This window comes from Syngnathus acus, chromosome 9, assembly GCF_901709675.1.
Source record: "Syngnathus acus chromosome 9, fSynAcu1.2, whole genome shotgun sequence".
Taxonomy (NCBI): Eukaryota; Metazoa; Chordata; class Actinopteri; order Syngnathiformes; family Syngnathidae; genus Syngnathus; species Syngnathus acus.
In genome coordinates, this window is record NC_051094.1 from 1,206,807 (window position 1) to 1,277,590 (window position 70,784).

At 43.1% G+C, this 70,784-nt stretch overlaps 5 protein-coding genes across 13 annotated transcripts in view; 3 read left to right on the forward strand and 2 right to left on the reverse strand.

The window, feature by feature from the left end:
* Positions 1-1,299: 1,299 nt before the first annotated feature.
* On the reverse strand, positions 1,300-6,337 carry gda (guanine deaminase). Its single transcript, XM_037258844.1, is given in 15 exon segments — positions 1,300-1,705; positions 1,796-1,823; positions 1,915-2,033; positions 2,126-2,246; positions 2,249-2,274; positions 2,410-2,477; positions 2,557-2,654; positions 2,728-2,835; positions 3,005-3,112; positions 3,219-3,246; positions 3,334-3,439; positions 4,848-4,935; positions 5,151-5,322; positions 5,444-5,532; positions 6,159-6,337. Coding segments are annotated over 15 exon segments (1,356 nt in total). The 5' UTR covers positions 6,279-6,337; the 3' UTR covers positions 1,300-1,628.
* On the reverse strand, positions 5,151-9,431 carry c9h9orf85 (chromosome 9 C9orf85 homolog). Its single transcript, XM_037258849.1, has 8 exons — positions 9,229-9,431; positions 8,989-9,095; positions 8,630-8,743; positions 7,800-8,183; positions 7,012-7,744; positions 6,159-6,352; positions 5,444-5,532; positions 5,151-5,322 (listed from the first exon to the last, which is right to left on the reverse strand). The coding sequence occupies exons 1-4, from the start codon at positions 9,328-9,330 to the stop codon at positions 7,964-7,966; spliced, it is 543 nt and encodes a 180-aa protein (XP_037114744.1). The 5' UTR covers positions 9,331-9,431; the 3' UTR covers positions 5,151-5,322; positions 5,444-5,532; positions 6,159-6,352; positions 7,012-7,744; positions 7,800-7,963.
* A 331-nt stretch (positions 9,432-9,762) lies between these two features.
* On the forward strand, positions 9,763-17,709 carry abhd17b (abhydrolase domain containing 17B, depalmitoylase). The gene is made up of 4 exons (XM_037258845.1): positions 9,763-10,275; positions 11,461-11,928; positions 15,403-15,582; positions 15,881-17,709. The coding sequence occupies exons 2-4, from the start codon at positions 11,462-11,464 to the stop codon at positions 16,098-16,100; spliced, it is 867 nt and encodes a 288-aa protein (XP_037114740.1). The 5' UTR covers positions 9,763-10,275; position 11,461; the 3' UTR covers positions 16,101-17,709.
* Positions 17,710-18,177: 468 nt separating this feature from the next.
* Positions 18,178-33,191, forward strand: cemip2 (cell migration inducing hyaluronidase 2). Its single transcript, XM_037258838.1, has 24 exons — positions 18,178-18,419; positions 20,323-20,687; positions 20,823-20,963; positions 21,085-21,652; positions 23,220-23,389; positions 23,766-23,957; positions 24,476-24,645; positions 25,236-25,448; positions 25,924-26,129; positions 26,464-26,533; positions 26,819-26,947; positions 27,763-27,851; positions 28,476-28,607; positions 28,711-28,746; positions 28,890-29,045; positions 29,598-29,775; positions 29,853-30,068; positions 30,142-30,353; positions 30,460-30,642; positions 30,958-31,177; positions 31,407-31,508; positions 31,591-31,736; positions 31,811-31,917; positions 31,988-33,191. The coding sequence occupies exons 2-24, from the start codon at positions 20,354-20,356 to the stop codon at positions 32,188-32,190; spliced, it is 4,173 nt and encodes a 1,390-aa protein (XP_037114733.1). The 5' UTR covers positions 18,178-18,419; positions 20,323-20,353; the 3' UTR covers positions 32,191-33,191.
* A 20,179-nt stretch (positions 33,192-53,370) lies between these two features.
* The window catches only part of trpm3 (transient receptor potential cation channel, subfamily M, member 3), a 59,782-nt gene continuing 42,368 nt past the window's right edge, over positions 53,371-70,784 (forward strand). For 4 of the 9 annotated variants that reach the window (XM_037258505.1, XM_037258510.1, XM_037258509.1 and 1 more), the window contains exon 1: positions 53,371-53,989. In XM_037258505.1, the coding sequence (XP_037114400.1) occupies positions 53,900-53,989 (90 nt within the window). In that variant the 5' untranslated portion in view covers positions 53,371-53,899. The remainder of the gene's footprint in view (positions 53,990-70,784) is intronic. The other 5 variants (XM_037258507.1, XM_037258512.1, XM_037258508.1 and 2 more) reach the window with 2 other exon arrangements.

Consider the following 70,784-nt stretch of genomic DNA (forward strand, 5'->3'; position numbering starts at 1 on the left):
TTGTGACACATTTGCTCGAGCCTGTTTTCGATGTCTCCCTCCTCTAATAAACCTGACTCATGATAAGATCCGTGGCCTGGGACTGCTTTTTTATTTTTTTTATTATTATTATTATTATTTTTATTTTTTTTAAATACGTGGCTGCTTCTGTGATGATTTTATTTTTTATTTTTTTTTAAATTGCGAGTACTCGAAACCTACGGAAGATACGGAAGAGGATTAGGGCCAGTGAAGAAAAAAAAACGAGGGGTGACAGGATTCTGACTATTTTTCTCAGAATACTGACTTTATTTCCAGAATTCTGACTTAAGTCAGAAAGTGGGAATTCTGATTTTATTCTCAGAATTCTGACGAAAAAAAGTCAGAATCCTGTCACCCCTCGTTTTTTTTTTTTTTTTTTTTTTTTTTGACTGGCCCTAATCCTCTTCCGTATCTTCCGTAGGTTCCGTCGAGTACTTTTAGAATATTCTCGTGATTATTTAAATAATCTGATACAATTTAGTTTACATGAAAAAAGTATTGGAAAAAAATCCTGGTGGCTCCTTGTCAAATCATATTTTTTGTTTATTTGGTATTATTTAGTGATTATAAAACAATTAAACAAGTTAAGTAACATTAGACAACAATGATTGCTGTTCATTGGGATGTTTGCAAATGTCTTATTTGGATTAAACACAAAAGATAGTCTGATTACATGAAGGGCTAGAGCTATCAGAGAATTAGTACAAAAATGCTTTTCCTGACAATATAAAAGAAGAAAGTGTCAGTCTGCAATCTAAAAGTTGTCTGAACCTGAACAGAGCTACTGTCTCTGCTTGTTCCATAATGCATTGTTAATTCCAAGAACGGTTACTGAATCACAAACGAATGATTGACACTCCACAAGCAAAACATCACACAATTTTTGGGTGCGGCTACACTGTAACTAGAATCTAGCAATTTCTTTTGAATCCAAATTCCCCGAAACTCTGATAGTAACGCGTCACAATTTTTACTGCAACAAAGGAATATTCCAAATATTTTATACACAAAACAAATCATGTACTTCTAAAATTTCAAACCACAGATAAAAAAATGACAGTAAAATCCTAAAATTGTGTTTTATGCATTATTTCAGACCGCACAATTTTGATATCCAAAACAAAAAGAGCATGTGAAAAAATGTAGCGACTTATAGTCCGAAAATTACGGTAAGTGGTTTTCGTCAAGTACCATCAAGCCTGAAGTGCCTTGTTGTGTTTGTCAAGTCGCCTTCGTGCCAGTGGCTCTGCCAACACCGCAAACGCTTTGCTTGTTTTGCTTTAAATCATCACAACCATTTGCGCATTTCACTTTCTCGAGAGCCATACTTTGATCTTATTTACAGCAACAACAACAAAAAATGATATCTAGTAAGCAAAAAACGCTGGGCAGTCAAGATGAGTTAATGTTGCTTACGGTAAATGCTAAATATTAAGTTGCTGATAAATTGCAAAGTCTTGCCAAACTGCTCAGTGCACTTCTACATATTACTCCCGCAAATAAATCCCAAAGCTCGCCCGCTACAAATAATCAAATGACTCATTTCTAAAATCAATCATGAAAGAATAGGCAACATTGCAAGTCATCCAATCAAAGTGATGCTAAATCTAGCAGAGGGTCTTCTTGGGATATGGTACCACCTTCCTTCCGGCCACATAAACCTCCACGATGTTTCTATCGTCACCTGCACGACAAGAACAAAAAGCATCGTGTGAAGGATGTTACGTCAAGCACAAGGGAATAACTAGTAAAGCGATCGTAACCGGTCACTCACCCAAATTCAAAAACTTTTCCAGCATAATCTGAAAGGAAAATTGATCAATAAACCAATTAGATCTACCGGATCAGAGAACCAAACTGGACAAGTGTGAGCCGAGTGTCAGTCAAACTCACCTTTGGTTCCTCGAGCTGGATCAAGTCAATGGGCCCATCCGGAACCGCTACATTCACTCTCAATGCATCAAAGTCTTTCCCCACTTGGAAGTTTCCAATTTGGTCATCGAGGGACAAAGCTAGAGACATACCACATATTCATAAAAAAAAAAAAAAAACAGCGCTAGCCTTTTCAATATCAAGATGACTAACCGAGAACGTTGTTTTGTACCTTGGCTGCCACCGAGTGTCGCCAACCTGAACACCTCCTCAAAGGTGAGCGTCTTAAGTTCCGGGTCCTGTACGCTCCAGAATTTTGGAGTGTCCAAGGTTCTCCTCACGGCGTTCCAGCATGGGAGGCTGAGTAGCCTCCTGCCACGTCTGATGGAGGGATCACATGAGTAGGCCCAGAGAAAAACGTTTTCGTACCGTCAGAGGCTTCGAGACTCAAATGTGATTGTTTCACTTCCCTAGTGTCTTTTTAAGAAGGAGGTCCCAAATATTGATCTTTCCCACCTGTTCCGAGGCCAAGCTTGACTTTATGATTCAGGACGTTCCGGACATTGAGCAATCCACTACACAACCTGAGACGATGAATCGTCGCAAACCATTAGAACAGCATTTCGTCTATTGTCGTTTGAGCGCTAAATCAGTCGCACTTACGAGATGTTGGAGTTTGGACAGTGAGACAAAGAAGCTCCTGTCTCTCGGAACAAATCCAACTCTTCATCGCTCAGATAGCAACCGTGCGCCATCACCGTCTGCCAAGACGCAACAAATTAAACCAAGAGGCGACCCAAAATGTTTTGAAACCAAACCGGCGATTGTTCTCACCTTGTCGGTAAGAAGGTTGTGTTTGTGGTAGACGTCTGTGTAGGAGTCAGAATCGGGAAACAGCTCCTTCACAATCTTCACCTCCTCGATATTTTCACTAATATGACTCTGGTCGTGAGTATTCGTGAAAAAAGATGACATTTGCAGTTACTTTTATAGCTTTAAGTCAGGGTGTGTATATTTTTGCATGTTCATTTTTGGAACCCTTTGGTTTGAATCTCTCTGTCAACTGTTCCCAAGGGGACCTAACTAGGTTTGGTTGGCATGGTGACCTCACCTGAATATGCAGGTTGTTATTCTTAGCCAGCTGTCCCAGTTGTCCCAGCAAGGTTCCGGAGCACGACAGGACAAAGCGAGGTGTTACCACGGGCTTCACCAGAGCATACTGACAAAAGAGCAACAAGAGACCACCACTCAGTCAAAAATGGCGTGAGATTGACCTTGACAACAAAGCTCTTTGACATTGCATTTCTCCGAAAAATTCCACTCACCTTCTTCCCCAAGAGCTCAGCGATGAAGCTTAAGGATGAAACACAAATGATTTGCATGTGAATCCTCACATCTTACTCCACATTGATGTACAAATGATTTTTTTTTTCTACCCACCGATGGGTTTCCTCCAGAGACTCTTGACAGGTCTCTTTGTAATGTGTCACAGAATTATTCCTGTCCATGCACACCTTGCCCACCAAGGCTCGCTGTCCCAAGTCATCTAAAAAAAATACAAAATCCATTTGCCACCGTTGCATGCTTTCTAACTTTTGTTGCTTGACAATACAAAGCCTTCATTCAAAGCGCACCCGCAGAAAAGCCACCCTCGAGGACCAGAGTTTTAACACCTGTGATTTAAAACCTTATCTCAGGGGTGTGCAGACTTTCTCCAAAAAAAACCTGAAAATTGAAGGGCTACTTTGATTTTGTTAACACAGTAAATCAGTCAATCAAAAAGGCAAATATACATTGTTTATGTAATAAAGTTACATGAAAACTGCTTTTTTTTTTCTTCTAGGAACTTTTCTAAGGGGGGGGGGGGGTATTTTCTTCTCACACGTCTGCAGCAGATGACATAACACAAGCCCAAGCGTCTGTCCAGGCACCTGCTTCCACTCATCAAGGCGAGTTGCCTATACCCCGTTCAGGCGTGTTAGCGTGATTTGTACTTTGCCTAACACATTTAATTGCTCGCGATAACAGAACGGGGAGGTTTGGACTATGAACAACATGACAGATAAAGTTGGGAGCTAAGCAAAGATTGCAATAAAACAAAAACATTTAAAAAGGATCCATAGTTGTTAGCAGCCCACGCAAGAAACAAAGGTCACTTGCGTGGGATGAATGACCGTAAAACTGCCGATAACCCGGGCGGCTTGTATTCGCCGTGGCTGTGTGATAAGGACAAGGTAGAAAGGTTCATGAGCATGATTAGGAAGAGAAAGAGAAAGAAAATCAGACATCAGCTGAGAGGTCAACAGCTGAAATAGAAAGAGAAAGAAAATCAGACATTACGTGAGAGGTCAACAGCCGAGATAGAAAGAGAAAAAAAATCTGAGGTCACTTCACTGGTTCTTCTATATCAAACAAATTTCTTTAGGTTCATTTACCTGACATGTTTCGGCGGGTTCTTCCGCCTTCATCAGACAAAGTCTGATGAAGGCGGAAGAACCCGCCGAAACATGTCAGGTAAATGAACCTAAAGAAATTTGTTTGATATAGAAGAACCAGTGAAGTAATTGAAAAAGAAAAAACAAGATGAACCTAGTACAACTAAATCAGAGGTCAGCTGAGATGGCAGACGATAGTTCATATGTCACCCGGCGGCACGTGTCGTGATGTCGTGACAACCACTAAATGCCTCCACTGTATTCTCCTTTTAGAGCAGGTGTGATCTTTCCTGTCACGGGTGCCTTACGGGAGGGACATTTTTCCAAGAACCACCTCAAAAGTAAACATAGCAAGAATGCATATTTTGATTCCAACCCAACAACTCATGTTTAATCAAGTCAACTTTTTCTTAATACAAAAATACTTGACACACTTATTAAATATGATGCCGAAGTCAAGAATTTGTACGTGAAAGCAAATATCCGTGTGAAAAAATCTGTGTGCAAAGGTGTTCATACCTGCAATGTGACCCAACAAAAGAGATGAGTCGGTATGTATGGTTGCAAAGTAACAAGCGGTGGTTGTTCCGTTTTTCAGGGTTCTTTTCTGAGAACGACAGGCAACCAATCACGGGATTATTTTTTTTTGTCGAGTTCCTATGAATTGTTTTGCAAGTGGACAGTACACACATCTTGAAACCCCTAGATTGTGTAACAACAGGATGTGATACCGTTTCTATGGAAAGCAGCTTGGCTTAACACACCGACTGTTCACCGAGTACAGTGTACTCCCGTACTTAGGACACATTTAGAGGAGCTCACCACGACTTGAGTGTAGACCTCCCGTGCGAAACTCTTATCTTTAAAGCGTGATTCCACAGGAAAGGTATACTTGTTGAGCCAGTCAAGCAAGGGCATGTCCAGGGCCGTGCCAGCGTAGCTGTATTGAGGGGCGTGGATGTGGGTGTCCACCATTCCGGGCATGAAGAATTCACTACAAAACAAGAGGGCATCGGATATGAGCTGGATGCAGTTGTTTTAGATGCATTACGCTGTTTGGAAGTCGACAGAGTCATACGTATGTATGCGTAGCAATATACATTTTGTACGCTTACTGTTTTTCCAGGTGAGTTACTGACGATGGACTAAATGCAAATTCTTTCGAGAGTCGATGCAGCTCCTTGCCTTCTCCGATAAAGGCGATCTGGTGATAAAATGGACCTGAAGTAATTGGCAAATGATTGAAACGGAACAGCTTGCACGGGTGCGTGAATAAAGAATTGTTATAATGTAACACAGTTCGGTGAATGTTAGACATTTCCCCTTGGGTTGGTGTCAGCAAGGGCATCCGACTGTAAAAAGATTTGCTCCAAAAATCTTCTCAGTATAGGCACTCTCAACCACGAGACGGCCATGGACCGTCCCCGGTGGAAGAAAGCCATATCGAGAATCCAGTCCAACCCAGCGGCGCCTGGAAAGCGGACTTTAAACCAATGATGATGGTGAATGTTAGACATTGCTCACCCATTATCATTTTTATACCACTACTAGTACTAATATAATAGTGGTTCCGTAATAATAACAAGAATCGATAGAAATATTCAAACTAATATTAAAAATACCAATATAACACCATAAAATAACAATGTAATTAACATGATTATAATATATATAAATGAGTAATAACCCACAAATTGGTCAAATTGAAACAACAACAATAATAATAATATAATTAACATAATTTTAATATACGAATATAAAGTATAGAATATAAATTAACAATACCCACAAGTTGGTCAAATTGAAACAATAATAATAATAATAATACACCTTTCCATCAGCTTGAACACCAAGTAGTGCATCTTCCAGAATCTTCACCGCTTCCACCGGGGTTGCATGGATCAAAGTGCCCCTGAAGACGCGCATCCGCGCACAAGCTCCGTTCGCCATCACAATTTCAGAGCAGTAATACGAACTCGCGCACACTTGCAGCGTACTGCGGCTTTGAGTCAGTCGTGCGGCTCCTTTACCAAAGCGGCGAAACGTGAGACGCTCTGCTGGGGAGGAGAGCGCGCCTGAGTGCTCAGCCAATCGGAAGGCGAGGAGTATCTGGGTGTGTCCAATTCAACGCGCACACGATAAGGCACACTTGCACCATTTAACGACGTTCACTATTATGATGTCGCTATTACAAAGCTTACGTCGGGTTTTAAAACTGGAAATGACCAAAAATGATATTTTGCATAAGGTAGCAACCTCAGACTGCCCTCAATAGAATGACTAAAATGTCCATTCTCCAAAACGTTCGCCCTCGCTGGATTGTTAATTTGTAAAAAAATAAATGAACACTTTTTGCATGAGGTATCGCCCCCTTTCCCACCGAGTTGAATGTCTTATTGTAAAATAATGTTTGGCGTGTGGTTATCATCTTCATAATGTCACGATAGTGTCTACTGGCTAACTTGAACTGTTTTAATACTTTATTATAAGGTTAGGCAATACAATGATGACATTTTTTAGCACAACTCGCAATATGCGGAGTTGAAGACTACAGAGCCACATTACATAAACGTTGTCGTGAGAAAAGTTGGATCGGGATGTGATCGCACTCGTGTTCTCGCTGTATTGGTCATGATATGGCCATAGTTGCTGAACTGGCAAAAATGGAATGAAATGATTTCACTTGCGTGAAGAGTTTACCTCAGGCTATCACTGCTTCCTCATTGGTCCGGTGCCACTAAACTATAATTTCCTCAATTTCCAGGTTGCTTTGAGTTAGTTCTCATAGCTACCACTCTGAAGTATATGAAATGACATTGATACGTGCCAACTTCCCGATAAAAGGAGGATATGAATAAAGTTGAGTAATAATGGGGCCTCCCTGAAAAGAAAAACATATCACGATTATTTAAAAAAAAAAAAAAAAAAAAAGTCTACACACCCTGATGGCATGGCAGGTCTTTGTGACAAATGACCAAAATAAATAATTTGAAACTTTTACTTTCATGTTTATTGAGTTGATAAGTAAATTGTAATGCGATATGTTTTGTCAGGGTGACTTTTTGTGTGACTTTTGCAGCTGGACTGTTATTTCTTTATCAAGTGCAAAAATGCGGAAAAGGATATCTTGGTCACAGTGTTGGGTGAGTGGATTAGGGACATGTTATATAATTTTGCCAATGTGTTCAAATATTACCACATTAGTCACCAATATGGCTCTAAAATGTTGCAGATTGATATTAAACTGTTCTCTACATTGCGGCGTCATTGAAATAACACAAAGAGTGCATGAATGAGTTCCAAAGTAGTTGCTCTCAGTTTCAAAAAGGTCGATGACCCTTGAGTTAGAACATGCTCGATGCCAGTCAACCCAAGTTCAAATGCAAAGACGTGTGAGGGTGACATCTGATGCTATTTCAGTGAATTGAAGAAGGAAAGGGAAGAAATTGCATCAGTGCCACATGATGAAGGGCACTGGATCCTTGGCACGCCAAAGCATCAGAAATGCAAACGATAGCGAGAAAAATGAGAACCGGTGTGTTGCGCAAACCGGCTGTGGTAAGACGACTTGAAGTAAGCTACATTTGATTATCAACAAATGAGATGACAGGACACTCCACTTGTGCAATCATTTACTATGTGAGTTTCACTCGAGACACATCTGGAAGCGGAGGAGACTTGCACGGTGTCATCTTTGTGACTGATTGACTAACTTCATCTTCATCCTCAGGGTCACTGAAGTCTTCATCATCATCACCATCAAAGTCATCATCATTGTCCATGTCCTTTTTACACTTTTTGCCTTTTTCTTTGCTACCATTGTCCTCTTCTTTTTGGTCCAGATGAGAGTTGACTCTATAATAGTGGCAGAGAAAATATCATCACCATCATCATCTTCAGTTATGTCAACTAGTAACTTGAGAGCATGAGCTCCCAAACTGTAGTAGGTTCCAACAGGGTGTAAATGTGTGTGTGTGATGACATAATTACACAGTTATGTTGTTTCCTATTTGGCCCAAACCAAATAGAAACGGTTCAAATTTCTGACTCAAAACCACAACTTTTATCTGCTATATTACGCCCTCTACTGTCAAAACAAAGTAACTTGTATGAGGTAACTCATAGCCACAGGATGGCAGTCTCCTCAAACAATAAAATGCTCATCAAGAATAAATAATGGAATCCTTCTGTTGTAAGAAATGGTCCTAAAATGTAGGAAATATAGCACCACTGCAATTCTGGGGAGAAAATATGGTCATATATTGATCAAACAAATACGAATTGCATTTGTTAATACTTACGGGATGACAATGTCCTCTTTTTCCCCGCACTTGCAGCATATTTCCAGCTGAAGAGAACAGGGCTTACAAATGACATGATAAGCATCCTTCACAGTCTTCTGAGAACATTTGACGCTGAAATAGGAAAAGATCCATCTTTATGATTGTGATAGCAAAAAAATTAGCATCATTATGGGTCTGGGTCATTTTCAGGTTACAGACGAATACAATTATCACCATGCTTACTGTTTTATGTTTATGGCCTAGAAGCTTTTGCCACACAAACTGCATTTCCGAACAGGGTTCGTACTGGTTTGTGAGGTGGTGAAATAATCCTAGTCACGTTTCACAACAAGGTAAGCATCTGCACATTGACATACCATTTCCGAGGCTGTGTTAGAGATTTATATTTGTTGTACTTGACTTTCCACTCGAGAACACCCTTGCAGTGTTGACATAGTCCATCGTGGATTTTGGAGTTCGCCTTCTGCGTTTAGAAAATGTTAAAGATTTTACACAAAGCTACTGCCAATTTTGAAAACACTAAACAAGCATTAGTGCATGCATGCATAGTCAAGTGTATGGGTGTTTTTCTCGGGCGTCTGGCAAACAAGTCTTACCTTGACTTGCACACTCGCTCCGTATTTGTCATTCTTGAAGGCGACGGTGTTCTGGTACTTTTGGCCTCGCGAACGAGACGCGTTACCCCTCTGAGTACTCATAGTACAGTCGTAGTTAGTTATTAGTTAATTACGCATGGTACAATTTAGCAACCCAACTACACGCGAAAAGACAACTGACCCGGAAGTACTTTTCATGCGCGAGAGTAAGTGGGCGGATGTTTCGCCACCTACTGGCGAATTACATGAATTGTTCTTGTTTTTTTTCTTTAATGCATTTTATTTTTCCGTTTCACGATGAAACCAAAACATACTACAGTAAAAAGTGAGAGAGAAAAAAGCCATAAATTATCAGTCAAAAAATGCGGTGCCGAAAGTTCCACCAGTGGTATTGGTTCGTGTCAACGTCAATCAAGAATGTTACCCAGCACCACTCAATGACGACGATCCGCCTAATTAGCGCCTACTAGCTTTTCTATTGGTGGATGCATCGTGATAATGCAGCTACAATTGGTTTACAAAGCTGTCAATCACCGCCCTTTATCCGCTCGGAGGCAAGATAGCAATCTGACCGGCGATGTCTCATGAGTCAAGTGATACTGGTGTCAACTGCTTGGTAATACCCAAAACGGTCTGATGCCAAACCACAAATAAGTTCAAATATCAGCGACTAATTCGTTCTCACCCATGTGGCTTTCAAATCGTGTGGATTTTTTTGTTCCTCGACTTGATTAACATTCGGATGTGGAGGAAACCGAGCAGAGGGAAGAAAAGGAACCGTCACGGAAGCTGCCTGAAGTGGAGGACGAAGCCTTTTGAACGGGAGTGACTTCACCACACAACATCGCCAATCAACAACAAGACGACGATCAGCATCGAGGGGATACTCTGTGTTTAGGATAATAACATTTCCACGTCTTCCCATCACATCTTCCCATTACATCTTCCCGTCGTCTAGAAAAAGAAGAACAATTAATTGGCTTGACGACAATAACAAAGCCAAAGGTATCATCTGAAGACTGGAAGGGAAACACAGCAGACATCCAGGTAATGTCACAGACCGACATTCTCATATCCTGAGTTTATTCAAATGAAGTCAAAAGAAAAAAGACACACTCTACTCATGCATATAAGTGTGTATCGCTAATTACAACCACTGACTGACGAGTCACTGCAACCTCAACCAACCAGTTTAAAGAATCAGTCAGTGCAAGCTCGCTCACTGCTGCCTTTCCCACCATTTTAGAGTAACCAGCCAGCCAGCCAGCCAGCCAGCCAGCCGGCAATGCACCACTCGCAGGGCTCGTTTTTTGTTGTGCCCACCAGATGGACTAAATGGTGGGCTAAATGTAAAAACTAACAACGTCCGCCCTCTACGTATTAAGCTGCATCGAGATGCCATTGGACCTTAATGAGGTTCTATTCAATTAAAATCAATGCAGACTACTTCTGCGTAATTAAAATGCCCTAAACAGCACCCCTCCACCTTCTATGCAGACCTTCCATTTAAGTGTGAGTCAATAGGCTCTGGTTCATTACCAATTATAATTTGAGACCACTGCCTGCTGGAGCTATCAAGAGCTCATCAGTGTTGTAAAGTGATCATTTTTTACGTGATCATTGGCACCACAAGCAAACAAGGAGGGATCAAAGCGCGCATTGATTTTTAACCAATTTGTAAAACAAGATACCTCACACAGTAAGGAAAACCTCGGTGTACTCACTGATTACTTTTCTCCACCATGGGATAATGTCCAACGAAATGTTTTTCTAACAGTCTCATTTCACTCTAAGATAGCCTGTAAAAAAAAAAAAAAAAGGCATCAGTCATCATACTAAGAGGTGTTTCTAATATTTTTTTCACCTCACCTCAGAATGTTGTGGCCAGTTAATAGTTTTTGCATTACAAGGCCAAAAAAAAGTGTGTGTGTTTTAGGGGGGGTGCTCACATGATTGTGGGACAAGCATTGGCCTGAAGGCATTTGGCAAATGTTATAGAAAAGCTTTCTCTCCCATCTGAGACATGCAGTGAAGCGCAGAAGCACAAACAACCTCATACTCTTTGAATTGCACCGTTGTCCAGTTGACAAAAGGACAGTAGAATTAGAGCGGACATGATGTCAGCGAAAAAAAAAAAATCATTTAAAAAAAATAAAATGCTTCCAGTTGCTGTTGGTCATTTAAAATTGCTGCATGAAACATACTAAGCCAAATGGTTCTTATTTCTCCAAGGATGAACCACCTATCCTTTAGCGAGCTTTGTTGCCTCTTCTGCTGCCCGCCGTGTCCCAGCAAGATCACGGCCAAGCTGGCCTTCCTGCCCCCAGAGCCCACCTACAGTATGATGTGCGACGAGAGCGGCAGCCGGTGGACGTTGCATCTGTCTGAACGCGCCGACTGGCAGTACTCGCCCCGCGAGAAGGAAGCCATCGAGTGCTTCATGACGCGCACTTCCCGGGGCAACCGGATCGCGTGCATGTTTGTCCGCTGCTCGCCCAGCGCCCGCTACACGCTCTTATTCTCCCACGGAAATGCAGTGGACTTGGGCCAGATGAGCAGCTTCTACATTGGTCTGGGTTCCCGGATCAACTGCAACGTGTTCTCCTACGATTACTCCGGTTACGGCGCCAGTTCTGGGAAACCGTCAGAGAAGAACTTGTATGCTGACGTAGACGCCGCCTGGCATGCACTCCGCTCACGGTAAGGTGACGTCAAATTCACACATGCGTGTTAGTGTTAGCAGTTTACTGATTGGAGAGCTGTATCAAAATTCTGCCGAGTTGACAATGAGCGCCACTGACCCCTACTGGAGTGGATGTGCAATTGCATTTGATCAAATGACCAAACAAACCCAAAAAAAAAAACCAACATGTTCTGTGATCATGTTTTTAAAAGCGCTAATATCAGCACAAAGTCAGGGCATCACTATATTTGAGTTCTAATGACACAATTTGTTGAAGGATACGTTGTTGAGGGCTGCTTGTGAGGAACAGTGCAGCTGACGAGTGAAACGTGGTTTGTGGGATCATACTGGCCGCTTGTGTTGGTGTGAGTGGGTGAGTACTGTATGCTGAAATGTACCAAAAAAAGAAGAAAGTTAAGGTGTTCTTTAGTCTAGGCTCCTTCTTTTCTTTCAATCTGATGTGTGATCTTTACGTCAAACATTTTGTGCACTCCTTTGTTTATTTGGCTGAGGAGGGGGGGGGTGCTAATGTTCTATGTGTTTCCTGCTATAAGATAAACAAACGGCCAGCTTGATATCAGAGAATACGTTGTCTTCATTATGATTTATCAGTGGCACACTCAATATGTGTCTTACAATTGAGATTTAGTTTTCTAGGATAGTTACTCACTTCCAGCCTTTCTAAACTCAGATGTAAACATCCCAAAATCCAGACAGCGGTCTTGTCTGGCGCTGCCTTCCGAAGCAAGCAACCACGTTCTATTCCGCTTCTCTTCTAAGTTCTGTCTTTGCTTCTTATCCGCAGTCAGCGAGTGTAACGTTTGGTTGAGTGCAGACAAAGCGGTGCCAGATACTTTTAATACAATGTGCGAGCTCCACTATTGCGTCACGCACACTCTGCTTCTGTTTGTGGTTTCATTAGTCACTGGACAGGAGGTTCTTTCACCTGAGCAGGGAGCGGTTCGGTTGTTGAGTCAACAAACTCAAGCGCAAAAGTCCTGATTATCATACTAAGGATTCAAACTGACAAAATCGTACTGCAAAGTGTAACATATGTTGTATTGTGTGTGTGTGTGTGTGTGGTATCATTTTCCTTGCCCTCTGTGATGGAGGTGGGCCAGCAGTCAAACCTGCCAGTCTAATATCCAGTGGTAGCCTAGCAACTGATTTCCAATGAGCATTCAGACCCAGGCCTTCCCACACTGTAGCCAAGAAAAACAAAACAACAGCAACTCACTTCCTAGGCCACCAGCATATGGATTCTAAATTCGGCTCTTTTCTATTGGACGTTTGGTCGTGACTCGGGAATCAAAAGTGGCTCATGGAGCCATCGCGGATGGGGTGCGGACTGGTAGTCAAAATTTGTTCCTCGGATATTAACACAACATACACTTGATTGTTTTTATCCTTATCAGGGGGTGGCCATTTTGCCACTTGCTGTTGACTGAAAATGACATCACAGTACCTAAGGGCTCAGGTGTTGACCAATCACGGTTTAGCAACTGTGATGTCATCGACAAGTGACAAAATGACCGCCCCAGGAGATGAATAAAAAGTCACTGGACAGAAGGATCCTTACCAGACTATTTCTGCCATTTAGGTAATCAAACACACATGACTAATCCGTGTGTAACGCACGTGTTGAGGATGTCCTAAAAATATCCTTTTTTTGCTATACTTGCTTTCTTTATTTTTTTCCCTCTCCTGGGCAAAAAAGCAGGAGGCTTTCAAGAGTCGAGGAACGAGGGAGGATGCGAGGCATAAAAGATCGGATCTGTGTCAAGAGAAAATTGATGAGGGCTGTGGGGGAGGGCTGTAACCATGGTCGCACGACCCACTATGGCACGGCGAGCCTCCATTCTACAAAGCAAATTGAAGGCTTGCTGGAAATGTGCAACGGCCGCGCTGCCAACTTCACACAAGTGCAGCTGCTTTTCGAGCTGCGCAAAAGCCAAGACGGACGACAACGTACTTTCTCTGTCGCGTCCTCCTTTTTGATAATGCCGACATAACATGACGTATTGTGTCCCGTCGCCTGATAAGTAGGCGGGCCCGGCTCGCCCTACAATATTGAAACGTGGTTGCGGTGAGGGATATTATGCAGTGATACTGGCAAGCACAAGATAACATAATCACCATGACAAAAGGTTCCTCATAAATAAGCTCTCGAGAATCATGTCACTGATGCCTTGAGGGAATATACATATCATGAGTACAAGGGTCAACGACTTTTGAGAAGTTCTAACGCTGAAAGGGGCTACCAGATGACTGTCCTGCACAAAGCAAACCATTTACATCCCTCGACATGACTTTAATATTTCATGTTTGCAAACGCTTTACCGGATTTTGAAAGATGAGTCATGACTTAAGATCCTTTGCGTCGGTCGCTACACCCCTGTGTGACTTGTGCCGAAAGTCAGCTGATGACCAGGGCGGAGCTATACGCGCCACCGGTACGGTTTTGGACAAATGGCAGATTTTGTTTGCCTTAAATATCGCTTGCTAGTATCGGTACTCGTCCATCCATCATGGAAAAAACACGGACGTTTCACTCATCTCTTTCGCATCGTACTATTATTAGCACCGTTTTGTTTCGTGACAATTGCATTTGGACTTACTTGAGTGTGTGTGTGTTTTGTCAAATCTGAAGAATGTGTTCCTGAGCTTATGTTAGATCTCGTGCACTTTGAGTGTGCACGTGTTTTCGGCTTGTCTTAATCCACTTTGGAGCTGTAAATGTGAGGCGCAGCGGGTGTTCTCTCTCATGTACAAGGCCGCAACATCTGGCTTGTGATGTCGACAGTGAGCAGCCTTTTTTCTTTTACTCTATTCAGTATTTTCATTTTGTTGACAGCATTTTCTCATACTGTACAAACTCCTTAAGCGGTGCTTGGTTAACCGCAGTCAGGTATCACATTCAGAGCTGTGTAGAAACAGCGAGCCAGCCAGCCAGCCAGGCAGTCTTCTCACGCTGGATTTCGAGTAGTCAGCTGACTCTCACTGGAGTGTGTCACGTTCGCAATAATCACCTGGGGAATGTCTCCTGTTGCCTTTGTTTTGCCCTCCCTCACTTTGATTTTCTCGTGCAACCAATCCAGCGTCGGTGTTGCCGATTTAGCTCCTTCTGCTCTTCCCCTACTGAGTTGGTTTTACAAAAGTACCTTAGCGTCATCGAACGATTGTGTGCTTGATTTAGGAGGCAGCTACCGCTGAGTCATGAGTGAGTAAGTTATTTGACCTGCAGGCGTGTGCTTGTGTGTGTGTGTGTGTGTGTTGTCTCATGGAGCACCTTATCTTAATTCGAAGGCTGACATTAAAAATATGAGTGTCTGTCCTCAACATTTAAAGCCACATCCAAAATATAGCAATCCACACACGCTTGCTTGGCCACCAAGCTGTTTGTTTTTTGGATCAGATGGCCAATTTGGACAGCCGCCATTATATGCAGCAGAGCAAACATGATTGAACCGCAAATATGTTTCTTCTCGCAGGTACGGCATCCGTCCAGAAAACGTCATTGTGTACGGCCAGAGCATTGGCACCGTGCCTTCTGTGGACCTTGCCTCTCGCTACGAGAGTGCCGCAGTGATCCTGCACTCCCCGCTTACCTCCGGCATGAGAGTGGCCTTCCCCGACACCAAGAAAACGTACTGCTTTGACGCCTTTCCCAAGTGAGTCCGCAGATAAATGGGATTGGGGGGGGCGGAGACTCAAAAATACAATGGTGACTTTAACATAGCCACGTTTTTGGTTTGGTCTGTGCGCTACACCCCGATTTGGTTTCTGGGCGTGTATCTGTTGGCAGATCAGCGCCCTCTGTTTAAATAGCGAGCGTCATCATAGTAGCAGGATGTCGTTTAAAACCAGAAACACAAACATCTTGAAAGCCTCTGTTATTTTTCATCCATGATCTTTTGAATCAATAATTGCTCTGCTTTATAATTGCGTGTTTAACCTTTCCCTCCGTAGTATTGACAAGATCTCAAAGGTGACCTCCCCGGTCTTGGTGATCCACGGCACGGACGATGAGGTCATCGACTTTTCCCACGGCCTGGCGCTCTACGAGCGCTGCCAGCGCCCCGTCGAGCCGCTGTGGGTGGAAGGGGCGGGGCACAATGACGTGGAACTCTACGGACAGTACCTGGAGAGACTCAAGCAGTTTGTTGCACACGAGCTGGTCAACTTGTAGAAGAAGAAACGGAGAAAACATCGGTGGCTGGTTTTGTTCTGTTGTGATTATCATGGCTGTTTTTTTTTCTTCTTTTTTTTTTTTTTTTTTCTTTTGCTGAGATGCCGGCAATTGTTTGCCTCAGTGGAAGTGTTGGTGGTAGAATGATTGGTGCTCGGAGCTCCTGTTCAGTCCCGTCCACTCCACCGCAACTGTGAACCTTGAACAATATACAAACTAAAACCCTATTCATTTTTTTTTTTCCATGTTGCATAATTGCACATTGCCACAGTATGCTCATGCAAGAGAGAGCGGACTGTGTGGAAAAAAAGCCCGTGGACAAGTGTGTTTGTGACATTTTTGCTGCCTTTTACAAAGAACGCAGTTCTTGACCTCAGACCAGGCCACAAGGATGCTGACCTTCTCACTTACAGCCTTGATCCAAACTGGACTGCACTCTCCCATCCAACTGATATTCACTCATTATTTTGTATTATTATTATTGCAGTACGTTTGTGTATATTTGCACATATCAACTGTCACTGAAGAACTGTGTGGTACAAACTGCTGTGCCGTTGAGTGTTGCCAAATATTTAGTAGAATATATTGCAAAGATCTCACACTTGATTGCATCACCTCCTCTAATCTTAGTTTTTTTTGTTCAAGTTTATCATGCAATGTTGTGTTACGCTCAGATTAGCATCACTATGCAGAAGTAGAAGAAGTCTGCCGGCCGGGTCTAACAGTCTCTTCTAGATTTTAGGATGTTAAAGAGTCCATATCCAGAGCTCATATTAAAGATGTCGCTTATATAAATGATAGAAAAGATTTACTTTTTTTTTTTTTTTTTTTTTTTTTATATGATGGAATTGTATACCACTAATGCCCATCTAGGCCTCGAATGGTGCCTGCATTCTATTTATATTCAAACATTGAAAATGAACAGCTTTTTTTTCCCCTTAGTATATCTAAGCAGAGACTGAATGAACACCACACCTACTAACTCACCAAGCATGTCTTTGAACAATAACTTATGTCATAACTCAGTGTTCCAGGTCTCGTTTGTTATTTACTTTCACGCTCTTGCCTGCTTGCCATTTCTGGTTCCATTGTTGATGGTTTACTTGCCCTTTTATTGCTGAGCAAGGCCAAACAAGATATTTCAATGCACTAATGATAAGCAAATGTCAACGTTCATGAATGCCATCCTTTTGTTGGTGTTTTTGGCTCACGAGCCTGAGTTTATGTCGGACGCTGGGCCACGTTGGAGATATGGGTGCTAGTAAAACACGTCACATCGACTGAGTCATCAGGATTCAGCATCTGTCGGGTCCTGACTACCTGTTTGAGTTCTTCTTTAATTTTGTGCGCTTTGTAAATAGGACATTATATTATGCTTGTACTTTTTGTTTCCAGTTGCCATCGTCTCTGTTAAATGACATTTATACTTGATGTGACATCTGCCCGATCAAGTTACAGGCTTCATTTTCTACTGCACAGCTGGACTATTGGCATCTCTGATTCAGTTTTTTCTACTGCATATTTCGATACAAATGGAACTCAAACTGTAACAACTATTAGATTTAGTAACCGACGTGGATGGCAAAAATAAAATGGTCATTTAGAAGAACTCTAGTTTGTGCTGACTTTTTTTTAATTCATTTGATTGTTACGTAAGAGTTATTCTGGCCAGTCAAATAAAAGGAATGCAACACAGCAAAATGTTTTACAGTTAAAAGGATGCCAAGGACCCTAATGACTAACGACCGTTCATCGCAAGCCCACAACAAGGTCCTTTTGTATTTGTTCCAGTAGGTGGCAGTGTGGCATTGCTTTAAACAAGCCCCGCCCCTTCACCAAAGGGCTCCACTACGGCCTGTTGAGACGTTCAAAACGCTTTGGAGAGAAGGACAAAGCTGTTTAAAAAAAAAAGATGCCATTGAACATTATAACTTCGCGACTTTCACAAAAACTACAATTTAAATGCTTGACTACTGTCTAAAATAGCGTCACTATCTTAAGTGCATAGTATACTTCATTATTACGTGGTTAGTCATGCTGCCGACTGTCCCTCAACGCATCATCACTTCCTGTCCCAAGCCGCGCCTGGCGCTCTCCTTTCGGCGGCTGAGGGGGTTGACCGTCGGAGGCGGGTTCGTGGGGGACGACTGCCCATCATCAGCCATAAAAAAAATCGACCATGTGTAGAAAAGGTGAATATAAAAGCCACGCTGACAGCCAACAGCGAGGGTGAAGCTATTCCGTGCGTCTCAAAGTTGGCTTTCGGAGCGAATGGACGAGAGCGGGAGCGGGAGAAGGACAGCCCGACCACCACCGAAGGTAACTCACAAAGCCGCCTGGAGAGGCTCCACATTGTGTCCGCTTGTGTCAACTGGTGCGCGGCGGGGTCGGACGAAGCAGACACGTTCCCTGTCTACGAGAAAACCTTCCCAGCGATTCCCCGGTGTTGTCTGTGCATGTCAGATTCTTGGAGCCAACTGTCATAAAATGCACAATCTTCCGCTAAGCTAGCAAACATTCTGTAATTTCCTTCTTTTGTGTTGACATAGTAGTGACTCAGTGTAATTTGGAATTGCGATCAAAAGAGATCGTAAATTATGACTTGTACTGCTGCTTAATCATAAAGGGAACCACCTCGCTTTCCTTGTAAGTGATGAGTGTAATTTGCCAAGAATGAGGAGAGAGCACTGTACGGTACTGACCTCTCCACAGATCATGCCACATTTCATTGGTATTGCAGATTCTTTTAATTTCTGTCCATTTGCAGCCTTGCACAAGACAACACACAAGCTCAGCTGTAATTTCCACCACAAGGAATGTGGAGTGCCAAAGCAGCAAAATTACTTTTTGTTGGGGGGAACTGAGGAATGTGTGAGGGTCTGTCTCACACATCTGTTTGATATTCAGTAGCAGGAAATCCATGAAGTCTTGTGTGTGCACTCTGCAGCCTTTTGCACAGTAGTGACATGTCCAAGGCGATGAAATGAAATTTTGGGGCTTCAACCTCAACAGAAGCAGCTGACCTGTTTTCACTGGTAGAAATGCATCTGAATAAATCCAGTTTATTTTTTTATTAGTGGTTCTCAAACATTTGTCACCAAATTACACACCAAAAAAAAAACCTCATGCAGCTCTCCAATGTTAAAATACAGTAATATAACGTTTAAAATTTGGGAGTTGATGTCACTATAGCAGTGTAGAGGCCTTTTTTGTTTCGGCAGTTTCTGTTTTTGTGTGCAGGTGTATGACTTGCTCATTCTCTGCCTGCATCTACATGCTGACGTGTGCGTGTGTGTGTTGTGTGTGTGTGCAGCCTGAGCCCACTTTGTGCTACTTTTCCTCTTTTGTGTTATATAAGCAGAGCTGGAAGTTGCCCGACTATAATTGGTGCCATCTGCTTCAACATACTTTCAGGAATGTTGTCATTGGCCAGTATTTTTACAAGCACCTTTTGGACTTTGGACACATACCAGCCAATGGATGATGTTTTGCATTTCAATTTCTTGGAATTACATTTCCTGAGTCCTTCCTTGGTTCAGCTATCGTTGATCTATTTGATGTAACATAGTGTTTAGACAATTTATTACAGTAGCCGCCTGGCCCGTGTGCCAGCTGATTTAAAAACCAAACAGCTTTTTCTTTCTTTCTTTCCTCCTGTGGTTTATGTATTCGTTTATGAGCTTGTTGAGTGTCTTTTCCTCACTGTTGACCTTTTCTGTCTGACTTCTTTTTCACTCGCCTCCTTTGATATATGACTTTATTCAGGGGACCTCAATTTCCAGGTTGCGGCCGGTTCGCAATAAAATGGGCAAATGATTAATTACATGGCTCTAAAAATTCAATCACAAAGAAAAGTCAAAGTGAAATATCTGTCTTGAAGTTTGGCTGGAATCATTTTTCCATATAAACAAATGTAACTGCAGGCTCACACATCGATCGGAAATGAAAAATGAGGACCCGCTGTATTATTTTCTTGATTCACTGTTTTACCCTGGACTCATAAAATTTCTGTCGGATGGGTTCGTTCAGTGCGCACACAAAAATGTGACTCAAATTAAGTCTGCACGCAACGCTATTGCAAAAACGTTCCATGCTGTTCTTTTTTTTCTTTGCCACACTTTTCCAAATCTTTTCCAAAGCGCCTCAGTGACTCATTTGCTCAAAGTGTTGAATGTCTATTGTTTGTCTAAACCTCCATCTCTGTGTTTTTGTTTCCTTTCAGATAGCAGCAGGCGTCAGCAGACGTAACGACCATGCCAAGTGATGGTCCAAGCCGCTTCCCGGTCTTTGCGGCCCCCCCCAAAGGCAACCACCAGCGCTCCCCGGGCTACGTCCCCGGGCGGGTGGCTCCTGTCCGCTCGCCCCCGCCGGCCAAAGCCCCACCGCCGGCACCCGTCAAAACTCACGGCCTGCCTCCGAATCAACAAGCCACCTTCGGCTTGTCGGAGGAGAACCGGAGCCGCCGGGAGTGTGCTCAGAGCCTCCGGCTGAGAAAAAACACGCTCATCTGCTTCGGGGTGTCCGCGGGGGCTTTCTTCTTCAGCCTCATACTTATACTAAGTCTCACTAGCGGTGATATTTTAGATGGTAAGTCTCAAATATTTCACATCAACCTGAAAAAGACGAAAATAATCGATTTCAGTGTTACTGTAAGCCATTGTAATATTATGAATACGTCATCAATTCCTTAATAAGATAATGAGCAGCCGTATCCTTTTTCAGCCAATTGTCCTGATCACAACCCGTCCCTGAGTGACTGGAACCCAGGCCACCAGCCGGGCAAAGCCATTATCGTGACGAGGGGGGATTTATTTCGATTGGAGGCTTCTGCTACTTTCCGTTCACTCACCATCCGATCGGGAGGTAAGAAGCCCAAGACGGAGGAGCGGCAAACACAGATGCTTTCCATGACTACCAATGATGACTTATTGGGCAATCACTTCGGTAGCTGGGCTCGACTGATTGGTTAACTGTCTTCTCCTAGGTCGGGTCGTGTTTGCCGATCACAAAGACGGCTCTAAAAACATAACCTTGAGAACGGGACATATCCTGATTGAAAATGGCGGAGCCTTTTACATCGGCGCACCTAAATGTCGCTACCGTTCCCACGCCGTCATCACCCTGACGGGTCGCTCCGACGACAAGGACGTCCCCGAAGTACCCGGTCTCGGCCGCAAGTTCATTGGCGTCATGAGCGGCGGAACGCTCGAGCTCCACGGCCAAGAGCGGGTGGCCTGGTCTCTGTTGACCAAAACCGTGCCTGCCTCCGGCCTGACCACAGGGGGCGACACTTTCCAGCGCAATTTCAGCAGAGGCATCAACCTGCGCGTGGTGGACCAGGACACGGCCGACATCCTGCTCAGGGAACGTTACGACACCCACGAATCCAAAAACGACAGTCGCCGGCTCACCCAGCTGCTCCGGTCCCTGCCGGCGGGTCGCATCGTCACTCTCGCCGTCGGCGACTCGGCCGTCAAAAGTCTTCTGGATGAAACCAAGGTGGCCATCGAAGAGACGCTCGGCAGCAGATACGTCCACGACCTCAAGTACAGGTGAGGAAGCGTGTTGCCTGAACCCACTTTGGGTTCAGGACCAAAGATTCTTGTCAGATGGTGCGTCAGAAAAAAATCCGACCTTGAGCTCTGGAAAATTGCTTTGCTGGTGTGCTTTTGTTTGAAACCTTTTGACACTTTTTTACGTAGACAACCAACAACAATTCTTTGTTCTTCACTAATGCTCTTTTCCCATTTGGGATTCTACCTTGAACAATTCCATGCTATTTCTCTTCCTGTTTTCTCAAAATTTCTGCCCAGAGAGGAAGCACACGCCGGATAGCCAGGTTATGGCCGTAAAGTTTCCAGGATTTGTGAAAAAAAATATGACTTCAGGAAATGGAGTGTCTAGCACTCCTTCTTTTTTTTTTTTTTGAAGGACAGAAATGTTTATAGTTGTTTATAGTCCACAACACCCACAAACCTTAAATCTGGTATTATTTGTAGTCGGACACGGCTCGGTCCTCACTTGGCAAGACAGGTTGAGCGCGAAGACAGATTCTCCAGTGTCACGTTTCACCTCAGGGTACCGAGCCAACACAGAGGTCTTTGCAGAAATCGACCTAAATCCACAACACAGCGCTTCAAATGCTAGAGGCCGTGTGTGTGCGTGTGCACAACTGCTACGTGCACACATTTTATTAATTGAAGGGATTTCATCTTAATCCGTACCTCCATCTGAAATATATTAGTGTGCAGTTCAGTCTGAGAAATCTTTCAGGCGTTAAATCGACATAAGTGAGTTGGACTATGACCACTTGAACAAATAGTGCGGGGCGTCGGGCGCAAGCGAACGCTAACACAATAAACTTGTGCGATATTGTCGTGAAATTTTGGATCCATTTCAACAGCAAAATAATCTCACTCTGTTTCATCTTCCAAAACAGGGCAAGTAAAATGACAAATATTATTTTTGGGACAGAATATGAGCTCTAAGTTGTTTTGGAAATGAAAGTAGACCATCCTTCTTTGTATTTAATGTTTTTGTCTCCCAGGAGAGCACTTTGACACTTTCACACACCCAGCAATAATGAGCTTGTTTAAAGGCTGCGAAGAGCAGCCGGTGGCCGAGGCGGAAAGGAAAAGTGCGCCGTCCACGCCCTCCCTCTGCTTCCCGCTTGCGCTTTTATCGGTACTCGCATAGGGCGCAAGGTGAAAGGTTCTTTCCCCCCCAGGAAGATCTCCACTCGACAGAACGATTTAAGTCCCAGATGGATCCGGTTTGTGCGTGTACCGCTTTCATCCTCCAGAAGTGATTATTATTTCACAGGGTTGTTTACCTGTTTTGTAATAGAAAACTTTGATGGAATCAAAAATTGGCCATGACTAGTTCAGCGATAGTCCTCAAATGGATGATTGAGGAACTATGACATCTGTAAGATGCAAAGTTTTAAACATGTGCTTGGAATGGGGACAAAAATAAAATATTTGTGACGGGATCACACCCCCTTGCATCCACACCCTTTGGGCGCCACCATTTGTATGATTTCATCTTGCTAGATTTCAAACAATCATTTTCCATTTTGAAAAAAAACATTTCTTTTCTCCTCTCCCCTGATCTCTGCAGGCAAGCGTGGGCTTTGGTGTCCGTAGTGGGCGGCGGTAACACGTCGTGCTCGGAAGACGTTAGGGAACACGAAAACCACGACACTGGAGGGAGAGCTGTGGCGAGGCGGAACTTCACCACCGTCAACGGCGTGCGCTTCTCTGTCTCAGCCTACAGCGAGTGGAAAAACGGTGAGGAATCCATACCAATTATGTCAAGGCCATTTTGCCAATATATAATATACAGGTTTTGAAAACAACCTTGGATAAAGGTAAAACAACAAAGTCAGCCCGACAGGATTTATGAACTTGGTGATGGATTTTTCGTCAGCATTGTGTAAACGGGTACAAAGGTCGAAAACGAGGTGTGTCAGATGACTGACTTAAGTAACATTCGGTCTTTGTGACCATATCATCATGATAAATACGAGCCTTTCAAATCAGTGACCTTTGAGCTGTGGATTTAGCGCGACCGTATGTAACCGCCTGCTTTCCTTTTTTCATTGTGATGTGTTGCAGAAAAATATCACATGATACTATGATTCTTTTTAAAATGTTCCTTTTCTAGGTTTCCCAATCTCAGGCTTTCAGGTGGATGCGGTGGACCAGGTGGTGCTGAATCTCCAGGACGAGGTCCAGCCGACCTGGCAACCCGGCAATCAAATTGTTATCGCCAGTACTGATTATTCCATGCATCAAGCTGAAGAGTTTACCCTCCTGCCCTGCCCTCATTGCACCAGCAGGCAAGTCCGAATACAAGGTGAGACAAAGCCCACTTCAAAGCAAAAACAGTTTTTTTCTTTTTTGCGCAAGACACAAAAGCTCATCTTTTGTCTTTTTTTTTTTTTTTTTTCACCACATCCAAATATTCCGACCCAAACATTCCCCCATTGTCAGCAAAGAGCAACTCCCTTCCTGCAGAAAAGGATGTGATAAAGCGGCGGTCTGGACTTTCGAGTCACTATTCAAACCAAGCAGCTACTCTGCGTTATGCTTGCCGACAGCACCCCGTGGACACAAGCACATTGGGAGCTGATTTATATTTTCACAAGCCTCTCAGCAGTTTTCTCTTCCAACTGTATATTATTTTAACAGGGGTCGTCGCTGTGAGGTGCGGCTGCGGCTAAGCACATTTTTGCGGTGGGCAGCAAACATTTGAATGGAACTGTTTGGAATACGATCTGTTATGTGATACGGGCCATTCACGATAATGTTTTTTTTACAATGTATTAACTGTATTGCTATTACACTGCTAATTTTGCAATTGTGTGTGCGCAGGCAAGCCTCTTTACAACCACGTCGGCGAAATCACAGATGGAGTCGACATGCGTGCTGAGGTGGCGCTGCTCTCCAGGAACATCCTCATCTACGGAGAAATGGAAAACTCCTGCTACGGAAATAATTTGTGTCAGTTCTACGGCCACGACACTTATGGAGGCCACATCAAGGTGAGCATTTTTCTCCTTTTTCCTTTTTGTATGTATACTCCATCTAGAAATATCCACACGGAAGCTGCTCATCTTAATGTCTTATGCACCTGAGTTCCCAGTGGTACTCTAAATATTTGTAAAACTTACATATCCAATGTGGGGAAAATACTAAAAAGGCTTAAAATCATAACTCAATTTCCTACAAACAGCGCAAATATTTAAAAGGCAAAAACAAGAACATCTGGATATCAACTTCGACTGCACACAATTCAATTGAATTCCCAATTCACTGTGACAAAAATGTTGCCAAACACAAACCGCATTCACCAATGTGTCATTGTCCATGTGTGTGTCAGCAAAACCGAGAGCACGAGCTGTCGGCGGGTTTCAGTTGACTTAAAGGCTGTACCGAACCCTCCTTAACAAAAACCAGAGCGTCCCAGTACATGCACACACACAGTCCAAAGACCTCCTGGAGTGGTTTTTTTTTTCCCTTTATTATTACAAATGTGTGGTTTTTGCTTTCTGTAATAATAATAATAATTAGCCTTCAATGTGGTCTGCATTTGTAACACACCATCATCTCATTGCCCCCTCCATGATGCCAGATCTTTGGAAACTTCTCCTCGGTGCATCTGTCTTATGTGGAACTGAAGAACATGGGCCAGCAGAGAGAGAGAAGTCGCTACCCGGTCCACTTTCACATGTGTGGCGACGTAGACCAGAAGGGAGGCTATCGGGAGCCCACCTATGTGGACGGTCTCTCCATCCACCACTCCTTCTCGCGTTGCGTCGCCATCCACGCCACCGACGGCTTGCTGGTCAGTACTTGGAGAAGCTTTGACGTCAATGGGTCATCATTTCATTTGGCTTTTGTTAAGCGTCGAGGAAATGGAAAGTACAAAAGGTGTTTGCTCCTCCAATATGAACTCGTTCCCATGTCCGAGTCATCCACCGAGCTTTCCTGTCAACATTCCGCCGCTAGCGATTGCCAGGCAAATTCCCCTCAGCGCTAATCAGAAAACACTTTGTGGTAACTCCACCGTCATCTGTGACGCTTTCCCAGCTCGTTGTTTGCGCAAGAGGAAGCCAGAAACAATTAGTGATGCACTAAAACACCTCTGGATGAACCTTGAACAAGACAATTGGGGCTAATGACTTCCTGAAAAGACGGCAACCCGAGGCTGTGCCTTTTTCATCTGTCACACGGCTTCGGTTTAACAACCAAAAATGGGGATATGATGAAATACATGAAGCGTATGTGACTTGTTGACATGTGTTGTGCGTCCTGACCAGGTGAAGAACACAGTGGGCTACGACACCCTGGGCCACTGCTTCTTCCTGGAGGACGGCATCGAGCAGCGCAACACTTTCTTCCACAACTTAGGCCTGCTGACTCGACCCGGTACTCAGCTGCCCACCGACCGCAACGAGAGCCTCTGCCTCAGTATTAAGGACAAAGTCTACCAAGGCTACACTCCCTCCCCCAGCACCGAGTGCAAGTAAGCTGTGGGAATTTCAAGATGGTGTGGTCGCACTTTGATAGACAATAGAAGATCCAAATTCCTCGCGCGGGACACGGCTTTTATCTGTGCAAAAACATCCACTCCTCTAGACCGGATGTTTTTCTGTCACAGTCAGAGAAGTGCCACTGTGAGAGAACCTCCGACGTCTGGTTCCAGCAGTGTGCACGTGTGTGTTTTGGCCGGGCTGTTCCTGTCCGAGGTTTATGTTGGAGAGCGAGATTATCGGGGAATGTTTGCGAAAGATCACTGATTTCATAGTCTGCTCGTTTCCCATGTGACTCGCTTTTAATAAGCTTTGATTGTTTTCCAGGGCGGTTTCCACCTTCTGGATCGCTAACCCCAACAACAATCTTATCAGCAATGCTGCTGCTGGTTCTCAGGTAATTACATCAAGATCGCTACATAAAAGAAAAGATCCCTGTGGTGAATCATTTTCCGCGTGTAACAAATTGATCCGTCAATAAAAAAAGACTTAAGAGTCTATTTTTTTCCGGATTTGCTGTGATTACACGGTTGTGGGCTTTAATCAAATAAAACAGAAGGGGGTCTACATGTCATGTTCTCCCAGGTGGAGGATATTTTCATCTAGAATGCCCTACCCGGTGATCCTTCATGATCTCAAGCAGCTATGATTGTAATGTATGTCGTTATCTTTTTTGTTCCAGGATGCTGGCATCTGGTTTGTGTTCCACAGTTCCTCCACAGGAGACTCTCATGGCTTGGTACCGGAGACAAAAGCAGAACTCACCCCTCTGGGGATTTTCTACAACAACCGCGTTCACTCCAATTTCAAGGTAGCGCAAGGAAAATAATTGTAAAATTAATAAGTGGGTCAATGTCGCCTTTGGTATGCTCATTAAGAGCACATAGGTCTTAAAATACGCAAGTTTTTAAAACAATTTTTTTATTGGGTTTACATAATTTTGTCATGTTGCTCTTCTATTTAATGTGTGCATATTACCTCTGCTTAAATTAGGATTCGAATCTTTAAAATTAGAATTTGAATTTCCTTTTGTGTTTACAGCAAGCTCACATATTTTGCTGTTGTCATTTACACAAAGTTATTTTATGATCAAAAAAGATGTGGCCGATATAGTATCTCAATGAAATGAATATGAAGTTCCATCTCAACATTTTTGGTGTGAAATGGGAAAGGTATTTTATGGTGATCGAAAACGATGTACTTACGTGAAGCACGCGGCCCTCTGCTGACTTGCTTGGTTGTTGTACACACACGCACACACACACAGAAACTGGCTGGAGAACAAGCCTCTCTGTTGTGTGAAGACAGACAGCAGTCGTCAGGTGAACTGTGACTTCTTTGTCCACTCTGAGAGCGAGCGAGCGAGCGAGCGAGAGCGAGAGAGCGAGAGCGAGCGAGAGGAAGCAGCCCAACTATACTTCGGCACAAACCACAGGATTGACACACAGCATGTTTTCTTCTCGCCAACACACACATTCAGATACATTTAAACCATACAAAATGAATTATCTTATTAGGTATGTATATATACAAATTCACAAGAGGTCTTGTGTGAGCTCTGGAAGTCAATTGGCTTACTGAAATCTACTACTGGTCAATAATTGCCATTGTCTGGTCACCTTGCAGGCCGGGCTGTTTATTGATAAAGGAGTGAAGACCTCCAATGCGAGTGCTGCCGACCCAAGAGAATATCTGTGTCTGGACAACAGTGCCAGGTGTGTTCTATTATTAAGAATCTCATTTGTATCTTTGTTATTTCTTGTGGAGGGGAAAGGTTTCTTCCCAAATGTACATTTTGGACCTATTTCATTTGGTCTGCATGCCTGGAGTTATTAATAGCTCTTGTCCGAAGCAGCATATTTTCTACGGCCTTACCTGTGGGTATGTGGACGATCATATTACTCCAGTGTTGCGTTTCGGTGGAGGTCCTGACAAGTTTGTGTTGACAGAAATAACAAGTTTTTGCACATACAGTGTCCTCTCTTCCCCAAACGGAAAAATCCTCCGCATCCGCCGGGGACTGTTGGCCATGCTGAGTTTGAGCTGAAATTGGAAATGTTCAAATGTGTGCTCTGTATTAACACGACACGCAAAGATATCACAAGGGTCCTTCTTTTCTTGATGGCTGCTGTTATGGCCAAAATAATCACTCATAATCTTATTTGGCAGTCCATTACAAATCTATGAATAACTTCACCACACCGCCCCAAATGAAAAGAAAAAAAAAACGCCACCCACAGGGCACAGCAAAAGCAGGCTTGCAGAGAGAAATCCGAGGTAGTCGAAAGCAGATTAATGATGTCAGTGGAAAGACGGTAACACGAGTTTGTACTCGTCAGATTCCGACCTCACCGGAATGCCGATCCGAACCAACCGCGGGTGGCGGCGGTCATCGAAGCGCTGGTCTCCTTCAAGAACAACGACATGGGGGCGTGGATACGAGGCGGCGACATCATCATCCAGAATTCGAGGTGAGGCAAGAATCATGACCCCTGTGGAAATACTGTGACCAATGTTGGAATGCTAAAAATCCAGACATTTACATCAAGTCATTTGTTTTGTCCTTGTGAACAGCTTTGCAGACAATGGAGTGGGATTATCCTTTGCCAGGTGCGTACATATGGGAACTCGTATCAGACCTCAACCAGCTGTTTTCTTCATTTCCTCACCACTAATAACATTTGTCTGTTGAGAATCCCAGCTGCGGACAGAGGCCAAACGTTTTCGTTTGTATTTGATATTTCTTGTGGCAGTGACGGCAGCTACCCGAGCGACGAGGGCTCCAGTCAGGAGGTGACGCAGTCTCTGTTTGTGGGAGAAAGTCCAAACCGGGGCACCAACGGAGGACAGAATAAATACTGGGGCTTAGGAGGGACCGATGGGAAGATGAGGACTCTCCCGAGAAACAGGTCAAGTATTTCAAAAGATTTAAAAAAATAAAATAAAAATGGGTGATGGGTGAACGATATAGAAAAGGACTTTTGCGTGAGCTTGTGAAAGAAAGAAGGAAGCGGTGCGCTGATGTGCTTTTTTTAAGCACGCACATAGTGACATGACTCATGGCTGCATTTTGATGACTTCATCACAAATGCTGCCTTTTTTTTTCGAGTGTAGAATTTCTAATGAGGTTGATGTCATCGTTTCCTCCATTATCCCCGGAAGGGAAGTTAAGGGGATCCGAATTATAAAGCCATCGCCCATAAAACATTGTATTCAATTAATGGTGACACGACTTTAGTCATATTCTTCTTGACATTTTTTTTTTTTTACTGCACATCTATTGAGTGCTGTCTTTTTTTTCTCATTTTTGGTGGTTAATATGAGCGTCTCTAACGCAGCTAGGTATGATGCTATTGTGACTATAATGAAAAATAAAAATATACTGTAAAATTGACCTTTTTTTTTAAATTCTGAGAAAATGGCTTTTGTGCTAAAAAAAATTTGACTTGTCTTCCTTTTAGAACTTTCCCGATCCGAGGCTTCCAGATCTACGACGGCCCGGTGCGGCTGACCCGCAGCACATTCCGCAATTTCATCCCCACGCCCGAGCGTTACACCACCGCAGTGGGCTTCAGCCTGAAGAACACCTGGCAACTCACCCCACGAAACAACATGTCCCACCTCCGCTTCCACGCCACCGTGAGCCCTCTCTCCTTCCACTTTTCCATTTCCTCACTAAATCCCACAACCGCCATCCATCCGTATGCCATCCTCAGGTTGGTCTCCGGTCGTTTTTTGGTCGTCCCGGGCAATGGTTTGAGGAGAACGACCTGGATGGAGATAAGAACTCAATCTTCCACGATGTGGACGGCTCAGTGACAGGCTACAAGGACACCTACGTGGGCAGGGCTGACAATTACCTAATCCAACATCCTAGCTGTGTTAGCAAACCTCCATGGAATGGAGTGATATGTAGCGGCCGCTACTCTCAGGTACAGCACTCACACTTTATTTCAAATGTTACGCACCGTTTGGTAATACACGCTCTTCCTCGCTCTTCTTCAGGTGTATATCCAGACCCAGGGTGCTCCCAGCCTCATTCTGTCCATCAACAGAGACGAGTATCCCGCGGCTCCGCTGCTTCTGAGGGGGATTAACAGCCAGGGGGCGCCCTCGCAGCAGTATCAACCCGTTTTGATGATGAGCAAGAGCTACACGTTGCATTGGAACGGACAGGCACCTCGAGAGGTCGTCCTCTCCCTCATCAACTTTGACAAGTGAGACCATAAACGGGTGTCTGAGGTGTCAAAGCGATTGTTTTGATGTTTGAAAAATCATCTTTGTACCTTATCCCATTGAGTGGATTGTTTTTCTTTCCATTAGAGATGATTGGGTGCTGTTTGGACTGTGCTACCCGCCGGAGGCCACCTTCCAGATTGTTGCCGACATCAACGACAGACAGAGCAACACTTTTGATGACATCACCGACTACGGGCCCGTCTTCTCTCTGGCTGATTTAGAGTCCAGACCGTTGGAAAGGAAGTACTACTTTGACCAAAATGTCGGGTAAGAGAAGACAACTCTCTTGAGTAATGTGCTTTTTTTTTCCTGTAAAGCTTAAATAAAGACGGTAATGTGCTCAATAGGCCGAATTTTTACTGTACCGTAATTTTCGGACTATAAGTCGCGGTTTTTTTTTCATAGTTTGGGTGGGGGGGCGACTTATACTCAGGAGCGACTTATATACATATATATGGGGTTTTTTCACTTTTTTGGGCATTTTATGGCTGGTGCGACTTATACTCCGGTGCGACTTATAGTCCGAAAATTACGGTAATTATGTCCAAACTTTGTGGACTCTACCATTTTGTTTGCCACCAGCTTGCTGTGGCTGTACCTGCGAGCCCGCCACGGTCGTGACGGTCACAGCTACTGTTCGGTCAAAGGCTGCGAGAGAGTCAAAGTCACGGCCACTACATCTTCGCAACGGACGTGCAACTGCACCAGCAAGGCCTACCCCAAGTATGCCAAAACCCCCTCAGCCGTCCTCCCGATGCCGGCCTTGGACACGCAACCCTGCCTGGACTGTGGAGCCCAACAGGTTTGTTTATGTACATTCAGATACGAAACGAGTGCGTCCAATTGAACTGAATCGAATTGTTCCACTTTCAAATATTTTGAGATGGAATCGTTTTATTATTAGGGATTTTCAGTTGACTGTTTTATGATTTGTCTGATGGTGTAATGTGTTAAGGTGGGAAAAAACAAAACAAAATCTGCAATCACTGTCACATGATTTTCATTCCTTGTGACTTTGTGTTTTTCCTCAGCGTGTATTTACCAGTGAGCCGTGGACGTCCTACCTCCAGACGCAAGTCAAATCTCTCAGTGTGAGGGAGCAGAAAAGAGGAGACAACATGTCCTTCATTGCTGTGAGCAGATATTTATCATGTGGCACGCATTGCACTGGGGTGGAAATCTTCCATGAGAAGTTATGTATTTTCATTCCATCAGGTAAATGACGAGATGATACCCTTCACTCAGCCCGGCTATCTCGTGGTGTCGGTGGACGCCTGCTCTGGAAAAGTCGCCCTGACGGCGTCATTTACCAAGATGGACGCCAACATGAAGCAGCACCTAACGACCGGAATACCAAAGAGGTGCGTGTGGAAACCTAACGTTGACTTTAGTCTGCAAGGAATGTTGCTGACTTGTTTGTGGTCCTGATGAACAGGTCTATCGTACTGATGGCAACACGAGGCCAGCCCGAGGGTCTGCCCGATGTCGCTCAATATCTCATCCCCTTGGGTTTGGCCAAGGAGGCCGACTTGCACAATAAAGGTTTGAGGCGGTGATGACTATCGCTCGTCTGCGGTAGCGTCACAAAAGACGAATCCGTTTCTCTCCGCAGAGAGTGTGGCACTGTGGGCTTTCCAGGGCAGCGCCTCCCCCCCTCCGTGGGTGTGTCTCCAGGCGGGCCAAGGGGACCACGTCCTGGGCTCGCAGGAGCGCTTCTTGCCGCTGGCTCTCCAAGCGTACGGCTGTCCGCCACCCGCGGCTCAGCAGACGCGGCGGGACCTGGAGCTGCTCAAACAAGCCACAGGACTCCAGTGAACCAATGTGAACTAGACAAACACACAACTGGCTGATGAATGTGAACTGCTGAACTTTAATTTATTAACAATGGCGTAGATGTTAGTGGAATGTTGTGCGGATGTGTGAGTTTGGGCCAATAAGTCAATGCACTTTTATTTAAAAAAAAAAACAGGCCAAAGTCACCTAATGGACCTTTTTGAAATAAGGCTAGGAATAGCAAATGAAAACACAAATCAAGCAACTATATTATTTTATCGTTTGATAAATGACAACAGGAATCTCATTAGTGGGAAGGGTGCGGTGCATTAGTTGCAAACACGAAAAACAATCGAAATCAAGTCGGCTGGGTAGCAAAACTGGAACGAGACACATTCTGGATAAATCAATTCAAATACCATCGCCACCGAGAAAGCGCCAACGTGTCGTAAATAAACAAAGCCGATGGGGGTTCGGTGTGCAAAACAACATGGCATATTCCCATGCATATTTAAACAAAAGTCATTTGCAGATAGTTTGATGCGCTTTTGCCTATACATTTTGTTGTTTAACTGGAAAACCGCCTGAGGTTATGAGGAGATAAGCACCTTTTGAGTGAATGTCGACAGTATGCGGAGGTGTTTAAAGTGCAGGCCACGAGAGCAACGGATATACACAATAAAATAAGCCTTATTAAATATACATATGCAGCGGAATGTAAGAAAATTCCCTGGGCCATACAGTAGTTTGTTGGGTATATTTTAGCTGCTGTGCTTTTTGTTGAGTGTACCCCTTCGAGAGGCCTTTTGGATGTGAGCAGGGCTCCCCCACTGAGCATTGATGCGTGCCAATGACTGACTGATAAGTGTGTGTGTGTGAATATGTGTGGCCTTGTAACCACTCTACTGTTTGAAAAGGGCAAATTCATGAGAGAGGGTCTTAGAGATTTAAAAAAAAAAAAAAAAAACTAATTATAGTGAAACATAAGTCATTTTGTACATCTACTGGGCAAACCTTTTTCAGTTTTTGTTTCAACATGGATACCTGGCATTTTTTTTTATGAGGATGTTACTGAAATAAACATATACTTTGTTGTTAAGTGCTGCTTTGGTGACTAAATCTTTATTTTATCCATTATAATAAAATAGTGTGTTCCAGTGCAAGATTTTAGTTAACGAAAACTAACAAAATAAGTAAAACTAAAATTGAAAAACATATTCTGGTAAAAAAAATAAAATCATAATTCCCAAAAACTAAGACGACCCGAGGTTTAAAAAAAATAAAAAAATGGAGGCGTGGCTAAAATGGCGTCCTATGACTCCCCACTATAAAAACACGTGAGTGCTTCCTATGCATTAACTGATTGGCACAATTGCAAAAAAACATTTCTACTACTGCAGTGTACAATTAGCACTAATCCTTAAATGCTCCATGTCATTCTCAGTACATCAGTCTGCAAAGATGAAGCCCGAGAGCTTGCTTGCATGCTATCTGGAGGCTAACACATGTAAGTTTGGGACACGAATGCACGACACATGGCTTGATGGACGCCATGTTGCTTCATACACAGTCTCTGGTTTAAGTGTTTTATTTTTGGGGGGGTTAGTGGGGGGATCTAATTTTAATATGTGGCTGTTCCGGAAAATGATGCATTGTTTCCTAAAGCAGACAAAATGATGCGCCCCATGTTAATCAGCTATTAATTAGACTAAATCTAGCCTCATTAAGCAGATGAATAATACATTTATTTGGTTTCAAAAATTATTTTTTAAAACGAGGGCGTTCCCCAACGCACACAGCGCCCCCTTCTGAAGGGTTAAAAATATCTTCTGTCTTATTAGGCTTATTTCTTTTACAGCTCGCTCACTGACAGTGATAGTAAGCTCTAATTAATAGCCTAATTAAATGTATTGAGTGATTTTTTTTTTAATCGATCTAATTCGTCAGAATTGTTGCTTATTCATTTTTTCTGCTCGGCCAAATTTACAAGACATTTATTTTCCCTTTACATGGACTTCCATATATTGACTGCCATGCCCACGTTAACAGTGAAAGTTAAATGGCAGCTTTTCCCACTTTTGAATTTATTGGATGCTTCTGTTTGTCTTAAACCGTTTGACCACAAGGGGGCAGCCTAGCATTTCTAGCACAAGCTTAGAAACGACTGCCTTTCAGCATCACCGTCCATTTCAATCCCTTGAGTGGATGGCTCGGTGAATTAAATTGTTTTCTTTGACTCACTGAATTCCATTTAAAACGCGCAAATGGCCTATAAAAAAAAAAGAAAAAAAAAAGAATTCAAAAGAAAGCACTGTACGGCTCACCTTCTGGGGTAGAAAGACAGACACATTATTCAAATTCGTATGAAAGAATATTCATATAATGATTCAACTCACATATCATATTTTTTTACAATTATTTACTTTCACGCTTGTGTTGCTATCTTGTTCATGGATGGACTATTACTATACAGTAATATGCAACCGTTTGAAGTGTGCAAACACAATTAGAGAAATGCCAAGGCTAAAAATACGACACTGTAAGAGATGTGTGTGTGTGTTTGTGCGTACGTGTGTATGTGGGCGGGTTAGTGGGTGTACTAGCTTGAGGGCTACTATACAAACCGTACATATGTTCACTCCCTCATGTATTGCTATTTATTTTCATTCGCTTCTTGCAAATAAGTATGTCCTTGAAGAATCAGTTGTACAGTAACGAATCATGATGAGCTGCATAAACATGAAGGAAGGTTTGTGCAAAGGTTGCTCTGTGTCACTCTTCCCTACTGTCTTGTGGTGTTCCACAGGGTTCAATTTCGGGGCCCCTGCTGTGTTGGACTCTGGGATTGAGGTTGGAATTCCAAGTTGCGCTTGGGGTCTGCAAGGTAGGATAGGTATTCTAGAAACTGGATGTCTGACTAGCTGGTGTGGATGGGTGTACCTAATGTTAAGTTCAGTGGCTATTTGATGAGCATCTAATGGAGAAGGGGGTTCTCCTCCTAGCTGTTAGAACAGGTACGGTTATCTTCTCCCCCTCTCAAATCACCAACCCATGATAAGACCGCTTAATGGTTTGAGCGGTTCCACTTGAATCCCGCTGAGACCGCTACTGAATAATTAAATGATTCCAACTACTTGGCAGGGGTCCGTCTCCATGGTGACCCCTCCTCCGTGAGGACTGATGTCAATCTGCTGTCTGCTTATTGCCACCTTGACGTACTGTTAAAGTGGAATATAAAAAAAGCAAATCTTTACAAGATTTCAGTCGAGTGCTTTGCTTTTTTTTAAATAGTTTTGGAGTTTTCACTGTTAATGCACCTCCAACTACATACTCATGCAGATGTGGTTCAACCCATCAACCTCATCCACCTGCACAAGACCATGTCTGTGGTCTGCTCTATTATTAGCAACAACATGGGGGACTTTTCCACACCATGTGGCGCCTTTTGTGATCAGGCCCGAAGAAATGCAATAAAAATAGGATTACAACATAGTTGTTTGTCGTCCAAAGCGCTTACGCTTCAATTTGGTTATTAGGACGTGAGGGAGCCGCGGCGCTTCAATGCCGAAACCCAGCGTGAGATTTATGAAGGCACATTTAGTCGCAGTGTAACCGCATTGCTGTCACAATGTTGTTAGCAAACTGTTGTTTACGAGAAAATGAGCATTGCGGAGGTGTCCATTCATTACAAGGGGGGGGGGGGGGGCTCATATCTGTAAAACGTTCTCATTTCGCAGAACACATTGTACGACGCAAGTCAAACCTAATCTCGGTGTCCTCACTTTAGTGTCGTGTGCTGAAAGGACACGCTCTTCTTTCTCTGCCGCTGAGGTTTTTTTTTTCTTCTTCCTTTTACAATTTTTCTTGCCGTAACAAGGCGGCGACCATTAAATGCACAGAAAGAAGCGAAGCGGGGAAATGTTCGTGTTGCCCTTCACTGAATTTCTGATGATTGTTTTCCATCAAAGCTGCAAGCCGTGTGCACCTTCACCTTGGCGTTAAAAACGCACACTTGACTGCTTTTGAATATGCAGCCGTACAAAAGTGCTTGCTTCTTTTTCGAGGCCTTCGACAATATTTAGTGGTAAAGAAAAATCTCCCTGTAAGACACTTTAATAGAGGAGTGAATGTCTTATGCTGTGTATTTTTTTAGTGATGTCAGGAAAGGTTTCAGCTGGGCCGCCCTCTGCATCCAAAATATGAATTCAAGGTCTTGAGCTAAGCAGTATTTTTCCTCATCATTTGACTTCCATCCATCCATCCATCCATCCATCCATCCATCCATCCATCCATCCATCCATCCATCCATCCATCCATCCATCCATCCATCCATCCATCCATCCATCCATCCATCCATCCATCCATCCATCCATCCATCCATCCATCCATCCACCCATCCATCCATCCATCCATCCATCCATCCATCCATTTTGCCGTGTGTCATGTTATGATGTGATTCTAATACTACATGCTATTGTGATATTCTTACTTTAGTATTTATTTTTATTTATTTTTCTGTATCTATAAAATTGACCTTTTCCTCTCGTAACGTGCAATGATTTTTTCATTTGTTTTTAATTTGATTCTAATACTACATAGTATTGTGATATTCTTACGGTATTATTTATTTTAATTTATGATTTTTTTTGTAACTTTTTCTCTCATAACATGCAACGTTTATTTGTTCTAATTATCATTGCATTATGACACGGCGGATATTGTTGGCCAAATTTGGCATGATCACTCCACGTTCACGTATCCATCCGTATGACACACTAGTCGTGTTGCCGGACAACAGAGAGGCACGTAAGGGCCCTAAATGACAATCATCCAGGCACGGCGGCCGATCATCCCGTCCCAATTCCCCTCAGTTGCTTTGGCATCCCAGTGATGTCGTCATTAATTCATGGCACAAATGAACAGCCGCCCGCTGTTGACTTTGCATTATTTGCAAGCATTAACCTTCCTACCCATCTAACCGCACAACTCCCTGCGCTGATGTTTGTGTGTGTGTGTGTGTTTTGGGAGGGAGACGGTAAGCTTCGTAGCTTCCTCGCCTAGCAACTAGCCCCGGAGAGATGCTCCAATGTTTGGAAAACACACACACACACACACATGCGCGCACGCTTGGCTCGCCAATCCCTTCCAAGATGGCCGGTCCGCCTGATAGGTCCGCACATCAGTAAGTTTATGACCAAAGTTTATGACGACACCGTCCATGTGGTCGTCATGGTAGCCAAATGAGGTCATCGTCCTCTTTTTAGGCCCAGACACCCCAAAATCTTATCAAGCACATTTTACCAAGCAATGATGAGTGATGGATATACATTTTGATGAGAGCGGGAAATGTGCACATTGTCACAGTTTGCCTGGTGGACTAACAGATGTTTTTCAATACGGATTGACAGTGTGACTGACACGCACACACACGCACGCACACGCGCACACATAGGGGCGCCTTGCCCACCTGTGGCTTTTCCTGACTCCTGGAGCCAGCCATCTTCTCCTCTCCTCCATTCCTCTCCTCTGCCAATCACCTGTGCGCTCTCCTCCTCGCTCCTCAATTCTTCCATTTTGATCCTTCACAAGTTCTTTTCTCCCAGATTTTAAAACAAGCGGGACCTTTTTTCCCCCCGAGGAGAGGATTCATAAGGTCAAGGGGGGTAGTCCTACAAGGAACCTGAGCGACTGGTAAGAAAGCAGCCATTTCTCCATTATTTCGGTGAGCTTGAGAAGTTTTCACCAACTACAAATTTATTTGACACGCTTTTGGTTGGGGAAAATGAATAAATGATAATTGCCTCCGTATTCTCTCTGTCACTTGCTTTGACCCTCCAACTGTTAGCTGTTGGACACGAGCGCAACCATATGCTCAACATGTATAAATTAGCAGTAGCATAAAACATAAATCGAGCCGACAACTATATCTCTATTTTTTTCATGTTGACTGTACTTTTTTGACCCTGAATACCTTTTGTTGTTCACCTGCTGGTATATATGTTGCCTGCTTGTTATCCAGAGACTTTTTATTTGCACTCTATCTCTTGTTATAACCAAACTTTGGTGTGTTTGCGCTTCCCTGGTAAGGCACTGATTTGACTTTGCCTCGAGGCGGCTGTACGCCACAGACAGGTCGTTCCCTCATTAAAGTCCGTGGTCGGTTCCAAGGCACAAGCAGAAAAAAATAATAAAAAAATCACCAGCTTCTGATATTCCACTGTACGTTAAGCAATGTGGTCCTTTTTTTCCCCTGGCGTACTCCGCCTCAGCTTTGCGCTCATCTAAAATCACAGTTTGCGATCTGAAGGTATTTGTGTTTTTATTTAATACGTCGGCGGGAACGGCCCCAGCTGCACAGTCAATTTGCTTTCTGATTGGATCCGTTCCCCTGGAGTATTCTGTGTAAACATGTACCCGATCCGCAAAGACGCCGTACTTGGATGAATGTACAAATAGTCACATTGTCTGTATATAGAGTCTGCAGATGAATTATTGATGGCGTCACCCTGCTTCAAAATGCATCCCCAACCTTTCCGTCCCACAAAGAGTAAGTCGCAATTAGTGTTGGGATGTTGCGCTGGCTGGCGTAAACATCGGATCCTGATACTTTGAAATCAACATGAATTTTGAGAATGAATAAAAGAAAAGGTTTCATCATATGAGAAGTGACAAACCTGAAAAGATTTGACTGATGGCGTTCTGGTTTGAAGCGGCCATTTTGGAAAATTTTGAGGGGTCATAAATTTCTTTAAAAACTTCTCACGCTTTTATTTTTGTAAAAGCACTGCGCCATCCGTGTGTGTTTGTTGTCATGTGCAGACACACACTTGAGGGTGCAAGATGGCCTCCGTGTTGACCTCATGGAGATCTTTCACTTGGACTCCAGCGAGCCCGTTATGCTTCCGCTTTTAGACCGCGTGACCCGGAATCCATCCGACACATCTGATGAAATTTGTTCATTGAGGAAGGCGGACAAAATAAATCCGATCAGTGCAAAGAAGGAACGGATGTGGTGAAATGTTTGGAAAGAGTCTCGAGTGAGAGTCATCGCTCACTCCTGCCTCTTGCATGAGATTCGTTTGTTAGCGTTTGAGCCGATACCAAGTTACGCTCATGAATCCAAATAAGACGTTATTCCGAGCTTTTGAGCGGATATGCAAATGGGGATTTATAGTATCCCTTGCCACACACAAATTTGTAGATAAGAAATGTCTCTCCTATACAAGCAAATTTGTCTCATTTAATCCAAGTGGATCCTTGTAATAATTTTCATACTAACTTTCTTTTTGTCTTCTTTCCTTAGAGGAAGATGCCGAGGAAATCTCACAGTAGAAGAGTTCTCACCCCGCTGTGTACAGAGATAAAGGTAAGAAAGAACTTTGTACTACCTACGGATATTACGATCATATATTTTGTTTTCACATTCCCTATTTGACTACAATAACAACAATTGATGTATATTCAGACAAACATTTCTATCTGGGGCCACTTCAAATTTGAGTGGACTGACAAACACGCGAAATTCAATACAAAAATATGCTCAAGCAAATGCTTGTTATGATACAATGTTGGTCATTTTTTTTGTTAATTAATTAATTCTAACTGACACTGTACTATTAATGAGCCTCATGTGAAGTTTTATTATTTAACTTCAAAATGTTCCTGATTGCCTCCATGCTGTTGATACTTTAGGATCGGTGTCATGTCAAGTGCCTTGCCACCATTTTGTAGCACCTGTACGCTACTCTAAACCAATTTTCGGCAGGGAGGTTGGCTCAATTATTCCTCAGAATTGATCATCACCAACAAAAATGCTAATCGTAATCTTAATACCGCCCCCAAAAAATCAATATGTGCCATAGAATTGTTGCACTTGTTGCTTTTTAATGTTTACACTTGAGAGTAAAATATTTCGAGCTGAATTTCAGTGTCTGCAAGTGGGTGATAAATGCTCTGGGTTTGCAGGCAGCAATTTCAAAAGCTCAGATTTAAGGCAGAAACTAAGCTACAGATTTATAAAAGTTGGATTAGGAAGTGCACCTTCCACAGCTTAATTCTTGCATTTAAATGCTCCAGTGCACTTTCAAACGGTTACTGATGTCAATTATTACACCTGCATGCTGATTCCAACTTTGGAAAAAAATCCATCACGTTGCTCGTTTATGCGACAATATCCACTTTAAAGCGCTAAAAGTCGTTGCGCCGCTTCCTCTGATATGGCAAGCCGCTTTTCTGCTCGGACGTGTTTTGGTTGTTTTCGTTCTCTTGTTGTTCTGTTGTTTTATTTCATCTAAATTGGACAGAGCGCCCCGAAAAAAAAAATAGCCCAGCATCTCGGCAAGCCCATTAAAAAGACTCTGGAATAAACAAATTGTTAGTGACGACCCAGAATGACCTATTGCATTTACATTGGTGAGCATTCATGAGCTTTTTATGTGGCGTGCTTTGCAATGCATGGATTTTTCTTTCGGGTTAATCAAGTTCTGTAAATGAAAACGTGCTGATCGAGTGCCGCGGGTGCGCAGAAATACGACGAGTGCTCGAGGTGATACATGCATGGGATGATTGTAATGAAGACTTGATGATGCAACATCAAAGTTTTTCATGTGGTTGCTATGGAAACCCTGTGGAGGTGGATGTTTGATGCTAAGTGGGACGGGACAAATGTCACAATTGGACAAACTCTTACAAAACACAGCGTCAGCTTTTGGCAAATAGGCTTAATTATTTTTTTTATATTCTCGTATTTGTCCTTCAATTTTTCCATTCTGAAGGAATTGAATGTCTTTGCTTGTTCTCTCTGTGTTTGTGTGGGCTTCCGGCACTCCAAAAGTCTTTGTATGCAAATGAAAGTGGCCACTCGTCAACCTCTATTCTGTCCAATTCTTGTGATTGTGGCAGCAGTTGTCTGTCAGTCAGTGAAATTTAAAGTCAAGTGTTTTTCATTTATATGTTTTTTCTGCCTTTTTTCCATTCATGCAAATTCTACAGAAATATGTTAAACAACGTTGTGGCTAGCACGCATGTGTTCATAATTGATTTGAAACAAAAAGTGCCATTTTACTCTTTCTATTCATTGCCTTCAGGGAATTGATCTTGTTTTCTTTTTCTTTTGTGTTACACACACGGGCGCGTCAAAACACGATCTCCCGGGTGGCCCGGTAGTTGTTGTTGGGGGTGTCCCCAGAGTTTGACACGATCTTATGGCCAAGAACAATATCACCATGTCCTTATTCACCTGACCTGGCTTTTCCAACCTCAAGGGGATTATTGAAGGAGAGCCAGATTGAAGACATGGACGATATCAAGATAGCCGTGATGAGGATGGAGCTGCGGGGGATCCTGGGGGAAAAAACAATTCTTGGAGTGCAGGAAAAGGCACAAAAAGCCAGGAAAGTCGAGTACTTTGAAAGGGGAAGCTGATACAAATCCTGTAACATACCTTTGTATGAAATAGGAAGGCTGTAAGTGGGCGAAGCAGTCGAGTCCGTCTTAAACTGTCTGAACCAGAACGAGGCTCATCCGAGCTGCCTTATGGGCTCAAGAGGAGGAAAATAATGAAGGTTTTGGAGCTCAGGTTGATCTCAGTGAGAGCATGAACAACCTCACACGAGGCTTCACAGAATCCCCCCCCCTTTGTTCATCTCCTCCACCTGTGTCGTAGTCATTCGGCTCTTTCTCCTCAAAGCACAGCTCCTAATTCCTAAAACCTTTCTTTTTTTTCTTCACCTGAATCTCAGAAGCCCTCACCCCCCCCTTCCCTCCCCTCCCCTCTCCCTCCCTCCTTCCATCCCTCCTCCCTCCGCCTGCGAGGAGGCAAAACGAGCCACACTACGTGCACATGCAACAGGGTGCAGCCTCTTCTCTTCTCTTCTCTCCTCTCCTCTGCGACAAGGCGACAAGTGAGCACTTTTTCTTCACCCCCAATCAGAAGATCAGACAAAAGTCACGGAAGGAAAAGGAAGATTTCTCTTTCATTATTTCCCAGACTGTGGAGATCATCCACGTAAGAGTTATTCAGTTGGCGAACGAGTTTGGAAAGAGCTCAACATGCCACCTATGGCCGCAGTTTGATGAAGAAGGCTGTCCTACTTACCACATTCACATTTCCTCACCGATGGCTTCCAAGAAGAAGTGGAGCGAGCGCAGGGAGACGCGCAAGGAGCAGCCGTTTTCCACCCGAGATGATGCGTCCGTCGCATCCGGGGCGTCGGGGCCGGGGCGTCCCACCACCAGGGGGCGTTTCTCCGAATCGTGGAAAAGGTTGAGCTCCAGAGGGGGCTCCACCAAAAGGGGGGCGCTGGGCTCTCAGCAGTCAACGGTAAGATGTTTTGGAGGACACACGCGCTGGTCTCCATTCATTTCTTCATCCGACAGTCGGGCTGATGGGAGGCTGAGAGAGGACAACCCAAAAGTAGAACCTGACAGCAAGTCAAGCAGGGAGGGAATTTAGAAGACTAACATTAAAATGTTTACAATTGTATGCAATAGAAATCATTATTTCAGTTATTTACAAGTATTCCTGAACCAAATAAGTCATTTTAGTGGTTGAATGTTAATTTTGCTTTACTATTATTCTCAACTCTGACCACAGTATAATTTGAATATAAAGTTATTATAAGTTCACCTTTGGCATAACATTGTAACCTTAACATGAAAGCAAATAAAAATGAATCTGCGGAATAACTTCATTAACATTATTCATACTTTTTGCTCTGACAATGAGAGCACCACTGCCACCTACTGGAGTGTATGTGTAATTACACTAATCTAGTTTGGAGGGGCATGTTCCCTGGGGTCACTTGCCTCCTCTCGCATTAAAAAAACAACAACACTACAATAAAATTAATCATTTCTGTCAAGGCAATGATTTTCAATTATAGAGGCTTATTTTCCATAGATATTGTGAGTGAACTCAATCATTCGATATCAGGAGGGTTTGACATTATCGAGCCATCTCTTGCTAATTATTTCTCTCAGATGACAATAACCGGCTATGATTCAGTGAATACCGACTCCTCCTCTTAGAATGACATAGACAAGTCATTATTTTTGCGCCACCACCTACGAGACACCATCTGTGCTAGTGGGCAGTTTAAAATAATGATGGAACACTTAACATTGGACTTAATACATTTGTCACATATTTCTATGTGCGCCCGTATCGCTCGTACGCATAATTGTCACGGCATGAGATGTGCTGAAGTTTGTTTTCCTCACAAGAAATGTAACTTAGATACGACTTGGATAACAGCACTAATTAGCTCAAAAATAACCCAAACATGCAGCCGTTGTTGTCTAAACCAGCTGGCAAGATAAGATAGCAAGTGAAGAAAACAAAGTGTGCCCAAAGAAGAAAAAAAAAAAAAAAGTGTCAATATGTTGCCTTAATCCTCCTGGACATGAAATCCGCCTGAGGTTGTTCCCGGAATCCCCTTCCACTCATCCGTGACAACATCACAGAGCTGCTTGGTGCTCTGCTTTTTTTTTTTGGTGTCCCACTGGTGGTCAGTTGCGTTCATGTCTAGAGGCACTTTCAACTTCCTCTGCAATTCATGTTTCCTTCATCTCATAAACTCGTAGCACTCATAGACCCTCAGACCATTATGATGCAATCTCCATGTTGGACTTTAGGCAAGAGTGAATTATCTCGGTCCTTTCGAGAGTCTAATTGGTAATCGCCGGCTCTCGTGAAAACTCAGTCTTGCCTCCCAACTGCGGAAAGTTACTTCATAACTGCAATCTAATTAGTTTGGTCATTTCCAAGCTTGGCTGTCGGCAGCATCGAGCAGCTCATTTCGAGGGAAGATGTGTTGGGCGGCCATTTGCAAACAGCCGGTCAGCGATTTTCACTGGAACGTAGCGAGACAATTAGAAGCCAAAGAGGCAAATGTTCTGCCTCCAAACAAATTGCCATTTTCTTCAGTAACTCTTATCTTAGTTACCGCAGTTCATCGACCACAATGATTGATTGACTGCAGTGCCCGTTTGGCCAGACGGAGAACTCGGGGATAGTTTTCATTGTGCGTGTTTGTTGTCTTGTGTGAAGCGCCATGTTGTGAGGACTCTCACCACCGTCCAAGTGTTGTCTGGCTGTCATCTTGCGTCACAGTTGGACCGCGCTAGCTTTGAAATCGGGCGCTTTGCCCGCCGCCGTCTCTCCCTTGGCACCCGAGCCCCATTTTCAACTCTGCCCTGGCCCATTTATCAGATGAGGCTGGCCTGTGTCAAGAAATGAAAATAACCAATGATGTCACACTTGAATCAAAGCGGTGGCCTGTAATTAGGTTGTCACAATGCATATTTCACCTCGGATGCGGCCATTCCGGATCGCGTTGTTTACGTCCGTCATATGTTGGGGAAACTTGTTTTGCCAAGCGTCAGCGCTGATTATCTTTGTCGCAAATGAGATGAAGCCGCAAGCAGCCGTTAAATAAACATTTACCCGAGGATCATTAGGTCAATCAAAACAAAGAAAAGTCCCGACACGACCAAAACAGCGTAACTATGCTTTGGTTTCCGACATGACCTGGTCGGAGGGGTTAGATACGAATCTGCTGTCATGGTGACCTTCTGTCAAGCATCCTTAAGTGCAGTCAGCAGCCAAATTTGGCCCTCAGCGAAACATGTTGACATCACTTTTTGATGTCAGTCGAAAAACAACAAACAAGGCTGGCCTTTTCTCTCCACGAAAGATTCATTGGAGTGTTTCCACCACTCATAGAAAAGATTTTTTTGTTTTACTATGAATTGCTTTTGATCAAAAAGAATTATCTACCCCATACCTGGTCGGAGCCACTTTCTATTTTCGGGCCAAAATAGGTTTCTGTGGAACCGCACATAATTAATTTTGTGGCGCTGATTACACAGCGTTCCAGGGGAACTGGTGCCTATTATCCGTGTGCACACTCTTGACGGCGTGCTGCTTCTGCGATACGAGGATAAAACCTAAGCTCCCTTTGCTGCTTGAATTTATCGGAGTGACACGCTGGATAAAAGAAGGTCTCAAAACTCCGTTTTTTTTCTCCTTTTCATTTGGTACTGAATGTACTTCAACGTATAGTCACTGCAGTCATATTTTATGATTCATGGCTTATAGTTTTTTTTTCTTTTAATTGCATTTTTTTTCTCTTCCTTTCTCTTCATGTGAAAGCAACAGACAATAATATGTAAAGTAACAACTCTGTTACAGGTAACTAAAAAATGTGTTTTGGCTTAAATTGGACAAGGGGTGGCATTAAATAAATCCTACTTCTTCCCACTCCTTTTCAGACAAGTAAACTCTGCCCATTATGTGCAGTATATTGTATTCTGTTTGGACATAGTATTTATACAGTCATAATTTACATGACTTTCGCCTTGTTTTTGTTTTTTACTTTATTTTTCTTCAGTTGATTGATTGATATATAGTTTACATGTTTGAAACAAATGCATTCACTCGTCCATCCGTCCATCCGTCCATCCATCCATCCATCCATCCATCCATCCATCCATCCATCCATCCATCCATCCATCCATCCATCCATCCATCCATCCATCCATCCATCCATCCATCCATCCATCCATCCATCCATCCATCCATCCATCCATTCATCTGCTGCCGCTGCTTCGTCAAGCCTTTGTACAAACCTAATATCCCGTCTCCGATTGTTACTCAGAAGATATTTGGGAAGACGTTAGCAAAGTTAATCGATTCGAACATTCATTCAGTCAATCGTGTCATTTAGCGCCCCCCTTGTAGCTTTAGTCGAGGGAGCATTGTCTTTCCACAATTCCTTTGCAAATCAGGCTGATAAAGAAAATTCATTATTCTAAAAACACCGACTTTTGCTTTCTAATACAGAGAGGCAGGAGTGGGCGCAGGCATTTTTTTCCGTTTTTTTGCTTCTTGTTGACATATTTAGGAGCAAGGGTGATCGATTTGCACAAAGGGACAGCTTGTCACAACATGCCAAAGCCATTATCAGATTTGGGGAACTTGGCTAGCCCTCGCGTGGCGCCACGTGCTGGATCTGGGAGCATCTGGCGCATGTCACTGGCACACATGATGATTGCCATGGTAATAACTGAGTCCAATATTTTTCTGTAGATGACCCAATCAAATCATTAGCTTCTATCACATGAACACAAGTTTGGGAAATCTTTCTAAGTCATGTGACCCGCTAACTTAATTTGTATTTTTCATTCGGAGGGAAAACTATCGATATTCAAATGACATATTTGCTTTCTGCAATTTTCCATGACTTCAACATTCGATTTCCAGTTTATACATCATAATAATTGGGGAATCTGTGAATATGAAACAATATAATGACGTGTACAATGAGCGATTTTCAAAGTCATTTCAGGGTCTTCTGAGGGGAAAACACAACTATACAACAGCGTTCTATTTTTACACCATGTAGTTGGCCTCACTTAATCAGTGGTACTAAGTGGCAGAACAATCATGCCCACTGCCTGTTTGTAAATCATTAGTGTCTAACAATGTACCTCACACTAATTAAAGGGAATTTAATTTACAAAGCAAAAGGAAGTGAAAAGAAGTCCTGTGGAGGTAGGCAGCATGTGGCAGACGGCTAAGCATGTAAGCATGTGTGTGTGTGTGTGTGTGTGTGAGGTCCAAGTAATTGGCCTGTCTCGTGGCATTCAAGCCCCACCTTTCATCTGCAGCGAGGTGGCGAGCCGAGTCATAACCGAAGACTGGAGCGCTGGACTGACGTGTAATCCGCTTAGCACGTTTCAGTAGATTGGAGAAATACGATGGTTATTTGATGTTGCGTGTCCAGGTTGTTGAGCGACAACCGTGGCGGCAACAGTAGCTTGGAAACAATCTTACAAAGAGTTTGTATCAGCGGCGAATGCGGTGGGAGGTGTTTGAAAAGTGTGCATTTGTGCTGTGAAGAAAGGTTACGCAATACTTTTGTGTTCATTCTGTTTTTTCTTGCCCTCCTTGAGGGTCAACATCATGACCTTTGAGACATTCCTGTGATCAAGGGCCCTATAAATAAATGTGCCTTGACTTTTAAAAGCGTATTTTGTCTCGCACTTCCTCCACGAGTGGCTTTTCAAATGGATTTGTCAGATTTCCAGCCTGGGCTCTGATCAAAGCTTTGTAATTGGAGTTTCTTCTTCTAATGTATTCTCATTCAGGCGCAGGACGGAGACGAACAGCCGCGAAGGCGCTCAAAATGTTTCCGAGATGCTCAGTCATGCTTCAGCTCCAGACAGCTGCCATTTAGACAGCTCCCGTTCAATTTTACAACGCTGAAATATGATCTTGCACCTTCCTCCTTCTGCTGTCTTTCAAAAACTACCTTTCATTTGAAGAGACCCTTGTCCAATTGTTCTGAATCAAATGGGTTTTTTTTTACATCAGAAAAAATAATACTTCCAGGAGGAGTTGTGGCACAGTCATAGTTGAAGCTAAATTAATTATACCAATTTAACCTTAATTACTTTTTAACACACAATTATGTCCCCCCCCTTGGAAATTTTACAAACCAAAGTTGACAGTTTCTTAAACTACGACCTCCGAAGAGAGAAAATATCACCACTGGCTCAAATGTGGCCTCGCCGAGGTGTAGCGGAAATTGGACCGATGCGTTTTTTTTTTTTTTCTGCGAATGTAGACGAGCTTTATTGATGCAAGTAAAGACATAGTGAACGGAGATCCGCCGATGTCTCTCTCTTTGATGCGCATCTTTGAAGTGGAGGTGTCTGATGATGTAAGCCGTACGCTTTGAGGCTGGCTGGCGTGCTCGGCGCGGCTACAATCATTATTGCCGACGCTTTTTCATAAATTGGTCTCCCGTTGCCAATCGAAGGTATATTTCAAGTTTCATTGTGTTGACTCCATCCGGCTCCTATCGATGCCTGTGTACTTAAAATGGAGATGAAGCCGATAGGTGGCACAGCGAAGCCTCACAGGACCGGAATTCGGTTTTTTAGGCTGTGCCGTATTGGAGTGAAATGATCATTCTCGTTCCTTGTGTGTCTGCATTGCTCTGTTGACTCAGAAGATTAGCTTGGCGAGCACTAAAGTTAATCTAGCAGTTATAGATCGGTCTGTGTGTGTTTGGTGTGTAGTGCGTGTGTGTGTGTGTGTTATCTCCCCGCAGATCCCTGAACTGACAGTAGGGATTTGCGAGCTAAAGTTATTAACAGACAGGCAGTGAAGTGATCTCGTATGTCCAGAGCGCAGTATCGGACTACTCTTAAATTAGATTGACACTCTTTGTATGAAATCATGTTTTCATTTTTCATCTGTCCAATGATTGTTGATCGTTCAAATTTGCTATCTTTCCGTCAAGCTTTATTCTATCCGTCATAATCAGGGTAACAATCTTGATCTTTTGATTTAGGGGCGGCTTCAATTTTCAATTTGTCAGGCTTCCGATTGTTTTGAAGCGACGGTAAAGGTCAGTGTTCGATGGGGAAGTCAATGTTTCTTCTCTCGATGACTGCGAGTTGGCTCAACGGTGTTAGTATTGGATTCTCTGGGGTCATGCGTTACTTTTGACAACGTGATGTCACTAAGCACTTTCATGACTGAGGACTGAAAAAAAAAGGGCAATGTTTGCCATGTGTTTAGGATTTTATTTGCTTTTTACTTTGGGAACAAGCCTCACGATATCTTTGTATGCAGTCTAAGCCTTCATTTAAGAAACAAATTAATTTAATAATGCCCCATTTGGCCCGATTTGCTCCCTGCATATTCATTGTTCTCAATTATGCCCCGCTGAATTGCTAATATTGCTTTAAGTACAAACAAGCACAAGCATTTCCGGGAAGCTTTTAGCCGTATCATTTGTTTGACATTATGCGAAAGAGCAATTCAACCAAGAAACTCGGAAATGTGAACAGAAATGTATTTGATTTGCTGCTTTTCTTTAAAGTCTCACAAAGACTTTTGTTTGCAGTTTGCAAGTATTTGAATGGTAAAAGTCAATATAGAGAAGAGGAGGGATTCTTGCTGTTTCTTTGTCCAACTTGCTCACAGCTTGCTGTAATATTGACTGAGGCATTGAATTTAACTAGAGAGAAAAATATTGCGGTTTTCCTCCCTCCGCTGTTGGAATTGTTTTATTTCAAAATCGTGCTGTCTCGCCTGTTGTCGTTTTTTTTTCTCTGCAAGAACTGTCTTGTGGATGCGGCTGGGAATCGGTCTTCGTGTATGCGCATATTAAAATAGCAACACAGTCATCGCTTAGAATTACAAAGCGCTTTTCGGCAGATGACCATTTCATAACTGATACGTTGTCAGCCTTTTTGATTTTCAACCGGACAATGCCCTGCAACCAAAATATTCTCCATTGAATGATGTCTTGCATCTTGCCTTCTATTTTTTTTTTTGTGGCTCTCCCCAGGATCAGGAGGTGGAGTGGCCGACACATAATTGGAATTTTAGCGACTGCTTCAGAGGCGATAACAAAATATCCTTGAACGAAACCTTCGACATTTAATTTCTCCGATGTCGCGCACGATTTTGTCTGTATGTAAATACTCAGAGGTGGCAGCGTTTCACGTCTTTGCTTATTTTTGCAGATTTGATTCGAGCAAGGCCATCAAAAGACACATTTTGCCATCTTAGGGCTTCAAATATCTGTTGAAGTCATTTTGTCAGTTCCTTGATGGTATCCTCCCATTAACTAGTTAATGGGCCGGCCGGCCGGCAAAATGGCCGCATCTGCCGAGGCGTGTTAAGAGCCTCTCGGTAGTGTCGAGACTTGGCGCGTGTTCCAAATGAGGTCCCAACGCTATTATGATCTCATGTAATGGGGAAAGGCTGTCTTAAATGCAATTATCCTTCCAGTTTCCACCAAAATGGCGTTCTCAAAGGGGAGCTTGTTTTTTCGCTATCATTAGTTGACGTTTATCTGTGTTTCACCAAGATAGTAATTTTTTTTTTTAATGTTGTTTTGAATTCCACTCACATGAGTTGTTTCGTTCTGTACCGACAATAGAAATGAAGGCAGCTTGTGCTCAGCAGCGCTGAACATTTCTAAACTGAAACTTTCCCCACCCGAATGGAGTCAATTGTGTCACCATTTCAAATATTTTCCAACCTCTTTTCTTGTTGACTTGGTCGATCACAAGGTCGTCTGGTCAAAAGTTCCTTTTGATGCTCGGGAAGGGGAACGACAAAATATTTGCAGACATTTTGTTTAATGTGAAACATTTAACATAGTAACACAGCACTTCAATTTGACTCGAGACATTTAAAAGAAAAGTACCTAAATCGTCACGATATCTGATATATATAGATACGATGTATGCGTGTGTGTGTGTGTGTACGGCGCTGAAGCATGCACAGTCTCACAATCATTGCTCCTCTCCAGATGGAGGACGATTGTCAACTCAGCGGAGGTCTTCCTACTTCCTCCGGGCGAAGGAAGCAGGAGGGCTGCCGTTGGTGCGCGTGCGTATTGGGCGAGGTATTGAACTGTCACATCCCAAGCATCCTCCTAGGAATAAGCATCACACAGAGAAAGCCAAATTAGATAACAGCTTTTTCCACCATCCGTCCATAAGGGACAACGTTGTCAGCACATGCCTTCGGTCATGTGTTTCCCCCCCAAAAAAATTCCACCATATTATTGCCGAGGAAAATGTCCTTTTTGATGGATCGGGTCATCCACCGAGGTTATATTCCTGCCTCTACACAAACATGAGGGCTTACGTTCAAGCAGTAGGACACCAAGGAGAGCGTGAATGGGGAATTGAAATGTTGAAGTTCGTCAACGTCCCAGAACAGATGTCTAAGTGCCCCAAATTCGCAGCGCTTTAGCTATTCAGGGCCATTTTTATACTCAAAGCTGGGTTAGCCACATATGAATGCGTCTACCAAGTATCTGACTTCAATCACTTTGTGTCTGCCGAGAATAAACTGCTTGGTTTTGTTTGATTGACAAGTGGGGAAGGACCTTTCCGTCAGTCCTGTCACTGGGCGGATAGATGATGTCACGGGGTCAGCGCGTTCTGCCGTCACCTCAGTAAGGAGCTCGGCTGTCACCGAACACCTATTCAGTCTTGCTCCACATCATTATGGAATATGCATACCACGCATCATGACCACGTGGGAAAAACGCATATGGAAAATCTGTAAAACCACAAAAAGCAAAGAAGATTGTGTGCTGTCATTTAAAGCTGGGTAATCCAATTTCTCATTTTTTTGTTGTTGTACTCTCACCATCTGATTTATGAAAGCCTTTAATAATTCAGAAAATAAATGGTGCATCTGCCAAGTTAATTTCCCCGTGAGGGAAATGAATCACCTGCGATCTCATCTTGTCTTGTCACGTTGCCTGAATGTATATTAATAATGTGGGAAATTAGTGTAGCCCTTCACCAACCCCTAAAATACTGATTTGAAGAGTAGCCCAACGCGTGTGTGTACAATGCCCCCTAGTGGTCAAAGAAATTCTTTGTTTTGTAGGCATCACAATAAATTTTCATTCAAATCTCGATGGGAATTTCATCATGAGAAGTTAGCTCTTGCATGAGTGCAGGCTCAGATAATTATTTCGCATTCATAGACTGCCATCTAGAGTCCGGAGGTAGGAAAAGCTGCTTGATTTATCTTTTCGATTCTATTCCAGGGTTCATATGTGAAGGAACACACACGTGCGGTCTAATAGGTAGAGAGGAGCTTCAGCTCGCATTCTTCTTGTGTGGGCCAACCCAAAATGTCCACACATCAAAAAATATCCACACACAAAGGGCGGGGAAGTCAAGGCTTGAAAATGCGCACGTCTCCCCACTGAATAGCGATGCACATGATGGACAGCTCCTCCGAGGTCTTGGTGGTCCCCCGGGGTGGAGCTGGGCTGTGAGGTGATGAGTTTTAATGTCACTCCCTGGCTGTCAACAGGGCAGAACCCCCACTGAGGTGCTGCCCTAAAGATAAATTGGGATATTTTTGATATGCCGTTTCACCAAGAGGGAGGCACGGTAATCTATGAATTCTCTTCATATTTGAAATAAAGGAGGACATTTTCACAATCACCAAACGTGTGACCCATTGGTGATTTTTTTTTTTTTCTAACACTCCCTCCCCAAACAAATCCAGGCATGCAAAATCTTTCACATCCCGACTTGGTGATAATTGTCATGCTCGTGCTTTGCTTTGATGAGTGTTTTATACACATCGGAAGCTTAAATATAATAAAGAGAAAAACGTTTTCTCGGTTTTGTTCAGCTCATTTGAAGCCCTAAAGGTGCAAATGCTTTTCAGCACAAAATACACACCAAGCATGGTAATATTTCATTAATCGCAATCGTTTGATTGCATTTGTCATTCGTCTCTTTTTGAACAGGTGCAAGAATTGCCTTACATACAGACATCTCTGTCTAGACTCTTGTGTCCCTCCAAAAGTGGAAAATTGCCATTTTGTCCCAGCACTCTGTGTCCGTGCCACCCATACAGAACAGCGGCACCTTCAAAATAGGTAGAAATGGACTGAAGTGTGTTGGGATTTCCCAGAAGTTCCACTTGATTGCTCTTTCATCGCCCTCCAGCTTAATACTCAAATGCTGGTGTGGTTAGTATGTGTAAAGCTCCATCGATGGCTGGGCAGGGACCCAACTAATTGTAAACAAGCCATTGAAAAGTCCTTCATATGTCCGATTGTCCACATTAAGTGTCCAAATAAATAAGTGCACCTTTCTGCCCTCTTGGCCTTTTCATGTCTGGGCAAAAAAGCTTGCAGTCCACTAACTAATCATATGTGGCGCTTTAAATTCTACTCGAAGGAACAGACGTCGTCAACTATGATGTCGTCTTGGCTGACATTGAACAAGGTAGAGCGGTAAATCTGTTTAACAAAATGAACTCCTGCTGTGGCTAGCTTGATTCGATTAAATTGAATCGCATCGCGAGGGACGCCGGTGAGGATTCTGAGATGAGAACATTTTGAATATCTTGCGTAATCTATTGAAGAAGCATCTGCACATCAGTAAGTAGGTCGCATGCCTTGTAGACACAGTGGCTATATTTCGCTTTTTTTTTTTTTGTCGTCGCGGCTTCCATTTTCAGGATCCACCAGAATTCCCTCTGTCAGGCAAAGAGCTGCCACTGGTTCCCCCACTTGACCATCATTCAATGCTGCACTAGCTCCCTTTCCAAATGTTCTCTCCTATCTCATCACTTGTTTTTCCCAAGCTTAATTTCAGGTTGACTAGCAAATGTTCCCATTGTGTCTCCTCCTCCTCTTCCTCTCTCCCATCTTGGGAGACAGTGTTGGAAAAGCAGCCTCCACTGTAACTCGTCACGCCGCTCCGTTTCTGCACTCCATCTCGCTCTCCCTCCTGCGCTATTCTGCACTGCACTGCATCCCTCTCTCCCCCTCTCTCTCTCTCTCGCTCTCTCTTTCCCTCTCTTTCTTTCTCCTACCTGCATCCCCCTCACTCTGCACGCTCTTGTTCCTCAGCTCTGCTCCACTTGTGGAAATACCGCACACTCTTGTTTCTCGGCTGGAAGTGGAAAGTAATACTCCCGGTTCTCCAGAATTTTTCCCGACTCTGTGGATCTGTGCGGGCCTGAGGAGGGGGGGTGGTGGCGAGGAGCGGGTACCTGAGAACAAGGCTTCAAAGTGGTGCCGCTGGTAGGAGTGGTTGATGGTTGCGCCTGGAGGGTCATGCCCTGGGACTTGTGCGCCTTGCGCTGCTTGGAGCTGGAGCTCTTCTCCCATTTCTGCCCCAGCTTGATCCTGGTGCCGGGGGAAGCTTCCAGGCACCGAGAAGAGTGGGCACCATGAACCAACTGGATGCGCCGCGGCCAATCAATTGGACTATCAGGAAACTGTGCCACGCAGCCTTCCTGCCATCTGTACGCCTACTCAAGGTAAAAAAAAGAACACAAAGCTGCATCCAACTGCAGTACTTGAATGAAAGCGGTTGTAAATGGGTGAATACCTCCCTCCGGGGGCGCTATGTCGAGTCTTTGGATGTCTTTTAATGCACTCAGGGATTGATGTTTCCAGGAATACAGAAGTGTCGGCGTAAAATCTGCTATGGTGGCGGGGGGAGGACAAAGATGGAGCGTCATGTTCGGGCGGTTGAAAGTGAAACGATGAAAGGACATCTTAACGAGAGCTGAACAATAGAAGAGGGTAAAAGAGGAATAGTGGAAATGTGGAGTTTGGTTTTCGTTGAGGTTGGAAGGTTGATGCGAAGAGCACGATTTGTGCAGACGGATGAGCCGAGATGTTAAAAGAATGATGACGCGTGCGCTGAGGAGCTTCGTGATTTCGACGATGTTGATGTACAGCGTGAAACCAAAGTTGGCAGCAAATGAATTCAACTGCGCACCTTGATGGACATGATTTATTTCTATCCCAAAATAGTCTAGAGCACATCTTAACATGCTCAAGTCAGGGCACGTGTGTCCATTTGACTTGTTTGCAGACACGTGCTTCGTCATTTATTATTCACGTGTGTATTTTGTGAGCCACTTCACCCTCTTGTGATCTGAGAGGCTCTTGGAGGAAGGAAGTCCTTTGCTCTGATGTCCAAGCGTCGCGTGTCAGACATTTGCATGTGTGTAGTCCGCTTAACAGGATTTCGTTGTAACACTTGATTGAATCTCTGTGTGTGTGTGTGGCTGGTTGTGTGCAAAGTGAGTTGGCTTGATTCCTCAGTCGCACACGAGCGCATCCACACAAACCTCTAAAGTTGAGCACACCTGTGGTTGTTCAGTATTAAAATCATTTTTAGATTAAAGTCTTCTCTCTGGGTTCACGGTCTGTTTTCTTATTGGCTTTTCGATGACATTGAAATGATTCCAATTATTTCCCAATTACGCTGACATTGTGTTATACTGCGTCTGTTGGTAGCATTTAGCGGCAGGAAGCTAGCCCTCAGCAAGTGGCTTGAATAAACGAGCATTTTTGGTTTTGCCGCAGTGATTTTAACGCACAATCATTTCAATTTCAGAGCACCAAGTTGTTGTAAAGTATTCCCATCTCAAATATTCCAATCCAGTGTTCAGTGGCTTTTTAAAATCTCCATCCAAATGATTTCGCACAGTGCTATCCTTTAAGTGTGTGCGGTTGCTCAGATCAGAGTGCTTGCCGAAATGAATGTGAAATGAGCTGTACGGTGTCACACCAAATGATGAATGGGAGTTTGTGGCCAGTTTGCGGAAGGCACTGTGAGAAATGCCAAAGCAATCACCAAATTGTACAACTGTGAAATGCGCACTATAGCAGAATTTGTCATTTATTGAGAATAGGAACTTCCTGCTACTTTTCCTCCGGAGCACAAGCTGAATCCTTCAAAGTTTCTCCTGTCATTGTTGGAGTTTCTCGAGAACTGTCACCTATGGCACTATGGGGTAACGAAGGATTCACTGTCAGTGCATTCTGCTGTAAATTCTGCACGGATATAAATATGTAAAATGGAGTGCTCCACTTGACATCCCATGTTTTATGGAATAATAAGACTTCAAATCTTCCACTTAACTAGCAGCAGAGGAAGGTCAAAGAACAGAAGGAGGGACTGTCACGAGAGATTTAATTCTCTCAACTAAGTAACTGTATTCTTAACTATAAAAAAGCGCCGATACCACTTCACCAGCAAGATACAATATTTTCTCTCAGCTGCGTGGCGACACTTTGTGGTAAACACAGACGACAACACTTTAAGCTAGCTACAAATTGTGCTCTGCAAAATGAACGATAGCGTTTCTAGAGCCAATATGTGTTGTATTTGAGTGAGACATACCGTGTTGGAGAAACGTTTGTGGGTGTTTTTGATTAAAACAAGTATCAAGTATCGGGTGCTTGGTATCGGCACTCAACTGTAAGTACCTGTGCATTGCCACTCTCAACTCAATGCAGTATTTACATGTATAAAAATAGTCTCTCGGTGGTGTGACCAAGGTATTGTATTTGAAGGCTCGGAGGCAGACATCAAGCTGTCGGTGTGAAATGAATCTAACAGGCCTGTCATGGAGATATTTCTGCATGCCAAGCACTTCCCGCCCATGTCGAGTTATTACCTGCCCTCCGCTGCCCTCTAGTTTATGTGCATGTGAGTGTGAAGGCAGCGAATAGGCTGTCAGATGTGTTCGCTGTCCTCCTTAGCCAGTATAAATGTGCATTTTTATTGCAGTCCCGCTGATACAGTTAATGTTGCAGCAAATACGAGGCCTTGCCTGCTAGTCCATCATGAGAACGCACACCCAAGTGCAACTGAAAGCACCTCACTCAGCCTTTTTACTTATTAACTTATTTGACTGATTTGATGGCATACGTGGTGACGTCATGCATGATAAAAAGGCTGACTGGTCAATCTTGGCGACTGTGTTTTTAGGTTCATTTGGTTGACTGGAATCTCTCCACGCGCAAACACAATGCCGGTTGACCAGGTTGGCAACGGAAAGCCATCATTCGTTGTCTTAAAGTTTGTGTGTAATAAAAATGAATAAATAAATAAATAAATGGCTGGAAGATGTCTAGCCAAGGAATAAGTTGTAAAGTAGTCAGTGCCTTGAATGTCCTGGCGGACTGTTTTCCAAATTGGAAAAAAAAAGAGCACCATTTCATTCTTTTATAACACCTTGTTGATGCTGAAGCTCGATTTAAAGTGGGAGTGTTTTTGTGATTGTGTGATTCCTTATGTGTGGGCTCCTAAGGCCGACCAAAGACAGGCGGAGATATTGATCATTTATTTACCCAGGGGCAAATCCTCTTTGTTTATTGTCTTTACTCTCCAAACACATTCAAGACTTGGCTCTGTTTGTCATCATTTGCATATTATTGTAAGAAGCTAACAATAGTTTATTTTTTCCGTCTCTGTGTGTATATTTGGTTTGCAATTCAAATGCGTGCTTGCTAATAAGCAACTGATGTTTAATGTCATGCAGTGACCATTTGTATGCCAAATAAACCATATCTGCATGTATTACGTTCAAATTGGATATTTTTGGGGTATATTTTACGTTTCGGTGGCATTTTAAAATGAAATCATTTCTGCTTTGAAGCTTTGCGGTTGTCAGTTTAATGTGACTGGCAATCATGCTGCACAGAAAACTGCTCAAAATGCATTTGATTGATTGACACTTGATTGACAAAAAAGACATCCGTGATGATTATTATTTGGGGGGCTTATTCTATGAATCCCCCAAACTGCATTCATCTCGACTAAAGATTGAGCAAGTAATTAAATGCAGCGCAACAGGCTGCCATCGACCCACCGTTGGGTGGTGTCACCGCCCGCACAAGAGCAATGGCCTTCATAAGCCGCCTTGGGAAGAAGTTCAAATTCCAGTTCACATTGTGAGTAAATTGCCCGCGACAGAAAGTCAAAAGTAACGATTGTGGCGGTCACACAATATAGACCAAACTGAAGTTCTACGACTTGACAGATCACACTGTACCTTTTGGCTGTTGCGCTTCAGTCCTGTCTGTCTGTTGCTGCGTTTATTTAAAAGCAAAACTGTTGGGATGCGTTTCCCATTTCCGTTATTCAGCTTGTGCAAATTGTTGCTCAGCTCCGACAGCCTTGAAACCTGCTTCTTGTTCCCCCCCACCGCCATTTATGTCCTTCATTGCATATGACAGATGTTGAAGTTTCCATCAAAGATACTTCAAATCTCATCTCCGTCAGCTCGCGCCTCGCTTTCCAGTTGTCGGCAATATTGACGTTTTTACAAGTTCAAGACGGGGATTTTATGCCGATTCCAGAGGCTCATATAATCATAAACTAAACTGGACAGAAAGAAAGGAAAATATTTTACACTTGGCACTTGAGTCGCATACTTGGTGTCATCTTGATATGACCCTACTTTTTTTTATAAATTCCCAATTCTACACATCCATCATATCTTCATGTTTCTGTCCTCTTTCATTTTTGTAAGCCAGGCATTTGTCCCCTCAGTCTTCCTCTTTGTCGCTCCCTCCCACACAATCATAAAGCATATATAATACTGTCTTGTGCAAAATACATGAGGCAGGCTGCTGCTAAAAAATAAATATAGCTCCCAAATGCTAAAAATAAATGCGTTACATAAAAAGATCCTACACGACATATTATATCATCAAGTTGGAGCGTGATATGTATGGAAACGTCGACGATATGAAATGATCGTTCTGGTTGGCTGTCACCAATTTATTTGTATAAATAAACCGCAGTAATAGTCAAATATTAATTATGTAACTCATTTTCAATTTCTTCATTGGAATGGCACGGGATATGTGCATGTGTGCAAGTCTAGCGGCGTTATTGGAAATATTTCGGAATGGAAGTCATGCAATGCACATATAAATCATAAAAAATAAAAATGGTCAGTTTTGAACATATAATGTCAGCAAAACTTCATCAAATATTCCTAACTTGTCAATAGCATGCTATTATTATGAGTTTTTTTTTTTATGGTAAAACGCACAAGTGCCAAAATCATCTGAGTATTAAAACAAAACAGGAAGTTGTTGCAAAAATACAAACCGGAAATGTCATTTATAGAATCGTAAAAAACATAAAGCATCCATCCTATTTACTGCTTAGTGTTGCTTGGGATGATGTGTCAAAGTAGCTCCGAGGTAAACATCAGTCATATCCCAAACACTTCTTGGTGCATTTGAGGTCAGCCTTTCGCTTCGCTCTCACTTCCCGACACCACCAAAAGTCTCCAACGCAAATACGACTTGAGTGTCACATCAAAGTGGAGAAAAGAGTGTCTTGTCATGTGCAGCCTTTGACTCTCTTTCATCGTCTTTCACGTTGGGTGGCGAGACCGACGTTCACAGGATGCTGCTCGCTTGCGAGCGTCTCGCTTAAGCAGCAAAGAGCCCATTTAGAAGCATTTCAATCAAAACAAAATCATCATGCCGCTTATGAGCTGCAACAAAAAAAACAGACGCCGCCAATTTAGTCATCTTTCATTTACCTCCGAGACGGCGACACACACAACTTTTCCGCACGCTAAAGCATCCATCCGTCTCTTTGTTTTCAAACAATCATGTTTCTGCTTTTATTGTTGTTGTTTTTGTTAGCAAATGCATTTGTCCCGAATGAATGCACCAAACACACAGGACAGGATGGAACCCAATCACCACTCAGCCGCTGAATCTTTTATGAGAACCAGACGCTGAACGGACGCGAAGTTTCCGAATAAATGCATAATTTGGCAAAACACCTCCAGCCGTGCATAGTTCCCACACGCACATGCTACGCTATCTATATCCGTCCATCCAGCCACAACGAAGTGAGAATCGCTATGCCCGCGTCACCGGCCGTGGATGTTATGCAGTCCAAACATCGACCTTCCACCTTGAAACTGCTACAGGGGATGATTTACCTTTTTAGTAATGTATGAAGGAAGTAAATCCTCATGAAATGCTACGACGGCGCTGACACTTGGACTGAACACGCAGTGCTGGCCGTCACCATTTATGTAGTAATACGGCTATTTTTTACTCGTGTTTTATGGCAATTTTTCCCTTGCTAGATTTTCCAAACAGCTGTGCAAGGTTATGTTACTCATAGCACACACACACACACACACACATGACTCCTTTTGACATTGTTTAGGGCTGATCAATGTCTACCGAATTACTCAGTACCATGCAGTAGTAGTAAATGCACTCGTCAATCCGTTTTTGTGGAATCTGTCTTGCTTATCTGTTGAGGCTGTCAAAGAAATGAAAAAGCCTGCTGAGGTGTGAGGCCCACTGATTGAAATGGCTTCCCCGCAGGACTTTAAATTTTAAAGGAGCTCTTTAGTGGAGAGCCCGAGCCATGCTGCGAATTAGTCGGAGGTGATCAATCAAGCCGCCGTTCACGTCGACGCGATGGCCCAAACACAATTGCTCCAAACTCTTGCGCTACTTTGGCGGAAGTGCTGAGTGTAGCACCACGGACAGCGGCAGTGCAGCGTGTCAAATTGAGGTTTAAAAATAAAGTTACTTTCGATTAGGACTGCGCATTTGGCGTTCGACAACAAGTACGTGTGACAGCCAAATGATCATGACTTTTTGTTTGAAAGTGTCGGGATTTTTCTTTCAGTTAATAACCCCAAATATCTTGATGTGAGACACCAGAGGAGCAGCAGGCTTGCTCCACACATGTACTGTAACTCATTTAATCACATGCTCTTCATCTAGGTCATTAGTTCTGGGTCATGACAACGACCCACACTTCCCCTACCCCAAAGCCTAAAATGAATGCAGCGTTGAACTGCTTTTAGGTTCATGCATGACTATTGTGTGCTCTTCAAAGATGCTTTATTTTTTATTGATGTATGATATATTTATTTTTTATTTCATATTTTATTATTCTTTTTTACTTTTTTATGTTCGACATCACATTGAGGTTAAGACTTCAGGATTGATATTGTATACAGATTTCACAAGATTTTATTTTCACATCGTACTATCACAGTTCCTTCTTTTTTCAGTCCAACATATTTCCTGATATTAGTGTTATTGTTACCAACATATAGCGGCGGCGCGATTTTCACCGTGCTCTGCCTAAAACAAGCAAACAGGAGAGCACTCTGTGTAAGAGCTGTAATTCAGTTTCATCCAAATGAATTGCCTCTCCCACTATGCATAAGTAGGCACTCAATGTCGCCTTCATTTTGAAATGCTCCTCTCCAGGTCCAGTCTGTGCTTTATCTCTATTTTTCTGCTTATTTGTCTATTTTTAGAATGATCAAAGTACTGTAGGCTCCCTCTAGCTGCTGTGCCCAACAGAATTAAATGTGGAATATGGCTTGTGGACCTTGTTCAAGTCTTAAAGAAGGCAAGATAGGCTTGTGAGTGTGTGATATCTCTAGCACGTGTGTGCTATAAATTGGATATTGCGATGAGGAAAATGAAGGTGAGAAGCATGGCCACCAGCGCTATTTCTGTCCCATCCATCTCTCAGTCCTCGGCATGCTCTCGATTCTTCCGCACCCAGCCTCTCCTTCCCCCCTGACATGGCCAATATATTTAGAAAGTGTCGTATCAACGCAGTCACAAAAAGAAGCTCAGTGTCTTGGGAATTTAGTAGAATTTGACCTTTGCAGTGATTTAAAAAAGAAATCAATAAAGTAAAATAACTGGATCATTTGAATGCCCCTAAATGTCTGTTTTAATTGAACCTTTATTGATTTGCATTGGCTCATTATCATGGATGACATATTTTTTTAAATAGCAAAACCTTGAACTGCACTGTTACACTGACTGTCTTTGACTAGCTAAGGGAAAAAAAGAATAAAATAACTAAAACATTATTTAACTATCGAAGAGAAAAAAAGAATATAATAAAGTAAAATAAAAATAAGCGTGATCGCTGGGCTCCAGTTGCTTTTGATTTGTCGCGTGTCTGAGAGAATCAAAGCTGCCGTCTTTTGGGATACCCCTTAGAAGTCTGCAACTCCAAATTTCCACTTTCCCCCTCATTTATTACATAACATTTGGTTGGCTATGTAGTTCAGTTCTATAAATGTCTCCATTCATCTTGTACCAAAGTAGACTACAAGATAACCCTGCATAAGTCATGGAGAGAAAAAAAAAAAAAGCAATCCGAAATCTAGCAAAGAAAGACAGCTCATGTAAAGTGAAAAGAAAGAGCGGGAAAGAGGTATAGAAAATGGCATTCGGGAAGCCTGCGCCATGATGAATGCGTGCCCGCTACTCAGCGGGACACTTGGCAGGTGTTGTGTGTCTCCAAGCCTGCCAGCAAGCTTATGTAATGATTCTGAAGCGTCATGGCCGCCACTCCGCCTTGCTTGTGAAGACAAAGGTGCGTGCAGCAGGAGGACTTTAATGAGTCTGACTCTGGCTCTCATCTTCGACGTAAAAATAGATCTCATTTTGTTGATTCCATAATACATTCAAACTGGAGTCTTTTCAGGAGATAATGCATCCACAGAAACCTGCTAATGGGTCCCTCAAAAGAAAAGAAAAGAGCGCATAAAAATGATGACATGGCCCTGAAGGACTGTACGCAAAGCTCACCTGGTGTTGTATTTACATTTCCTCCTGCTTTCTTGATGAAGCCCAGGTGTCAAACTCCAGGCCCGGGGGCCAGATACGGTCCGCCACATCATTTCATGTGGCCCGCGAAGACAAATTGTGCATCAAATTCATGTGTCATTACTAAAATTGCAAATTGTCTTCACTTTTTAAAAATCATCTTTTTCAAATATTTCAGCAGTTTTCACTAGTCTGATTTGAAAACGGGTTATTTGTCCGTTTGTCTTGTAGCTTATACTGGATATAATACATTTGCGTTTGTACATTTATTTGGGTTGACAGTCATAAACTATGACTACAATGCGGCCCGCGACAAAAAAAATGAGTTTGACACCCCTGCCCGAGAAGATGCTAACTGGACTAAAGTCTTGACCTCAGGTTTGATAGCATTTATATCATTCCCAGAAATGTCAGCAGCATTCACAAGTGCACATCCTCTAGGGGTGTTGACATCTCCAGTATAATGGAATGAAGCCCCCGAAAGAACTTTTAAATAGGTTCACTTTAAAGTAAGATCCATCCAAAAAATGTACTTTAAAGGTCATTTGGATCCTCTGCTAAATAATATATGAAACGCACGACTGTGACTTTCTCCAGTCTTGGTAAAAAGTCATTGGTTTGCTCTTGCTAACTGAACATTGTTTTCAAGCCCAAAAAAAGGAAGAACATTTGAAATCCGTTTGTCGTCGCAACCCCGAGACGTGCGCTCTTGCTCGGTTGACCGTAAAAAGCGCTATGTCGGTCCTTTTTCCATCGCTCGCGACTTTGGCGGTTTTACCGGAGGCTGTGAAGACCTCCTCCGCACATTATCAATTCATAAGGAGCCTCAGATGTTTTGACACAAGAACCCTTCAGAACAAGGCTCCTGGCCTTGAAGCGCACTTGTGTTCAGGCATGAGCGAGCGTGATGGTCTGTCTGTAGGAGAGGGTCAGGTGCCCAAATGGAAGCAGACAAAGAAAGCCTGCAGTGAGGCTGCCAATGAGAAGAGCTATTTTGGGACACTCCACATTTAAGAAAAAAAAAAAATGCACATGAATCATTCCTTGGGCCCAAACCACGCATCTTCTAAGACCTGCCTGTCCGTGTTGGAATTCACCATCCTTGCTCATTCTTATTTGAATGTTTGCGTGGAGGAATGTCCCCGGTGGGATTGAATCAATTGATAGAATGGGCCAGTCAGGTGGGAATTGAAGGGGGGAGAAAAGCAATTAAAATGGCAGTCAAATGGTAGCGGTGCAGCCGAGCATCAGATGGAGGCAGTCCCCGCTTTAATTACACTTAACCCTCGGCGTGAGATCTGTCGCCGTGGCGCACCGATGACAAACATGTGCTCGGTGTGACCGAACGCCTCATTTTGTGTGTGCCTAGTCATCATGGAGACAATTGAATGTTTATTTTTTTCAATACTACGCCGTAAATTCATTTGCTCTTGCTTATGACCTTGAAATGTCCAACATTTAGATCAAACAAGGGTTCAATTTATCAGCATCTGATTTGGAACAAGCTACTTTACAGATCTTCTGGCTGGTTTGCTCTCATTTTAACGTCTTTGCTCTCAAGTTCTGGTTTGTCTTAATTTGGCATTATTTGACAATTACAGGTTGGCAAGGCTGATTTTAAAATGAAGGGGATGATTGCACGCTATGTAAATGAATGAATTGGTATTAGAAGCATTTGGAGCTCCTACCCTCCCCTCCATCCGCATCTCAACTGCCACAGGTCGTCCAGATGCTCCACCTGACAGTTGCGACAGGCAGGGAGGGGAGCCAAACACAGCCACAAAGGGAAGAGCTGTAATCAGGAAGGCGATGAGGTATTTCGGCACTACTCGGACCGGAAAGGAAGAAAAGACATTTCACAGAGAGGCGGGTAAAGACTACAAACGGTAATAAGGTTGCTCGGAGGACTGAGGGGACAGAGACGGCAGGAAAAGAATAAGACCGGACACCGCTGCCAAGGCTTTACCATTTGTAACCTTTAAAACCTCAAGACTTTGTGACCTTAAGCACACAATTTAATTCCTCGCCGCCAAATGGTGGTATCAATTGTGTGAGAGAACCTGGGAACTGCAGACATGTCAAAAAGAGGAAGCAGCTCATGAATGAGGTTGTGAAGGACAGTCAGAGACAGGTGTGAGCTTTCACATGCATGCCGCTCATTTTTTTTTTTGCCTTATCAGGCTGCCCCAGACATGGTCAGGAAACCCACAATGCACTTGGAGCTCTCCTCCATCTGCTTCAGCCCCTGGTTCCTGGAAGCTTGGAGGTCATCACAAGGCGTTGTGCACTGGCGATGTAATTTGCGGCCAGTTGACCATTTTGATTTGCATCCACAAACTCGGCAAGTGTGGGTTTTTTCCAGCAGGTCACGTGTGAAGACCTCTTTGTGGCTTGTACGTGTTCATCAGCTTCCTATTTAAGGTGTGACTGTCGCTGATGGACAGTGCTGAGGTGCTTGATGAATCCGCAGAGACGTTTCCAAAGCCAAAGGGCTGCCAGCAGCACAGCGTGACTTGTTTTTTTCAGTTTCAAGCATGAACCTTTACCATAAATCAGTCGTTTCATTTGAAATTGCATATTATTCATGGTATGTGAATTTGAACAGGAAAGTGAGTAGGTGTATGTGAGGGAGGGGTATTGGTGTGGGAATGCAAATCATAAACTCCAGTCACTCCACAACTGAAATGTGCAAAATAATATGGATATATAATATATATAATAATATATAAAAAAACATACGTCTATATATTTTTTCGTTTCTTGTGTGATTGTCAGTTAATGGTTCAGTAGCGCCCCCTACAAATGTTTATTGTGAGGCTTATCTCTTTTGGCTTTTCTAGAGGTCACGTTTTAACAAACTCCTCCGAGATCATTTTTCCAATTGTCTTCAGAATTTGTGAATTTCATCGAAAGGTACTCAAGTTAAAAAGTTATTGAAAGCTTTTGATTTCGTCGCATACTGTTGCCTTGGCGATGCGCTGTTGGCAAAGAAAAATGATACTTATGTCATACCTGGCGTAAAAAAACAATATTTGGAGATTTCTCGTGTGATTTTCAATAAATGGCTTCTTGGTTGTAGCTACTATCGCAAAAATTGCGTAACACTTTCAGTCCTGGCAAAAAAAAAATCTATTTTAGAGGATTATTGTATACCGATCCAGTGATATTGAACTATGAATGCCACGAGATTGATTTATTGATTGAATTAAAGTTGACCAGATGATTGCTAGCGTCGTGGCTGACACAACAGCCTTTCATCCTGCCGGTGTGTGTCAGACGCAATCAATCTCCGCTCACAACTGCCCTCTGATCGACTATCGACCAGTTGAGGGATGCGGTTTTCCTTTTGCCCTAAGTCAGCTGGGATAAGCTCCGGCCTTGGTTGGAGCCCTGAATAGAAAATGGATATTGGGAGGATTCTGGGCCTTGGTTAAGGTGCGATTTCTCCAGAGTCTTGCTCTCCTCGCATGTTTTTATACAGCCTGAAGTGAGAGAAATTATGTGGGAAGGATTGAGTGGGTGAGAACTTATTACAGTAGATGGAAAGTTATATCTAAAAAAAAAAACCCCATTAGTTAAGGGTTTGTATGAAGTCGTATACGAGACTCTGGTAGTGAGCGGTGTGACTTTTTCAAGGTGAGTGGTCATATGGAACAATGGAGCTCGTCTTACGGACGAGTTTACGCCATTGACCGAATGAAAATGAAATTATTAGCTGAAAGATAAAGCTCCAGTCATTAATTATGGAATCAAGTTGTGGAATTAGCTTGCTTTTGGATCCAGATAAGACGGATGGAAACGTGTGTGTGTTTTCAATCACAGTTGGAGCTGAGCTAATTCTCATGGTCTCATTATGTAGGTAATGGTTCTGTCCTCAGTACATTTCCTTTGGCAAAGTGCTCACTTGACACCATTGATCTTTTCCGCCACTTTCATGCGAATACTTGTCGAAAGAGAATAGTAGCTAGAAACAAATGTGTCATGTCGCCCAAAGTGACGAGAGTTAAAAAGGCAACCAGCATATTAGTAACAAAAATGAATATTTTGATATTCAGTGTAACCTTGGAGTTGGGAAAACACTCTTATTATTCTGAATATGAATGTACAGTAAGCAATGCATCATAGCGTCTCTTCGAGTGCATATCAAAGTGCAAATTCATCCATCCATTAGCTGAAGCGCTAATTCAAAATGTCTGAATTTGTAAAGCAGTCTTTGCTTCCACCCCCTCCCCGCCTCCCTCGTCGGCCAACTAATTAGCAGGCGTTTTTTCACTGCAGGACATTATTTATTTTTTTTTGCTAAATGATGGATATGTACAAACCATTTAATGCATCATCCACGCTTCCTCTTTGTTTAGTTAGAGGGCAAAACGCAAAGCCCCGCTGAGAATGGACACATAGCGGCAAAAATATTCATTCCTACCAAAGATGTTGTTGGCTACGAAATATTTATTTCCCAGTGGAGACCAGTCACGTTTTTGAAGATTGTTTGAAAGGTGTGTCAAGACCAAGCCTGGTCCCTTAAGATTACTCACGCACAACTCACCCAACAGCACATTTTGGTTTTGAACACACACTCGTTGCTATGAATAGCAAATGTTCACACAGCCCAACCAGAGGCATTTTAAATAAAGTTTTGGATTTTAAGAATACATTTTTCATGCTATATTCTTTTCTGAACTCATTCACTGCCAAGTGAATTTTGACGTCCATTCTCGTCAATGGCAGTGAATGCCATTTTCATAACTCGTTCACTGCCATGTGAATTTATTCTCGTCAACGGCAGTGAACGAGTTCATATAACGATGGATAGGTGATTTACATAGACAATAGAATCGGTATTGTACTTTTTCGATGCCTGACAAATGTGTGACGATTTCAGACGGTGTCAATCGAAAGCCAGCATTTGTTATCTTTGTGACGGTCGAATTCCTAAATCAACTTAGTCTGACAAGCGCATGCATCATTTAGCTTTTCGGTCGCTAATGCGTGTGTCTCACTGCCTGCATGTATAATACATACATCGCTTCCACGATTTGTCCTCGTTACGGCGGTGCTGACCGTGCGAGCTGTCCGACACAACAGCCGCTAGAACCCAAACAACACGAAGAGGAAGGACGCTTTGAAAGCTGCGTTCAATGCATCATTCCCCCGCCGACACAAAGTTGATGGAGTCATGAATTTACGGAGAGGAAATGCGTGAGCGTTATCACCGGTGTCATGCTCAGCACTTTACATAATATCTCCGGTCTCACCTGAACGCTTTTAATGTTTGCATTTAATCAGAAGCCCACAGGAGCCCAACAGCCTTCATATCGACATGCTAACACACGCGCTCTTTCTCTCTCTCTCGCGCTTTGACACACACACACACTCACTAACACACAGCTTACATGTATAATGAATCATTGTAGGATTAATGAACTCTGTTTGCAGTGCAATTAGAATTCCATCTTTGGCGTAGAGGCAGTCACGGTGAAGCCGACGTAGCGTCTGTGTCTTTCACTCACCTCATTACGGTGTCAAATTGGGCTCATTTTATTTTCCTTCTTGCATTATGAGTTTAATTAACATGATGCCATATTGTCTTGCTCGCTGGCATTCGTGAGTTTATCAAATACACATTTCCTATTAGTCATGAGTAGGGATAGTTGAATTAGAGGATAAAATTCAATTCTATTGTCGTGGAACAGGCTTTGTCGCTTCGACGGTATTCCGCGTGAGTATTGGCGAATTCTCTCACAATCTTATTTGCTGAGAAAAGAAATCCGCTCATTAATGTCAAATATGGATGGGCTCGCGAGATTCATGCCACTAGCACAAGTGAAAGGCAATTTGGGAGTATAGGAAGGTTATACTTAGCTTTCAGGACCGAGTGTGGAACTCTTGACATGATGTGACATTAGCTGCAGCACAACTATTCTTGACATTGCTGAGGGCCTCATGATGTTTTTTTTTTTTTGGAGAGACTCGAGCTCTGACCTAAGCTGGTGAAAGGATAACATGCACTCTACGGTCTAATTTCGCGGACATGTCAAAGACAAGACAGGTGCGACGCAATCTGTTTAGCTCCGTTGTTGTTTTCCGACCATGTTCCATCTCGGGAGCCTTCGACAGCTTTGTGCTAAAAACACGACAAATCATTTTAATGAGACTTGTTGTCCCCCTCCCATTCCCTCATCTGCCCGGGAGGCTTAGCTTTATTATGATTTACAAGACAGGCTTGGCTAGGAGTGCGCACAAATGCAGAGTGCAGATTAAGAGGTTCACTTCTTCAAAGTATGACAAAAGAAATGAGTCTGCACTTCATCCAAAGTCCGCTAGACTGAGTTTGTGAACCTTCTAATCAGGGCTTTGTGAGATCATGTACTTTCAAGAATAACATTGTGAGCTGCCAAACTGGAAAGAGAGGCGAACCACCACAAACCATTTTGCGCGGCTAGTCGGCTGTTCCAGAGTTATCGTGAAACTTTTTTTTAACTGTTATCCAGCATCTGTCATACAAATGTCAAAACCAATTAGCTAAGGCCAAGTAAATGAAAACGCACCAGCGATATTTTCCGTCCGCTCTTTTGTATACCACTTGTTATGGATTACAACTCGTTTTAACTAGCAGCGCTAGGCTATATTCAGTTAGCTACCACGATGTTTACTGGGGATGTGAAGTTGAGTACTCTTCTGTATCATACAAAAACCTCCATGTGAGGGTACAGCACAGCTGTAGCCATCGACTGAAACATCCCACGTCGATGGATAACAGGCTGCGTCCTAAATTGAAATGTAACACTCCCTTGCGCTCACGAGCTAGCTCCATCTGCTAATAACTATCTCGGATCGCATTTCGATGAACTCGGTCATAGAAGTATCAATCAAAGCTCGAGCTCAGCTGCGTGTCTCGGCTCTAACTTCCTCCTCATTAGAGACGGACGGCAGAGGGGACTCAGGTGTAAAATTGACCAGGTTGCGCTAACCGCTTTCCATTCCCAGTCGTAGGAGCTCTGGCAAAATGAGGCAATGCTATGCGGCAATTCGGTAACTCGCATAAGAGGCTATGCATAATAAATTATCCAGGCTTAATTCTCCAGCCGCCGTCGCCGCCGCAGCAAATGCACATCGACAATAAACATGGCGCTTCACTTCTTTCTGCTTTTGTATTCTTTCACAAACTCATCTTTATTATTCATTATTGTGCTTGGTACAGTGTAAAACAAGGAATGTGTACATTTCTTTCACAGCTTCATTTCAATAACATTCGGTGCAACTCTGGCTAATCAACTTGAGCGTTAGTCCTAATTTGAAATTGATGATGTAACACTCCCATATACTGTGGAGATTATAGATAAATATTCATACAAAAAACTGCAAAGCCTAAATTGTCAATTACTAATGGCTCCACGTCATCTCAAATGATACCGGAAACGATTTTAGTTTTTATTCATTTATTCAAAAATGTTGTTGCTTTAAATGCTTAATTCATGTTACCTTTATCTTTATCTACTTCTTTTCCCTAATGATGAAAAAAAAAAAAAGTAACGTAAATGTCATACATACTTTCCATCTGACCATTGGGGCGGAATAAAACCAGGCCAGTTTTCCCCCATCTTGCCATTGCAACCCATTACAAAAGTGTCCCTTTCAAAGAGGATTAAACACCAAGTCGAAATCTCAAGTGGAAATATTTTATGCTCATCTCTGGTGACTGACTCACATGGGAGGAACTGCTAAACGTTGAATCCTCTCGAGCGAGACATGGCCTTGAAAAACATAGACGACTCTAATCGTGCCACAAACATGTCCCAACATGTTATTCTGTTCTGTCTCTCAAACCAGGTATTCTCAATAGTTGCATAATCCCTGTTCACAGGCTATAAATGCCACTGAAGTTCAACAAGAAAGAGTCAACGTCTTCGTTCCTTCCTCAGTCAGTTCTACAAATAAGCCAAAGTGAGAGAATGTGAAACGAATAAGACACCTGCTGTTTGAGACGGAATAGCACACAAAGACCATCCGTCCATCATTAGCATCAATCACTTCTACAAATCACTGCGGATGAAATGCTTTAACCTTTTATTTATCGTCATCGTCGTCGTTTAACGAAGGCAAATGCGAAACATCATTAGCGCTGGCGACGCTGAGCTGGCTTTTCAAATATCACCTGACATTTACCATCATTTTTTTAACCGACAGCAGAATGGATAAAAAGTCACACCAATCAATCTCACTATTTACTCTGTTCACATCGAAATTGTTTTGCCAATATTTACAATTGGGGCTCACAAGTATGGAAAACCGTTTTTTTTTTTTAATTGTATTGTTTCTTATCCATTCATCACCACACAATTGATTGAGTCAGTCATTAAAGAACAAAAGAAAGCAACAAATGTGAAGAGAAGGCAAGGCATTGTGTCAGATTCTGCACGGCAACAACGGTCTAGAGGTACCACGCGCCTTGCACTCTCTCTTGACCCAAGTGTCTCCCTCCGAATATAGATGGCAGGGAAGAGATGTCACGCAGTGTCAGGTGGTAATTATGCTCTGCGCTACAGAAGACCTTTTTTTTTTTACACTCTGCTCTACGTGGCTCCTTTTTTAAACTCTATTCCACACATGCACATCCCAAAATCCCTCTAGTGCAGAGGCTCCATAAGAGGCAATTTTACAGCACTTGGCCTG

Coding starts and splice junctions, on each gene's coding strand:
- cemip2 (XM_037258838.1), top strand. CDS start 20,354: ATGCCAAGTGATGGTCCAAGCCGCTTCCCGGTCTTTGCGGCCCCCCCC. Junction 20,964..21,084: donor ACTCACCATCCGATCGGGAG/GTAAGAAGCCCA, acceptor GTCTTCTCCTAG/GTCGGGTCGTGTTTGCCGAT. Junction 29,776..29,852: donor ACCTCCGCTTCCACGCCACC/GTGAGCCCTCTC, acceptor TGCCATCCTCAG/GTTGGTCTCCGGTCGTTTTT.
- abhd17b (XM_037258845.1), top strand. CDS start 11,462: ATGAACCACCTATCCTTTAGCGAGCTTTGTTGCCTCTTCTGCTGCCCG. Junction 11,929..15,402: donor TGGCATGCACTCCGCTCACG/GTAAGGTGACGT, acceptor TTCTTCTCGCAG/GTACGGCATCCGTCCAGAAA. Junction 15,583..15,880: donor TGCTTTGACGCCTTTCCCAA/GTGAGTCCGCAG, acceptor TTCCCTCCGTAG/TATTGACAAGATCTCAAAGG.
- c9h9orf85 (XM_037258849.1), bottom strand. CDS start 9,330: ATGAGTACTCAGAGGGGTAACGCGTCTCGTTCGCGAGGCCAAAAGTAC. Junction 9,096..9,228: donor GAGCGAGTGTGCAAGTCAAG/GTAAGACTTGTT, acceptor TTCTAAACGCAG/AAGGCGAACTCCAAAATCCA. Junction 8,184..8,629: donor AAAGAGGACATTGTCATCCC/GTAAGTATTAAC, acceptor CCACTATTATAG/AGTCAACTCTCATCTGGACC.